Raw genomic sequence first — 72,089 nt, forward strand, 5'->3', positions numbered from 1 at the left:
AGAACTACGCATCTGATCAGAAAATATCATAGAAGGTAAAAAGTAGGAAACTTAATTCTCTACAAAAAACGTCTCTTAACATTTTGCCATAGCTCGCTTCGTTTCCGAGATATTTGCAGATTTATCTCAAGGTAAGGGGCCTGACGGACATATTTCGAGATATTTCTTCTTCTTGTTGTTCTTCTTCTGCACAGCTAAGCTGGAAGTGGCATTTACAGCTCGCAATAGTGCATAGTTATCTGAAAGAAAGGGGCCACGGTGTTTCTGTATCTCTATTATGTTGGTGCGGCTTCGGAACTTTTAAATATCTTGATATATCTCGAGAACTACGCATCTGATCAAAAAATATCATAGAACATAAAAAGTAGGAAACTCAATTCTCTACAAAAAAGGTCTCTTAACATTTTGCAATAGCTCTCTTCGTTTCCGAGATATTTGCAGATTTATCTCAAGGGAAGGGGCCTGACGGACATATTTCGAGATATTTCTTCTTCTTGTTGTTCTTCTTCTGCACAGCTAAACTGGAAGTGGCATTTCCAGCTCGCAATAGTACAGAGTTATCTCAAAGAAAGGGGCCACGGTGTTTCTGTATCTCTATTATGTTGGTGCGGCTTCGGAACTTTTAAATATCTTGATATATCTCGAGAACTACGCATCTGATCAAAAAATATCATAGAACATAAAAAGTAGGAAACTTAATTCTCTACAAAAAAGGTCTCTTAACATTTTGCCATAGCTCTCTTCGTTTCCGAGATATTTGCAGATTTATCTCAAGGGAAGGGGCCTGACGGACACATTTCGAGATATTTCTTCTTCTTGTTGTTCTTCTTCTGCACAGCTAAGCTGGAAGTGGCATTTGCAGCTCGCAATAGTGCAGAGTTATCTCAAAGAAAGGGGCCACGGTGTTTCTGTATCTCTATTATGTTGGTGCTGCTTCGGAACTTTTAAATATCTCGATATATCTCGAAAACGACGCTTCTGATCAAAAAATATCATAGAACATAAATTGTAGGAAACATAATTCTCTACAAAAAACGTCTCTTAACATTTTGCCATAGCTCGCTTCGTTTCCGAGATATTTGCAGATTCATCTCAAGGGAAGGGGCCTAACGGACATATTTCGAGATATTTCTTCTTCTTGTTGTTCTTCTTCTGCACAGCTAAACTGGAAGTGGCATTTCCAGCTCGCAATAGTACAGAGTTATCTCAAAGAAAGGGGCCACGGTGTTTCTGTATCTCTATTATGTTGGTGCGGCTTCGTAACTTTTAAATATCTTGATATATCTCGAGAACTACGCATCTGATCAAAAAATATCATAGAACATAAAAAGTAGGAAACTTAATTCTCTACAAAAAAGTCTGGTAAGATTTTGCCATAGCTCGCTTCGTTTCCGAGATATTTGCAGATTTATCTCAAGGGAAGGGGCCTAACGGACATATTTCGAGATATTTCTTCTTCTTGTTGTTCTTCTTCTGCACAGCTAAACTGGAAGTGGCATTTCCAGCTCGCAATAGTGCAGAGTTATCTCAAAGAGAGGGGCCACGGTGTTTCTGTATCTCTATTATGTTGGTGCTGCTTCGGAACTTTTAAATATCTCGATATATCTCGAAAACTACGCTTCTGATCAAAAAATATCATAGAACATAAATTGTAGGAAACATAATTCTCTACAAAAAACGTCTCTTAACATTTTGCCATAGCTCGCTTCGTTTCCGAGATATTTGCAGATTTATCTCAAGGGAAGGGGCCTAACGGACATATTTCGAGATATTTCTTCTTCTTGTTGTTCTTCTTCTGCACAGCTAAACTGGAAGTGGCATTTCCAGCTCGCAATAGTACAGAGTTATCTCAAAGAAAGGGGCCACGGTGTTTCTGTATCTCTATTATGTTGGTGCGGCTTCGGAACTTTTAAATATCTTGATATATCTCGAGAACTACGCATCTGATCAAAAAATATCATAGAACATAAAAAGTAGGAAACTTAATTCTCTACAAAAAACGTCTCTTAACATTTTGCCATAGCTCGCTTCGTTTCCGAGATATTTGCAGATTCATCTCAAGGGAAGGGGCCTAACGGACATATTTCGAGATATTTCTTCTTCTTGTTGTTCTTCTTCTGCACAGCTAAACTGGAAGTGGCATTTCCAGCTCGCAATAGTACAGAGTTATCTCAAAGAAAGGGGCCACGGTGTTTCTGTATCTCTATTATGTTGGTGCGGCTTCGGAACTTTTAAATATCTTGATATATCTCGAGAACTACGCATCTGATCAAAAAATATCATAGAACATAAAAAGTAGGAAACTTAATTCTCTACAAAAAAGGTCTCTTAACATTTTGCCATAGCTCTCTTCGTTTCCGAGATATTTGCAGATTTATCTCAAGGGAAGGGGCCTAACGGACATATTTCGAGATATTTCTTCTTCTTGTTGTTCTTCTTCTGCACAGCTAAACTGGAAGTGGCATTTCCAGCTCGCAATAGTGCAGAGTTATCTCAAAGAGAGGGGCCACGGTGTTTCTGTATCTCTATTATGTTGGTGCGGCTTCGGAACTTTTAAATATCTTGATATATCTCGAGAACTACGCATCTGATCAAAAAATATCATAGAACATAAAAAGTAGGAAACTTAATTCTCTACAAAAAAGGCCTGTTAACATTTTGCCATAGCTCGCTTCGTTTCCGAGATATTTGCAGATTTATCTCAAGGGAAGGGGCCTGACGGACATATTTCGAGATATTTCTTCTTCTTGTTGTTCTTCTTCTGCACAGCTAAGCTGGAAGTGGCATTTGCGGCTCGCACTAGTGCAGAGTTATCTCAAAGAAAGGGGCCACGGTGTTTCTGTATCTCTATTATGTTGGTGCGGCTTCGGAACTTTTAAATATCTTGATATATCACGAGAACTACGCATCTGATCAGAAAATATCATAGAAGATAAAAAGTAGGAAACTTAATTCTCTACAAAAAACGTCTCTTAACATTTTGCCATAGCTCGCTTCGTTTCCGAGATATTTGCAGATTTATCTCAAGGTAAGGGGCCTGACGGACATATTTCGAGATATTTCTTCTTCTTGTTGTTCTTCTTCTGCACAGCTAAGCTGGAAGTGGCATTTACAGCTCGCAATAGTGCATAGTTATCTGAAAGAAAGGGGCCACGGTGTTTCTGTATCTCTATTATGTTGGTGCGGCTTCGGAACTTTTAAATATCTTGATATATCTCGAGAACTACGCATCTGATCAAAAAATATCATAGAACATAAAAAGTAGGAAACTCAATTCTCTACAAAAAAGGTCTCTTAACATTTTGCAATAGCTCTCTTCGTTTCCGAGATATTTGCAGATTTATCTCAAGGGAAGGGGCCTGACGGACATATTTCGAGATATTTCTTCTTCTTGTTGTTCTTCTTCTGCACAGCTAAACTGGAAGTGGCATTTCCAGCTCGCAATAGTACAGAGTTATCTCAAAGAAAGGGGCCACGGTGTTTCTGTATCTCTATTATGTTGGTGCGGCTTCGGAACTTTTAAATATCTTGATATATCTCGAGAACTACGCATCTGATCAAAAAATATCATAGAACATAAAAAGTAGGAAACTTAATTCTCTACAAAAAAGGTCTCTTAACATTTTGCCATAGCTCTCTTTGTTTCCGAGATATTTGCAGATTTATCTCAAGGGAAGGGGCCTGACGGACACATTTCGAGATATTTCTTCTTCTTGTTGTTCTTCTTCTGCACAGCTAAGCTGGAAGTGGCATTTGCAGCTCGCAATAGTGCAGAGTTATCTCAAAGAAAGGGGCCACGGTGTTTCTGTATCTCTATTATGTTGGTGCTGCTTCGGAACTTTTAAATATCTCGATATATCTCGAAAACGACGCTTCTGATCAAAAAATATCATAGAACATAAATTGTAGGAAACATAATTCTCTACAAAAAACGTCTCTTAACATTTTGCCATAGCTCGCTTCGTTTCCGAGATATTTGCAGATTCATCTCAAGGGAAGGGGCCTAACGGACATATTTCGAGATATTTCTTCTTCTTGTTGTTCTTCTTCTGCACAGCTAAACTGGAAGTGGCATTTCCAGCTCGCAATAGTACAGAGTTATCTCAAAGAAAGGGGCCACGGTGTTTCTGTATCTCTATTATGTTGGTGCGGCTTCGTAACTTTTAAATATCTTGATATATCTCGAGAACTACGCATCTGATCAAAAAATATCATAGAACATAAAAAGTAGGAAACTTAATTCTCTACAAAAAAGTCTGGTAAGATTTTGCCATAGCTCGCTTCGTTTCCGAGATATTTGCAGATTTATCTCAAGGGAAGGGGCCTAACGGACATATTTCGAGATATTTCTTCTTCTTGTTGTTCTTCTTCTGCACAGCTAAACTGGAAGTGGCATTTCCAGCTCGCAATAGTGCAGAGTTATCTCAAAGAGAGGGGCCACGGTGTTTCTGTATCTCTATTATGTTGGTGCTGCTTCGGAACTTTTAAATATCTCGATATATCTCGAAAACTACGCTTCTGATCAAAAAATATCATAGAACATAAATTGTAGGAAACATAATTCTCTACAAAAAACGTCTCTTAACATTTTGCCATAGCTCGCTTCGTTTCCGAGATATTTGCAGATTTATCTCAAGGGAAGGGGCCTAACGGACATATTTCGAGATATTTCTTCTTCTTGTTGTTCTTCTTCTGCACAGCTAAACTGGAAGTGGCATTTCCAGCTCGCAATAGTACAGAGTTATCTCAAAGAAAGGGGCCACGGTGTTTCTGTATCTCTATTATGTTGGTGCGGCTTCGGAACTTTTAAATATCTTGATATATCTCGAGAACTACGCATCTGATCAAAAAATATCATAGAACATAAAAAGTAGGAAACTTAATTCTCTACAAAAAAGGTCTCTTAACATTTTGCCATAGCTCGCTTCGTTTCCGAGATATTTGCAGATTTATCTCAAGGGAAGGGGCCTAACGGACATATTTCGAGATATTTCTTCACAGCTAAACTGGAAGTGGCATTTCCAGCTCGCAATAGTGCAGAGTTATCTCAAAGAGAGGGGCCACGGTGTTTCTGTATCTCTATTATGTTGGCGCTGCTTCGGAACTTTTAAATATCTCGATATATCTCGAAAACTACGCTTCTGATCAAAAAATATCATAGAACATAAATTGTAGGAAACATAATTCTCTACAAAAAAGGTCTCTTAACATTTTGCCATAGCTCTCTTCGTTTCCGAGATATTTGCAGATTTATCTCAAGGGAAGGGGCCTGACGGACACATTTCGAGATATTTCTTCTTCTTGTTGTTCTTCTTCTGCACAGCTAAGCTGGAAGTGGCATTTGCGGCTCGCACTAGTGCAGAGTTATCTCAAAGAAAGGGGCCACGGTGTTTCTGTATCTCTATTATGTTGGTGCGGCTTCGGAACTTTTAAATATCTTGATATATCTCGAGAACTACGCATCTGATCCAAAAATATCATAGAACATAAAAAGTAGGAAACTTAATTCTCTACAAAAAAGGTCTCTCAACATTTTGCCATAGCTCGCTTCGTTTCCGAGATACTTGCCGATTTATCTCAAGAGAAGGGGCCTGACGGACATATTTCGAGATATTTCTTCTGCATGTTGTTCTTCTTCTGCACAGCTAAGCTGGAAGTGGCATTTGCAGCTCGCAATTGTGCAGAGTTATCTCAAAGAGAGGGGCCACGGTGTTTCTGTATCTCTATTATGTTGGTGCGGCTTCGGAACTTTTAAATATCTTGATATATCTCGAGAACTACGAATCTGATCAGAAAATATCATAGAAGATAAAAAGTAGGAAACTTAATTCTCTACAAAAAAGGTCTCTTAACATTTTGCCATAGCTCGCTTCGTTTCCGAGATATTTGCAGATTTATCTCACGGGAAGGGGCCTGACGGACATATTTCGAGATATTTCTTCTTCTTGTTGTTCTTCTTCTGCACAGCTAAGCTGGAAGTGGCATCTGCAGCTCGCAATAGTGCACAGTTATCTCAAAGAAAGGGGCCACGGTGTTTCTGTATCTCTATTATGTTGGTGCGGCTTCGGAACTTTTAAATATCTCGATATATCTCGAGAACTACGCATCTCATCAAAAAATATCATAGAACATAAAAAGTAGGAAACTTAATTCTCTACAAATAAGGTCTCTTAACATTTTGGCATAGCTCGCTTCGTTTCCGAGATATTTGCAGATTTATCTCAAGGGAAGGGGCCTGACGGACATATTTCGAGATATTTCTTCTTCTTGTTGTTCTTCTTCTGCACAGCTAAGCTGGAAGTGGCATTTGCAGCTCGCAATAGTGCAGAGTTATCTCAAAGAAAGGGGCCACGGTGTTTCTGTATCTCTATTATGTTGGTGCTGCTTCGGAACTTTTAAATATCTCGATATATCTCGAAAACGACGCTTCTGATCAAAAAATATCATAGAACATAAATTGTAGGAAACATAATTCTCTACAAAAAACGTCTCTTAACATTTTGCCATAGCTCGCTTCGTTTCCGAGATATTTGCAGATTCATCTCAAGGGAAGGGGCCTAACGGACATATTTCGAGATATTTCTTCACAGCTAAACTGGAAGTGGCATTTCCAGCTCGCAATAGTGCAGAGTTATCTCAAAGAGAGGGGCCACGGTGTTTCTGTATCTCTATTATGTTGGCGCTGCTTCGGAACTTTTAAATATCTCGATATATCTCGAAAACTACGCTTCTGATCAAAAAATATCATAGAACATAAATTGTAGGAAACATAATTCTCTACAAAAAAGGTCTCTTAACATTTTGCCATAGCTCTCTTCGTTTCCGAGATATTTGCAGATTTATCTCAAGGGAAGGGGCCTGACGGACACATTTCGAGATATTTCTTCTTCTTGTTGTTCTTCTTCTGCACAGCTAAGCTGGAAGTGGCATTTGCGGCTCGCACTAGTGCAGAGTTATCTCAAAGAAAGGGGCCACGGTGTTTCTGTATCTCTATTATGTTGGTGCGGCTTCGGAACTTTTAAATATCTTGATATATCTCGAGAACTACGCATCTGATCCAAAAATATCATAGAACATAAAAAGTAGGAAACTTAATTCTCTACAAAAAAGGTCTCTCAACATTTTGCCATAGCTCGCTTCGTTTCCGAGATACTTGCCGATTTATCTCAAGGGAAGGGGCCTGACGGACATATTTCGAGATATTTCTTCTTCTTGTTGTTCTTCTTCTGCACAGCTAAGCTGGAAGTGGCATTTGCAGCTCGCAATTGTGCAGAGTTATCTCAAAGAGAGGGGCCACGGTGTTTCTGTATCTCTATTATGTTGGTGCGGCTTCGGAACTTTTAAATATCTTGATATATCTCGAGAACTACGAATCTGATCAGAAAATATCATAGAAGATAAAAAGTAGGAAACTTAATTCTCTACAAAAAAGGTCTCTTAACATTTTGCCATAGCTCGCTTCGTTTCCGAGATATTTGCAGATTTATCTCACGGGAAGGGGCCTGACGGACATATTTCGAGATATTTCTTCTTCTTGTTGTTCTTCTTCTGCACAGCTAAGCTGGAAGTGGCATCTGCAGCTCGCAATAGTGCACAGTTATCTCAAAGAAAGGGGCCACGGTGTTTCTGTATCTCTATTATGTTGGTGCGGCTTCGGAACTTTTAAATATCTCGATATATCTCGAGAACTACGCATCTCATCAAAAAATATCATAGAACATAAAAAGTAGGAAACTTAATTCTCTACAAATAAGGTCTCTTAACATTTTGGCATAGCTCGCTTCGTTTCCGAGATATTTGCAGATTTATCTCAAGGGAAGGGGCCTGACGGACATATTTCGAGATATTTCTTCTTCTTGTTGTTCTTCTTCTGCACAGCTAAGCTGGAAGTGGCATTTGCAGCTCGCAATAGTGCAGAGTTATCTCAAAGAAAGGGGCCACGGTGTTTCTGTATCTCTATTATGTTGGTGCTGCTTCGGAACTTTTAAATATCTCGATATATCTCGAAAACGACGCTTCTGATCAAAAAATATCATAGAACATAAATTGTAGGAAACATAATTCTCTACAAAAAACGTCTCTTAACATTTTGCCATAGCTCGCTTCGTTTCCGAGATATTTGCAGATGTATCTCAAGGGAAGGGGCCTAACGGACATATTTCGAGATATTTCTTCTTCTTGTTGTTCTTCTTCTGCACAGCTAAACTGGAAGTGGCATTTCCAGCTCGCAATAGTGCAGAGTTATCTCAAAGAGAGGGGCCACGGTGTTTCTGTATCTCTATTATGTTGGTGCTGCTTCGGAACTTTTAAATATCTCGATATATCTCGAAAACTACGCTTCTGATCAAAAAATATCATAGAACATAAATTGTAGGAAACATAATTCTCTACAAAAAACGTCTCTTAACATTTTGCCATAGCTCGCTTCGTTTCCGAGATATTTGCAGATTTATCTCAAGGGAAGGGGCCTAACGGACATATTTCGAGATATTTCTTCACAGCTAAACTGGAAGTGGCATTTCCAGCTCGCAATAGTGCAGAGTTATCTCAAAGAGAGGGGCCACGGTGTTTCTGTATCTCTATTATGTTGGCGCTGCTTCGGAACTTTTAAATATCTCGATATATCTCGAAAACTACGCTTCTGATCAAAAAATATCATAGAACATAAATTGTAGGAAACATAATTCTCTACGAAAAACGTCTCTTAACATTTTGCCATAGCTCGCTTCGTTTCCGAGATATTTGCAGATTTATCTCAAGGGAAGGGGCCTAACGGACATATTTCGAGATATTTCTTCTTCTTGTTGTTCTTCTTCTGCACAGCTAAACTGGAAGTGGCATTTCCAGCTCGCAATAGTACAGAGTTATCTCAAAGAAAGGGGCTACGGTGTTTCTGTATCTCTATTATGTTGGTGCGGCTTCGGAACTTTTAAATATCTTGATATATCTCGAGAACTACGCATCTGATCAAAAAATATCATAGAACATAAAAAGTAGGAAACTTAATTCTCTACAAAAAAGGTCTCTTAACATTTTGCCATAGCTCTCTTCGTTTCCGAGATATTTGCAGATTTATCTCAAGGGAAGGGGCCTGACGGACACATTTCGAGATATTTCTTCTTCTTGTTGTTCTTCTTCTGCACAGCTAAGCTGGAAGTGGCATTTGCGGCTCGCACTAGTGCAGAGTTATCTCAAAGAAAGGGGCCACGGTGTTTCTGTATCTCTATTATGTTGGTGCGGCTTCGGAACTTTTAAATATCTTGATATATCTCGAGAACTACGCATCTGATCCAAAAATATCATAGAACATAAAAAGTAGGAAACTTAATTCTCTACAAAAAAGGTCTCTCAACATTTTGCCATAGCTCGCTTCGTTTCCGAGATACTTGCCGATTTATCTCAAGGGAAGGGGCCTGACGGATATATTTCGAGATATTTCTTCTTCTTGTTGTTCTTCTTCTGCACAGCTAAGCTGGAAGTGGCATTTGCAGCTCGCAATTGTGCAGAGTTATCTCAAAGAGAGGGGCCACGGTGTTTCTGTATCTCTATTATGTTGGTGCGGCTTCGGAACTTTTAAATATCTTGATATATCTCGAGAACTACGAATCTGATCAGAAAATATCATAGAAGATAAAAAGTAGGAAACTTAATTCTCTACAAAAAAGGTCTCTTAACATTTTGCCATAGCTCGCTTCGTTTCCGAGATATTTGCAGATTTATCTCACGGGAAGGGGCCTGACGGACATATTTCGAGATATTTCTTCTTCTTGTTGTTCTTCTTCTGCACAGCTAAGCTGGAAGTGGCATTTGCAGCTCGCAATAGTGCACAGTTATCTCAAAGAAAGGGGCTACGGTGTTCCTGTATCTCTATTATGTTGGTGCGGCTTCGGAACTTTTAAATATCTCGATATATCTCGAGAACTACGCATCTCATCAAAAAATATCATAGAACATAAAAAGTAGGAAACTTAATTCTCTACAAATAAGGTCTCTTAACATTTTGGCATAGCTCGCTTCGTTTCCGAGATATTTGCAGATTTATCTCAAGGGAAGGGGCCTGACGGACATATTTCGAGATATTTCTTCTTCTTGTTGTTCTTCTTCTGCACAGCTAAGCTGGAAGTGGCATTTGCAGCTCGCAATAGTGCAGAGTTATCGCAAAGAAAGGGGCCACGGTGTTTCTGTACCTCTATTATGTTGGTGCAGCTTCGGAGCTTTTAAATATCTTGATATATCTCGAGAACTACGCATCTGATCAAAAAATATCATAGAACATAAAAAGTAGGAAACTTAATTTTCTACAAAAAAGGTCTCTTAACGTTTTGCAATAGCTCGCTTCGTTTCCGAGATATTTGCAGATTTATCTCAAGGGAAGGGTCCTGATGGACATATTTCGAGATATTTCTTCTTCTTGTTGTTCTTCTTCTGCACAGCTAAACTGGAAGTGGCATTTCCAGCTCCCAATCGTGCAGAGTTATCTCAAAGAAAGGGGCCACGGTGTTTCTGTATCTCTATTATGTTGGTGCGGCTTCGGAACTTTTAAATATCTTGATATATCTCGAGAACTACGCCTCTGATCGAAAAATATCATAGAACATAAAAAGTAGGAAACTTAATTCTCTACAAAAAAGGTCTCTTAACATTTTGCCATAGCTCGCTTCGTTTCCGAGATATTTGCAGATTTATCTCAAGGGAAGGGGCCTAACGGACATATTTCGAGATATTTCTTCTTCTTGTTGTTCTTCTTCTGCACAGCTAAGCTGGACGTGGCATTTACAGCTCGCAATAGTGCAGAGTTATCTCAAAGAAAGGGGCCACGGTGTTTCTGTATCTCTATTATGTTGGTGCGGCTTCGGCACTTTTAAATATCTTGATATATCTCGAGAACTACGCATCTGATCAAAAAATATCATAGAACATAAAAAGTAGGAAACTTAATTCTCTACAAATAAGGTCTCTTAACATTTTGCCATAGCTCGCTTCGTTTCCGAGATATTTGCAGATTTATCTCAAGGGAAGGGGCCTGACGGACATTTTTCGAGATATTTCTTCTTCTTGTTGTTCTTCTTCTGCACAGCTAAGCTGGAAGTGGCATTTGCAGCTCGCAATAGTGCAGAGTTATCTCAAAGAAAGGGGCCACGGTGTTTCTGTATCTCTATTATGTTGGTGCGGCTTCGGAACTTTTAAATATCTTGATATATCTCGAGAACTACGCATCTGATCAAATAATATCATAGAACATAAAAACTAGGAAACTTAATTCTCCACAAATAAGGTCTCTTAACATTTTGCCATAGCTCGCTTCGTTTCCGAGATATTTGCAGATTTATCTCAAGGGAAGGGGCCTGACGGACATATTTCGACATATTTCTTCTTCTTGTTGGTCTTCTTCTGCACAGCTAAGCTGGAAGTGGCATTTGCAGCTCGCAATAGTGCAGAGTTATCTCGAAGAAAGGGGCCACGGTGTTTCTGTATCTCTATTATGTTGGTGCGGCTTCGGATCTTTTAAATATCTCGATATATCTCGAAAACTACGCTTCTGATCAAAAAATATCATAGAACCTAAATTGAGGGAAATATAATTCTCTACAAAAAAGGTCTCTTAACATTTTGCCGTAGCTCGCTTCGTTTCCGAGATATTTGCAGATTTATCTCAAGGGAAGGGGCCTGACGGACATATTTCCAGATATTTCTTCTTCTTGTTGTTCTTCTTCTGCACAGCTAAGTTGGAAGTGGCATTTGCAGCTCGCAATAGTGCAGAGTTATCTCAAAGAAAGGGGCCACGGTGTTTCTGTATCTCTATTATGTTGGTGCGGCTGCGGAACTTTTAAATATCTTGATATATCTCGAGAACTACGCATCCGATCAAAAAATATCATAAAACATAAAAAGTAGGAAACTTAATTCTCTACAAAAAAGGTCTCTTAACATTTTGCCATAGCTCGCTTCGTTTCCGAGATATTTGCAGATTTATCTCGAGGGAAGGGGCCTGACGGACATATTTCCAGATATTTCTTCTTCTTGTTGTTCTTCTTCTGCACAGCTAAGCTGGAAGCGGCATTTGCGGCTCGCACTAGTGCAGAGTTATCTCAAAGAAAGGGGCCACGGTGTTTCTGTATCTCTATTATGTTGGGGCGGCTTCGGAACTTTTAAATATCTCGATATATCTCGAAAACTACGCTTCTGATCAAAAAATATCATAGAACATAAATTGTAGGAAACATAATTCTCTACAAAAAAGGTCTCTTAACATTTTGCCATAGCTCGCTTCGTTTCCGAGATATTTGCAGATATATCTCAAGGGAAGGGGCCTGACGGACATATTTCGAGATATTTCTTCTTCTTGTTGTTCTTCTTCTGCACAGCTAAACTGGAAGTGGCATTTACAGCTCGCAATAGTGCAGAGTTATCTCAAAGAAAGGGGCCACGGTGTTTCTGTATCTCTATTATGTTGGTGCGGCTTCGGAACTTTTAAATATCTTGATATATCTCGAGAACTACGCATCTGATCAAAAAATATCATAGAACATGAAAAGTAGGAAACTTAATTCTCTACAAAAAAGGTGTCTTAACATTTTGCCATAGCTCTCTTCGTTTCCGAGATATTTGCAGATTTATCTCAAGGGAAGGGGCCTGACGGACATATTTCGAGATATTTCTTCTTCTTGCTGTTCTTCTTCTGCACAGCTTAGCTGGAAGTGGCATTTGCAGCTCGCAATAGTGCAGAGTTATCTCAAAGAAAGGGGCCACGGTGTTTCTGTATCTCTATTATGTTGGTGCGGCTTCGGAACTTTTAAATATCTTGATATATCTCGAGAACTACGCGTCTGATCAAAAAATATCATAGAACATAAAAAGTAGGAAACTTAATTCTCTACAAAAACGGTCTCTTAACATTTTGCCATGGCTCGCTTCGTTTCCGAGATATTTGCAGATATATCTCAAGGGAAGGGGCCTGACGGACATATTTCGAGATATTTCTTCTTCTTGTTGTTCTTCTTCTGCACAGCTAAGCTGGAAGTGGCATTTGCGGCTCGCACTAGTGCACAGTTATCTCAAAGAAAGGGGCCACGGTGTTTCTGTATCTCTATTATGTTGGTGCGTCTTCGGAACTTTTAAATATCTTGATATATCTCGAGAACTACGCTTCTGATCAAAAAATATCATAGAACGTAAATTGTAGGAAACATTATTCCCTACAAAAAAGGTCTCTTAACATTTTGCCATAGCTCGCTTCGTTTCCGAGATATTTGCAGATTCATCTCAAGGGAAGGGGTCTGACGGACATATTTCGAGATATTTCTTCTTCTTGTTGTTCTTCTTCTGCACAGCTAAGCTCGAAGTGGCATTTGCAGCTCGCAATAGTGCAGAGTTATCTCAAAGAAAGAGGCCACGGTGTTTCGGTACCTCTATTATGTTGGTGCAGCTTCGGAACTTTTAAATATCTCGATATATCTCGAGAACTACGCATCTGATCAAAAAATATCATCGAACATAAAAAGTAGGAAACTTAATTCTCTACAAAAAAGGTCTCTTAACATTTTGCCATAGCTCGCTTCGTTTCCGAGATATTTGCAGATTTATCTCAAGGGAAGGGTCCTGATGGACATATTTCGAGATATTTCTTCTTCTTGTTGTTCTTCTTCTGCACAGCTAAGCTGGAAGTGGCATTTGCAGCTCGCAATAGTGCAGAGTTATCTCAAAGAAAGGGGCCACGGTGTTTCTGTATCTCTATTATGTTGGTGCGGCTTCGGATCTTTTAAATATCTCGATATATCTCGAAAACTACGCTTCTGATCAAAAAATATCATAGAACCTAAATTGAGGGAAATATAATTCTCTACAAAAAAGGTCTCTTAACATTTTGCCGTAGCTCGCTTCGTTTCCGAGATATTTGCAGATTTATCTCAAGGGAAGGGGCCTGACGGACATATTTCCAGATATTTCTTCTTCTTGTTGTTCTTCTTCTGCACAGCTAAGCTGGAAGCGGCATTTGCGGCTCGCACTAGTGCAGAGTTATCTCAAAGAAAGGGGCCACGGTGTTTCTGTATCTCTATTATGTTGGGGCGGCTTCGGAACTTTTAAATATCTCGATATATCTCGAAAACTACGCTTCTGATCAAAAAATATCATAGAACATAAATTGTAGGAAACATAATTCTCTACAAAAAAGGTCTCTTAACATTTTGCCATAGCTCGCTTCGTTTCCGAGATATTTGCAGATTTATCTCGAGGGAAGGGGCCTGACGGACATATTTCCAGATATTTCTTCTTCTTGTTGTTCTTCTTCTGCACAGCTAAGCTGGAAGCGGCATTTGCGGCTCGCACTAGTGCAGAGTTATCTCAAAGAAAGGGGCCACGGTGTTTCTGTATCTCTATTATGTTGGGGCGGCTTCGGAACTTTTAAATATCTCGATATATCTCGAAAACTACGCTTCTGATCAAAAAATATCATAGAACATAAATTGTAGGAAACATAATTCTCTACAAAAAAGGTCTCTTAACATTTTGCCATAGCTCGCTTCGTTTCCGAGATATTTGCAGATATATCTCAAGGGAAGGGGCCTGACGGACATATTTCGAGATATTTCTTCTTCTTGTTGTTCTTCTTCTGCACAGCTAAACTGGAAGTGGCATTTACAGCTCGCAATAGTGCAGAGTTATCTCAAAGAAAGGGGCCACGGTGTTTCTGTATCTCTATTATGTTGGTGCGGCTTCGGAACTTTTAAATATCTTGATATATCTCGAGAACTACGCATCTGATCAAAAAATATCATAGAACATGAAAAGTAGGAAACTTAATTCTCTACAAAAAAGGTCTCTTAACATTTTGCCATAGCTCTCTTCGTTTCCGAGATATTTGCAGATTTATCTCAAGGGAAGGGGCCTGACGGACATATTTCGAGATATTTCTTCTTCTTGCTGTTCTTCTTCTGCACAGCTTAGCTGGAAGTGGCATTTGCAGCTCGCAATAGTGCAGAGTTATCTCAAAGAAAGGGGCCACGGTGTTTCTGTATCTCTATTATGTTGGTGCGGCTTCGGAACTTTTAAATATCTTGATATATCTCGAGAACTACGCGGCTGATCAAAAAATATCATAGAACATAAAAAGTAGGAAACTTAATTCTCTACAAAAACGGTCTCTTAACATTTTGCCATGGCTCGCTTCGTTTCCGAGATATTTGCAGATATATCTCAAGGGAAGGGGCCTGACGGACATATTTCGAGATATTTCTTCTTCTTGTTGTTCTTCTTCTGCACAGCTAAGCTGGAAGTGGCATTTGCGGCTCGCACTAGTGCACAGATATCTCAAAGAAAGGGGCCACGGTGTTTCTGTATCTCTATTATGTTGGTGCGTCTTCGGAACTTTTAAATATCTTGATATATCTCGAGAGCTACGCTTCTGATCAAAAAATATCATAGAACGTAAATTGTAGGAAACATTATTCTCTACAAAAAAGGTCTCTTAACATTTTGCCATAGTTCGCTTCGTTTCCGAGATATTTGCAGATTCATCTCAAGGGAAGGGGTCTGACGGACATATTTCGAGATATTTCTTCTTCTTGTTGTTCTTCTTCTGCACAGCTAAGCTCGAAGTGGCATTTGCAGCTCGCAATAGTGCAGAGTTATCTCAAAGAAAGAGGCCACGGTGTTTCGGTACCTCTATTATGTTGGTGCAGCTTCGGAACTTTTAAATATCTTGATATATCTCGAGAACTACGCATCTGATCAAAAAATATCATCGAACATAAAAAGTAGGAAACTTAATTCTCTACAAAAAAGGTCTCTTAACATTTTGCCATAGCTCGCTTCGTTTCCGAGATATTTGCAGATTTATCTCAAGGGAAGGGTCCTGATGGACATATTTCGAGATATTTCTTCTTCTTGTTGTTCTTCTTCTGCACAGCTAAACTGGAAGTGGCATTTCCAGCTCGCAATCGTGCAGAGTTATCTCAAAGAAAGGGGCCACGGTGTTTCTGTATCTCTATTATGTTGGTGCGGCTTCGGAACTTTTAGATATCTTGATATATCTCGAGAACTACGCATCTGATCAAAAAATATCATAGAACATAAAAAGAAGGAAACTTAATTCTCTACAAAAAAGGTCTCTTAACATTTTGCCATAGCTCGCTTCGTTTCCGAGATATTTGCAGATTTACCTCAAGGGAAGGGGCCTGACGGACATATTTCGAGATATTTCTTCTTCTTGTTGTTCTTCTTCTGCACAGCTAAGCTGGAAGTGGCATTTGCAGCTCGCAATAGTGCAGAGTTATCTCAAAGAAAGGGGCCACGGTGTTTCTGTATCTCTATTATGTTGGTGCGGCTTCGGATCTTTTAAATATCTCGATATATCTCGAAAACTACGCTTCTGATCAAAAAATATCATAGAACCTAAATTGAGGGAAATATAATTCTCTACAAAAAAGGTCTCTTAACATTTTGCCGTAGCTCGCTTCGTTTCCGAGATATTTGCAGATTTATCTCAAGGGAAGGGGCCTGACGGACATATTTCCAGATATTTGTTCTTCTTGTTGTTCTTCTTCTGCACAGCTAAGCTGGAAGTGGCATTTGCAGCTCGCAATAGTGCAGAGTTATCTCAAAGAAAGGGGCCACGGTGTTTCTGTATCTCTATTATGTTGGTGCAGCTTCGGATCTTTTAAATATCTCGATATATCTCGAAAACTACGCTTCTGATCAAAAAATATCATAGAACATAAATTGTAGGAAACATAATTCTCTACAAAAAAGGTCTCTTAACATTTTGCCATAGCTCGTTTCGTTTCCGAGATATTTGCAGATTTATCTCAAGGGAAGGGGCCTGACGGACATATTTCGAGATATTTCTTCTTCTTGTTGTTCTTCTTCTGCACAGCTAAGCTGGAAGTGGCGTTTGCAGCTCGCAATAGTGCAGAGTTATCTCAAAGAAAGGGGCCACGGTGTTTCTGTATCTCTATTATGTTGGTGCGGCTTCGGATCTTTTAAATATCTCGATATATCTCGAAAACTACGCTTCTGATCAAAAAATATCATAGAACCTAAATTGAGGGAAATCTAATTCTCTACAAAAAAGGTCTCTTAACATTTTGCCGTAGCTCGCTTCGTTTCCGAGATATTTGCAGATTTATCTCAAGGGAAGGGGCCTGACGGACATATTTCCAGATATTTCTTCTTCTTGTTGTTCTTCTTCTGCACAGCTAAGTTGGAAGTGGCATTTGCAGCTCGCAATAGTGCAGAGTTATCTCAAAGAAAGGGGCCACGGTGTTTCTGTATCTCTATTATGTTGGTGCGGCTGCGGAACTTTTAAATATCTTGATATATCTCGAGAACTACGCATCCGATCAAAAAATATCATAAAACATAAAAAGTAGGAAACTTAATTCTCTACAAAAAAGGTCTCTTAACATTTTGCCATAGCTCGCTTCGTTTCCGAGATAGTTGCAGATTTATCTCGAGGGAAGGGGCCTGACGGACATATTTCCAGATATTTCTTCTTCTTGTTGTTCTTCTTCTGCACAGCTAAGCTGGAAGCGGCATTTGCGGCTCGCACTAGTGCAGAGTTATCTCAAAGAAAGGGGCCACGGTGTTTCTGTATCTCTATTATGTTGGGGCGGCTTCGGAACTTTTAAATATCTCGACATATCTCGAAAACTACGCTTCTGATCAAAAAATATCATAGAACATAAATTGTAGGAAACATAATTCTCTACAAAAAAGGTCTCTTAACATTTTGCCATAGCTCGCTTCGTTTCCGAGATATTTGCAGATATATCTCAAGGGAAGGGACCTGACGGACATATTTCGAGATATTTCTTCTTCTTGTTGTTCTTCTTCTGCACAGCTAAGCTGGAAGTGGCATTTGCAGCTCGCAATAGTGCAGAGTTATCTCAAAGAAAGGGGCCACGGTGTTTCTGTATCTCTATTATGTTGGTGCGGCTTCGGAACTTTTAAATATCTTGATATATCTCGAGAACTACGCATCTGATCAAAAAATATCATAGAACATAAAAAGTAGGAAACTTAATTCTCTACAAAAAAGGTCTCTTAACATTTTGCCATAGCTCGCTTCGTTTCCGAGATATTTGCACATTTATCTCAAGGGAAGGGGCCTAACGGACATATTTCGAGATATTTCTTCTTCTTGTTGTTCTTCTTCTGCACAGCTAAACTGGAAGTGGCATTTCCAGCTCGCAATAGTGCAGAGTTATCTCAAAGAGAGGGGCCACGGTGTTTCTGTATCTCTATTATGTTGGTGCGGCTTCGGAACTTTTGAATATCTTGATATATCTCGAGAACTACGCATCTGATCAAAAAATATCATAGAAGATAAAAAGTAGGAAACTCAATTCTCTACACAAAAGGTCTCTTCACATTTTGCCATAGCTCGCTTCGTTTCCGAGTTATGTGCAGATTTATCTCAAGGGAAGGGGCCTGACGGACATATTTCGAGATATTTCTTCTTCTTGTTGTTCTTCTTCTGCACAGCTAAGCTGGAAGTGGCATTTGCGGCTCGCACTAGTGCAGAGTTATCTCAAAGAAAGGGGCCACGGTGTTTCTGTATCTCTATTATGTTGGTGCGGCTTCGGAACTTTTAAATATCTCGATATATCTCGAAAACTACGCTTCTGATCAAAAAATATCATAGAACATAAATTGTAGGAAACATAATTCTCTACAAAAAAGGTCTCTTAACATTTTGCCATAGCTCGCTTCGTTTCCGAGATATTTGCAGATTCAACTCAAAGGAACTGGCCTGACGGACATATTTCGAGATATTTCTTCTTCTTGTTGTTCTTCCTCTGCACAGCTAAGCTGGAAGTGGCATTTGCAGCTCGCAATAGTGCAGAGTTATCTCAAAGAAAGGGGCCACGGTGTTTCTGTATCTCTATTATGTTGGTGCGGCTTCGGAACTTTTAAATATCTTGATATATCTCGAGAACTACGCATCTGATCAAAAAATATCATAGAACATAAAAAGTAGGAAACTTAATTCTCTACAAAAAAGGTCTCTTAACATTTTGCCATAGCTCGCTTCGTTTCCGGGATATTTGCATATTTATCTCAAGGGAAGGGGCCTGACGGACATATTTCGAGATATTTCTTCTTCTTGTTGTTCTTCTTCTGCACAGCTAAGCTGGAAGTGGCATTTGCGGCTCGCGCTAGTGCAGAGTTATCTCAAAGAAAGGGGCCACGGTGTTTCTGTATCTCTGTTATGTTGGTGCGGTTTCGGAACTTTTAAATATCTTGATATATCTCGAGAACTACGCATCTGATCAAAAAATATCATAGAACATAAAAAGTAGGAAACCTAATTTTCTACAAAAAAGGTCTCTTAACATTTTGCCATAGCTCGCTTCGTTTCCGAGATATTTGCAGATTTATCTCAAGGGAAGGCGCCTGACGGACATATTTCGAGATATTTCTTCTTCTTGTTGTTCTTCTTCTGCACAGCTAAGCTGGAAGTGGCATTTGCGGCTCGCACTAGTGCAGAGTTATCTCAAAGAAAGGGGCCACGGTGTTTCTGTATCCCTATTATGTTGGTGCGGCTTCGGAACTTTTAAATATCTCGATATATCTCGAAAAGTACGCTTCTGATCAAAAAATATCATAGAACATAAATTGTAGGAAACATAATTCTCTACAAAAAACGTCTCTTAACATTTTGCCATAGCTCGCTTCGTTTCCGAGATATTTGCAGATTCAGCTCAAAGGAACTGGCCTGACGGACATATTTCGAGATATTTCTTCTTCTTGTTGTTCTTCTTCTGCACAGCTAAACTGGAAGTGGCATTTCCAGCTCGCAATCGTGCAGAGTTATCTCAAAGAAAGGGGCCACGGTGTTTCTGTATCTCTATTATGTTGGTGCGGCTTCGGAACTTTTAAATATCTTGATATATCTCGAGAACTACGCCTCTGATCGAAAAATATCATAGAACATAAAAAGTAGGAAACTTAATTCTCTACAAAAAAGGTCTCTTAACATTTTGCCATAGCTCGCTTCGTTTCCGAGATATTTGCAGGTTTATCTCAAGGGAAGGGTCCTGATGGACATATTTCGAGATATTTCTTCTTCTTGTTGTTCTTCTTCTGCACAGCTAAACTGGAAGTGGCATTTCCAGCTCGCAATCGTGCAGAGCTATCTCAAAGAAAGGGGCAACGGTGTTTCTGTATCTCTATTATGTTGGTGCGGCTTCGGAACTTTTAAATATCTTGATATATCTCGAGAACTACGCTTCTGATCAAAAAATATCATAGAACGTAAATTGTAGGAAACATTATTCTCTACAAAAAAGGTCTCTTAACATTTTGCCATAGCTTGCTTCGTTTCCGAGATATTTGCAGATATATCTCAAGGGAAGGGGCCTGACGGACATATTTCGAGATATTTCTTCTTCTTGTTGTTCTTCTTCTGCACAGCTAAGCTGGAAGTGGCATTTACAGCTCGCAATAGTGCAGAGTTATCTCAAAGAAAGGGGCCACGGTGTTTCTGTATCTCTATTATGTTGGGGCGGCTTCGGAACTTTTAAATATCTCGATATATCTCGAAAACTACGCTTCTGATCAAAAAATATCATAGAACATAAATTGTAGGAAACATAATTCTCTACAAAAAAGGTCTCTTAACATTTTGCCATAGCTCGCTTCGTTTCCGAGATATTTGCAGATTTATCTCGAGGGAAGGGGCCTGACGGACATATTTCCAGATATTTCTTCTTCTTGTTGTTCTTCTTCTGCACAGCTAAGCTGGAAGCGGCATTTGCGGCTCGCACTAGTGCAGAGTTATCTCAAAGAAAGGGGCCACGGTGTTTCTGTATCTCTATTATGTTGGGGCGGCTTCGGAACTTTTAAATATCTCGATATATCTCGAAAACTACGCTTCTGATCAAAAAATATCATAGAACATAAATTGTAGGAAACATAATTCTCTACAAAAAAGGTCTCTTAACATTTTGCCATAGCTCGCTTCGTTTCCGAGATATTTGCAGATATATCTCAAGGGAAGGGGCCTGACGGACATATTTCGAGATATTTCTTCTTCTTGTTGTTCTTCTTCTGCACAGCTAAACTGGAAGTGGCATTTACAGCTCGCAATAGTGCAGAGTTATCTCAAAGAAAGGGGCCACGGTGTTTCTGTATCTCTATTATGTTGGTGCGGCTTCGGAACTTTTAAATATCTTGATATATCTCGAGAACTACGCATCTGATCAAAAAATATCATAGAACATGAAAAGTAGGAAACTTAATTCTCTACAAAAAAGGTCTCTTAACATTTTGCCATAGCTCTCTTCGTTTCCGAGATATTTGCAGATTTATCTCAAGGGAAGGGGCCTGACGGACATATTTCGAGATATTTCTTCTTCTTGCTGTTCTTCTTCTGCACAGCTTAGCTGGAAGTGGCATTTGCAGCTCGCAATAGTGCAGAGTTATCTCAAAGAAAGGGGCCACGGTGTTTCTGTATCTCTATTATGTTGGTGCGGCTTCGGAACTTTTAAATATCTTGATATATCTCGAGAACTACGCGTCTGATCAAAAAATATCATAGAACATAAAAAGTAGGAAACTTAATTCTCTACAAAAACGGTCTCTTAACATTTTGCCATGGCTCGCTTCGTTTCCGAGATATTTGCAGATATATCTCAAGGGAAGGGGCCTGACGGACATATTTCGAGATATTTCTTCTTCTTGTTGTTCTTCTTCTGCACAGCTAAGCTGGAAGTGGCATTTGCGGCTCGCACTAGTGCACAGTTATCTCAAAGAAAGGGGCCACGGTGTTTCTGTATCTCTATTATGTTGGTGCGTCTTCGGAACTTTTAAATATCTTGATATATCTCGAGAACTACGCTTCTGATCAAAAAATATCATAGAACGTAAATTGTAGGAAACATTATTCTCTACAAAAAAGGTCTCTTAACATTTTGCCATAGCTCGCTTCGTTTCCGAGATATTTGCAGATTCATCTCAAGGGAAGGGGTCTGACGGACATATTTCGAGATATTTCTTCTTCTTGTTGTTCTTCTTCTGCACAGCTAAGCTCGAAGTGGCATTTGCAGCTCGCAATAGTGCAGAGTTATCTCAAAGAAAGAGGCCACGGTGTTTCGGTACCTCTATTATGTTGGTGCAGCTTCGGAACTTTTAAATATCTTGATATATCTCGAGAACTACGCATCTGATCAAAAAATATCATCGAACATAAAAAGTAGGAAACTTAATTCTCTACAAAAAAGGTCTCTTAACATTTTGCCATAGCTCGCTTCGTTTCCGAGATATTTGCAGATTTATCTCAAGGGAAGGGTCCTGATGGACATATTTCGAGATATTTCTTCTTCTTGTTGTTCTTCTTCTGCACAGCTAAGCTGGAAGTGGCATTTGCAGCTCGCAATAGTGCAGAGTTATCTCAAAGAAAGGGGCCACGGTGTTTCTGTATCTCTATTATGTTGGTGCGGCTTCGGATCTTTTAAATATCTCGATATATCTCGAAAACTACGCTTCTGATCAAAAAATATCATAGAACCTAAATTGAGGGAAATATAATTCTCTACAAAAAAGGTCTCTTAACATTTTGCCGTAGCTCGCTTCGTTTCCGAGATATTTGCAGATTTATCTCAAGGGAAGGGGCCTGACGGACATATTTCCAGATATTTCTTCTTCTTGTTGTTCTTCTTCTGCACAGCTAAGCTGGAAGCGGCATTTGCGGCTCGCACTAGTGCAGAGTTATCTCAAAGAAAGGGGCCACGGTGTTTCTGTATCTCTATTATGTTGGGGCGGCTTCGGAACTTTTAAATATCTCGATATATCTCGAAAACTACGCTTCTGATCAAAAAATATCATAGAACATAAATTGTAGGAAACATAATTCTCTACAAAAAAGGTCTCTTAACATTTTGCCATAGCTCGCTTCGTTTCCGAGATATTTGCAGATATATCTCAAGGGAAGGGGCCTGACGGACATATTTCGAGATATTTCTTCTTCTTGTTGTTCTTCTTCTGCACAGCTAAACTGGAAGTGGCATTTACAGCTCGCAACAGTGCAGAGTTATCTCAAAGAAAGGGGCCACGGTGTTTCTGTATCTCTATTATGTTGGTGCGGCTTCGGAACTTTTAAATATCTTGATATATCTCGAGAACTACGCATCTGATCAAAAAATATCATAGAACATGAAAAGTAGGAAACTTAATTCTCTACAAAAATGGTCTCTTAACATTTTGCCATAGCTCTCTTCGTTTCCGAGATATTTGCAGATTTATCTCAAGGGAAGGGGCCTGACGGACATATTTCGAGATATTTCTTCTTCTTGCTGTTCTTCTTCTGCACAGCTTAGCTGGAAGTGGCATTTGCAGCTCGCAATAGTGCAGAGTTATCTCAAAGAAAGGGGCAACGGTGTTTCTGTATCTCTATTATGTTGGTGCGGCTTCGGAACTTTTAAATATCTTGATATATCTCGAGAACTACGCGTCTGATCAAAAAATATCATAGAACATAAAAAGTAGGAAACTTAATTCTCTACAAAAACGGTCTCTTAACATTTTGCCATGGCTCGCTTCGTTTCCGAGATATTTGCAGATATATCTCAAGGGAAGGGGCCTGACGGACATATTTCGAGATATTTCTTCTTCTTGTTGTTCTTCTTCTGCACAGCTAAGCTGGAAGTGGCATTTGCGGCTCGCACTAGTGCACAGTTATCTCAAAGAAAGGGGCCACGGTGTTTCTGTATCTCTATTATGTTGGTGCGTCTTCGGAACTTTTAAATATCTTGATATATCTCGAGAGCTACGCTTCTGATCAAAAAATATCATAGAACGTAAATTGTAGGAAACATTATTCTCTACAAAAAAGGTCTCTTAACATTTTGCCATAGTTCGCTTCGTTTCCGAGATATTTGCAGATTCATCTCAAGGGAAGGGGTCTGACGGACATATTTCGAGATATTTCTTCTTCTTGTTGTTCTTCTTCTGCACAGCTAAGCTCGAAGTGGCATTTGCAGCTCGCAATAGTGCAGAGTTATCTCAAAGAAAGAGGCCACGGTGTTTCGGTACCTCTATTATGTTGGTGCAGCTTCGGAACTTTTAAATATCTTGATATATCTCGAGAACTACGCATCTGATCAAAAAATATCATCGAACATAAAAAGTAGGAAACTTAATTCTCTACAAAAAAGGTCTCTTAACATTTTGCCATAGCTCGCTTCGTTTCCGAGATATTTGCAGATTTATCTCAAGGGAAGGGTCCTGATGGACATATTTCGAGATATTTCTTCTTCTTGTTGTTCTTCTTCTGCACAGCTAAACTGGAAGTGGCATTTCCAGCTCGCAATCGTGCAGAGTTATCTCAAAGAAAGGGGCCACGGTGTTTCTGTATCTCTATTATGTTGGTGCGGCTTCGGAACTTTTAGATATCTTGATATATCTCGAGAACTACGCATCTGATCAAAAAATATCATAGAACATAAAAAGAAGGAAACTTAATTCTCTACAAAAAAGGTCTCTTAACATTTTGCCATAGCTCGCTTCGTTTCCGAGATATTTGCAGATTTATCTCAAGGGAAGGGGCCTGACGGACATATTTCGAGATATTTCTTCTTCTTGTTGTTCTTCTTCTGCACAGCTAAGCTGGAAGTGGCATTTGCAGCTCGCAATAGTGCAGAGTTATCTCAAAGAAAGGGGCCACGGTGTTTCTGTATCTCTATTATGTTGGTGCGGCTTCGGATCTTTTAAATATCTCGATATATCTCGAAAACTACGCTTCTGATCAAAAAATATCATAGAACCTAAATTGAGGGAAATATAATTCTCTACAAAAAAGGTCTCTTAACATTTTGCCGTAGCTCGCTTCGTTTCCGAGATATTTGCAGATTTATCTCAAGGGAAGGGGCCTGACGGACATATTTCCAGATATTTGTTCTTCTTGTTGTTCTTCTTCTGCACAGCTAAGCTGGAAGTGGCATTTGCAGCTCGCAATAGTGCAGAGTTATCTCAAAGAAAGGGGCCACGGTGTTTCTGTATCTCTATTATGTTGGTGCAGCTTCGGACCTTTTAAATATCTCGATATATCTCGAAAACTACGCTTCTGATCAAAAAATATCATAGAACATAAATTGTAGGAAACATAATTCTCTACAAAAAAGGTCTCTTAACATTTTGCCATAGCTCGTTTCGTTTCCGAGATATTTGCAGATTTATCTCAAGGGAAGGGGCCTGACGGACATATTTCGAGATATTTCTTCTTCTTGTTGTTCTTCTTCTGCACAGCTAAGCTGGAAGTGGCATTTGCAGCTCGCAATAGTGCAGAGTTATCTCAAAGAAAGGGGCCACGGTGTTTCTGTATCTCTATTATGTTGGTGCGGCTTCGGATCTTTTAAATATCTCGATATATCTCGAAAACTACGCTTCTGATCAAAAAATATCATAGAACCTAAATTGAGGGAAATCTAATTCTCTACAAAAAAGGTCTCTTAACATTTTGCCGTAGCTCGCTTCGTTTCCGAGATATTTGCAGATTTATCTCAAGGGAAGGGGCCTGACGGACATATTTCCAGATATTTCTTCTTCTTGTTGTTCTTCTTCTGCACAGCTAAGTTGGAAGTGGCATTTGCAGCTCGCAATAGTGCAGAGTTATCTCAAAGAAAGGGGCCACGGTGTTTCTGTATCTCTATTATGTTGGTGCGGCTGCGGAACTTTTAAATATCTTGATATATCTCGAGAACTACGCATCCGATCAAAAAATATCATAAAACATAAAAAGTAGGAAACTTAATTCTCTACAAAAAAGGTCTCTTAACATTTTGCCATAGCTCGCTTCGTTTCCGAGATAGTTGCAGATTTATCTCGAGGGAAGGGGCCTGACGGACATATTTCCAGATATTTCTTCTTCTTGTTGTTCTTCTTCTGCACAGCTAAGCTGGAAGCGGCATTTGCGGCTCGCACTAGTGCAGAGTTATCTCAAAGAAAGGGGCCACGGTGTTTCTGTATCTCTATTATGTTGGGGCGGCTTCGGAACTTTTAAATATCTCGACATATCTCGAAAACTACGCTTCTGATCAAAAAATATCATAGAACATAAATTGTAGGAAACATAATTCTCTACAAAAAAGGTCTCTTAACATTTTGCCATAGCTCGCTTCGTTTCCGAGATATTTGCAGATATATCTCAAGGGAAGGGGCCTGACGGACATATTTCGAGATATTTCTTCTTCTTGTTGTTCTTCTTCTGCACAGCTAAGCTGGAAGTGGCATTTGCAGCTCGCAATAGTGCAGAGTTATCTCAAAGAAAGGGGCCACGGTGTTTCTGTATCTCTATTATGTTGGTGCGGCTTCGGAACTTTTAAATATCTTGATATATCTCGAGAACTACGCATCTGATCAAAAAATATCATAGAACATAAAAAGTAGGAAACTTAATTCTCTACAAAAAAGGTCTCTTAACATTTTGCCATAGCTCGCTTCGTTTCCGAGATATTTGCACATTTATCTCAAGGGAAGGGGCCTAACGGACATATTTCGAGATATTTCTTCTTCTTGTTGTTCTTCTTCTGCACAGCTAAACTGGAAGTGGCATTTCCAGCTCGCAATAGTGCAGAGTTATCTCAAAGAGAGGGGCCACGGTGTTTCTGTATCTCTATTATGTTGGTGCGGCTTCGGAACTTTTGAATATCTTGATATATCTCGAGAACTACGCATCTGATCAAAAAATATCATAGAAGATAAAAAGTAGGAAACTCAATTCTCTACACAAAAGGTCTCTTCACATTTTGCCATAGCTCGCTTCGTTTCCGAGTTATGTGCAGATTTATCTCAAGGGAAGGGGCCTGACGGACATATTTCGAGATATTTCTTCTTCTTGTTGTTCTTCTTCTGCACAGCTAAGCTGGAAGTGGCATTTGCGGCTCGCACTAGTGCAGAGTTATCTCAAAGAAAGGGGCCACGGTGTTTCTGTATCTCTATTATGTTGGTGCGGCTTCGGAACTTTTAAATATCTCGATATATCTCGAAAACTACGCTTCTGATCAAAAAATATCATAGAACATAAATTGTAGGAAACATAATTCTCTACAAAAAAGGTCTCTTAACATTTTGCCATAGCTCGCTTCGTTTCCGAGATATTTGCAGATTCAACTCAAAGGAACTGGCCTGACGGACATATTTCGAGATATTTCTTCTTCTTGTTGTTCTTCCTCTGCACAGCTAAGCTGGAAGTGGCATTTGCAGCTCGCAATAGTGCAGAGTTATCTCAAAGAAAGGGGCCACGGTGTTTCTGTATCTCTATTATGTTGGTGCGGCTTCGGAACTTTTAAATATCTTGATATATCTCGAGAACTACGCATCTGATCAAAAAATATCATAGAACATAAAAAGTAGGAAACTTAATTCTCTACAAAAAAGGTCTCTTAACATTTTGCCATAGCTCGCTTCGTTTCCGGGATATTTGCATATTTATCTCAAGGGAAGGGGCCTGACGGACATATTTCGAGATATTTCTTCTTCTTGTTGTTCTTCTTCTGCACAGCTAAGCTGGAAGTGGCATTTGCGGCTCGCGCTAGTGCAGAGTTATCTCAAAGAAAGGGGCCACGGTGTTTCTGTATCTCTGTTATGTTGGTGCGGTTTCGGAACTTTTAAATATCTTGATATATCTCGAGAACTACGCATCTGATCAAAAAATATCATAGAACATAAAAAGTAGGAAACCTAATTTTCTACAAAAAAGGTCTCTTAACATTTTGCCATAGCTCGCTTCGTTTCCGAGATATTTGCAGATTTATCTCAAGGGAAGGCGCCTGACGGACATATTTCGAGATATTTCTTCTTCTTGTTGTTCTTCTTCTGCACAGCTAAGCTGGAAGTGGCATTTGCGGCTCGCACTAGTGCAGAGTTATCTCAAAGAAAGGGGCCACGGTGTTTCTGTATCCCTATTATGTTGGTGCGGCTTCGGAACTTTTAAATATCTCGATATATCTCGAAAAGTACGCTTCTGATCAAAAAATATCATAGAACATAAATTGTAGGAAACATAATTCTCTACAAAAAACGTCTCTTAACATTTTGCCATAGCTCGCTTCGTTTCCGAGATATTTGCAGATTCAGCTCAAAGGAACTGGCCTGACGGACATATTTCGAGATATTTCTTCTTCTTGTTGTTCTTCTTCTGCACAGCTAAACTGGAAGTGGCATTTCCAGCTCGCAATCGTGCAGAGTTATCTCAAAGAAAGGGGCCACGGTGTTTCTGTATCTCTATTATGTTGGTGCGGCTTCGGAACTTTTAAATATCTTGATATATCTCGAGAACTACGCCTCTGATCGAAAAATATCATAGAACATAAAAAGTAGGAAACTTAATTCTCTACAAAAAAGGTCTCTTAACATTTTGCCATAGCTCGCTTCGTTTCCGAGATATTTGCAGGTTTATCTCAAGGGAAGGGTCCTGATGGACATATTTCGAGATATTTCTTCTTCTTGTTGTTCTTCTTCTGCACAGCTAAACTGGAAGTGGCATTTCCAGCTCGCAATCGTGCAGAGCTATCTCAAAGAAAGGGGCAACGGTGTTTCTGTATCTCTATTATGTTGGTGCGGCTTCGGAACTTTTAAATATCTTGATATATCTCGAGAACTACGCTTCTGATCAAAAAATATCATAGAACGTAAATTGTAGGAAACATTATTCTCTACAAAAAAGGTCTCTTAACATTTTGCCATAGCTTGCTTCGTTTCCGAGATATTTGCAGATATATCTCAAGGGAAGGGGCCTGACGGACATATTTCGAGATATTTCTTCTTCTTGTTGTTCTTCTTCTGCACAGCTAAGCTGGAAGTGGCATTTACAGCTCGCAATAGTGCAGAGTTATCTCAAAGAAAGGGGCCACGGTGTTTCTGTATCTCTATTATGTTGGTGCGGCTTCGGAACTTTTAAATATCTTGATATATCTCGAGAACTACGCATCTGATCAAAAAATATCATAGAACATAAAAAGTAGGAAACTTAATTCTCTACAAAAAAGGTCTCTTAACATTTTGCCATAGCTCGCTTCGTTTCCGAGATATTTGCAGATTTATCTCAAGGGAAGGGGCCTAACGGGCATATTTCGAGATATTTCTTCTTCTTGTTGTTCTTCTTCTGCACAGCTAAACTGGAAGTGGCATTTCTAGCTCGCAATAGTGCAGAGTTATCTCAAAGAAAGGGGCCACGGTGTTTCTGTATCTCTATTATGTTGGTGCGGCTTCGGAACTTTTAAATATCTCGATATATCTCGAAAACTACGCTTCTGATCAAAAAATATCATAGAACATAAATTGTAGGAAACATAATTCTCTACAAAAAAGGTCTCTTAACATTTTGCCATAGCTCGCTTCGTTTCCGAGATATTTGCAGATTCAACTCAAAGGAACTGGCCTGACGGACATATTTCGAGATATTTCTTCTTCTTGTTGTTCTTCCTCTGCACAGCTAAGCTGGAAGTGGCATTTGCAGCTCGCAATAGTGCAGAGTTATCTCAAAGAAAGGGGCCACGGTGTTTCTGTATCTCTATTATGTTGGTGCGGCTTCGGAACTTTTAAATATCTTGATATATCTCGAGAACTACGCATCTGATCAAAAAATATAATAGAACATAAAAAGTAGGAAACTTAATTCTCTACAAAAAAGGTCTCTTAAGATTTTGCCATAGCTCGCTTCGTTTCCGAGATATTTGCACATTTATCTCAAGGGAAGGGGCCTAACGGACATATTTCGAGATATTTCTTCTTCTTGTTGTTCTTCTTCTGCACAGCTAAACTGGAAGTGGCATTTCCAGCTCGCAATAGTGCAGAGTTATCTCAAAGAGAGGGGCCACGGTGTTTCTGTATCTCTATTATGTTGGTGCGGCTTCGGAACTTTTAAATATCTTGATATATCTCGAGAACTACGCATCTGATCAAAAAATATCATAGAAGATAAAAAGTAGGAAACTTAATTCTCTACACAAAAGGTCTCTTCACATTTTGCCATAGCTCGCTTCGTTTCCGAGATATTTGCATATTTATCTCAAGGGAAGGGGCATGACGGACATATTTCGAGATATTTCTTCTTCTTGTTGTTCTTCTTCTGCACAGCTAAGCTGGAAGTGGCATTTGCGGCTCGCACTAGTGCAGAGTTATCTCAAAGAAAGGGGCCACGGTGTTTCTGTATCTCTATTATGTTGGTGCGGCTTCGGAACTTTTAAATATCTTGATATATCTCGAGAACTACGCTTCTGATCAAAAAATATCATAGAACGCAAATTGTAGGAAACATTATTCTCTACAAAAAAGGTCTCTTAACATTTTGCCATAGCTCGCTTCGTTTCCGAGATATTTGTAGATTCAACTCAAAGGAACTGGCCTGACGGACATATTTCGAGATATTTCTTCTTCTTGTTGTTCTTCCTCTGCACAGCTAAGCTGGAAGTGGCATTTGCAGCTCGCAATAGTGCAGAGTTATCTCAAAGAAAGGGGCCACGGTGTTTCTGTATCTCTATTATGTTGGTGCGGCTTCGGAACTTTTAAATATCTTGATATATCTCGAGAACTACGCATCTGATCAAAAAATATCATAGAACATAAAAAGTAGGAAACTTAATTCTCTACAAAAAAGGTCTCTTAACATTTTGCCATAGCTCGCTTCGTTTCCGGGATATTTGCATATTTATCTCAAGGGAAGGGGCCTGACGGACATATTTCGAGATATTTCTTCTTCTTGTTGTTCTTCTTCTGCACAGCTAAGCTGGAAGTGGCATTTGCGGCTCGCGCTAGTGCAGAGTTATCTCAAAGAAAGGGGCCACGGTGTTTCTGTATCTCTGTTATGTTGGTGCGGTTTCGGAACTTTTAAATATCTTGATATATCTCGAGAACTACGCATCTGATCAAAAAATATCATAGAACATAAAAAGTAGGAAACCTAATTTTCTACAAAAAAGGTCTCTTAACATTTTGCCATAGCTCGCTTCGTTTCCGAGATATTTGCAGATTTATCTCAAGGGAAGGCGCCTGACGGACATATTTCGAGATATTTCTTCTTCTTGTTGTTCTTCTTCTGCACAGCTAAGCTGGAAGTGGCATTTGCGGCTCGCACTAGTGCAGAGTTATCTCAAAGAAAGGGGCCACGGTGTTTCTGTATCCCTATTATGTTGGTGCGGCTTCGGAACTTTTAAATATCTCGATATATCTCGAAAAGTACGCTTCTGATCAAAAAATATCATAGAACATAAATTGTAGGAAACATAATTCTCTACAAAAAACGTCTCTTAACATTTTGCCATAGCTCGCTTCGTTTCCGAGATATTTGCAGATTCAGCTCAAAGGAACTGGCCTGACGGACATATTTCGAGATATTTCTTCTTCTTGTTGTTCTTCTTCTGCACAGCTAAACTGGAAGTGGCATTTCCAGCTCGCAATCGTGCAGAGTTATCTCAAAGAAAGGGGCCACGGTGTTTCTGTATCTCTATTATGTTGGTGCGGCTTCGGAACTTTTAAATATCTTGATATATCTCGAGAACTACGCCTCTGATCGAAAAATATCATAGAACATAAAAAGTAGGAAACTTAATTCTCTACAAAAAAGGTCTCTTAACATTTTGCCATAGCTCGCTTCGTTTCCGAGATATTTGCAGGTTTATCTCAAGGGAAGGGTCCTGATGGACATATTTCGAGATATTTCTTCTTCTTGTTGTTCTTCTTCTGCACAGCTAAACTGGAAGTGGCATTTCCAGCTCGCAATCGTGCAGAGCTATCTCAAAGAAAGGGGCAACGGTGTTTCTGTATCTCTATTATGTTGGTGCGGCTTCGGAACTTTTAAATATCTTGATATATCTCGAGAACTACGCTTCTGATCAAAAAATATCATAGAACGTAAATTGTAGGAAACATTATTCTCTACAAAAAAGGTCTCTTAACATTTTGCCATAGCTTGCTTCGTTTCCGAGATATTTGCAGATATATCTCAAGGGAAGGGGCCTGACGGACATATTTCGAGATATTTCTTCTTCTTGTTGTTCTTCTTCTGCACAGCTAAGCTGGAAGTGGCATTTACAGCTCGCAATAGTGCAGAGTTATCTCAAAGAAAGGGGCCACGGTGTTTCTGTATCTCTATTATGTTGGTGCGGCTTCGGAACTTTTAAATATCTTGATATATCTCGAGAACTACGCATCTGATCAAAAAATATCATAGAACATAAAAAGTAGGAAACTTAATTCTCTACAAAAAAGGTCTCTTAACATTTTGCCATAGCTCGCTTCGTTTCCGAGATATTTGCAGATTTATCTCAAGGGAAGGGGCCTAACGGGCATATTTCGAGATATTTCTTCTTCTTGCTGTTCTTCTTCTGCACAGCTAAACTGGAAGTGGCATTTCTAGCTCGCAATAGTGCAGAGTTATCTCAAAGAAAGGGGCCACGGTGTTTCTGTATCTCTATTATGTTGGTGCGGCTTCGGAACTTTTAAATATCTCGATATATCTCGAAAACTACGCTTCTGATCAAAAAATATCATAGAACATAAATTGTAGGAAACATAATTCTCTACAAAAAAGGTCTCTTAACATTTTGCCATAGCTCGCTTCGTTTCCGAGATATTTGCAGATTCAACTCAAAGGAACTGGCCTGACGGACATATTTCGAGATATTTCTTCTTCTTGTTGTTCTTCCTCTGCACAGCTAAGCTGGAAGTGGCATTTGCAGCTCGCAATAGTGCAGAGTTATCTCAAAGAAAGGGGCCACGGTGTTTCTGTATCTCTATTATGTTGGTGCGGCTTCGGAACTTTTAAATATCTTGATATATCTCGAGAACTACGCATCTGATCAAAAAATATAATAGAACATAAAAAGTAGGAAACTTAATTCTCTACAAAAAAGGTCTCTTAAGATTTTGCCATAGCTCGCTTCGTTTCCGAGATATTTGCACATTTATCTCAAGGGAAGGGGCCTAACGGACATATTTCGAGATATTTCTTCTTCTTGTTGTTCTTCTTCTGCACAGCTAAACTGGAAGTGGCATTTCCAGCTCGCAATAGTGCAGAGTTATCTCAAAGAGAGGGGCCACGGTGTTTCTGTATCTCTATTATGTTGGTGCGGCTTCGGAACTTTTAAATATCTTGATATATCTCGAGAACTACGCATCTGATCAAAAAATATCATAGAAGATAAAAAGTAGGAAACTTAATTCTCTACACAAAAGGTCTCTTCACATTTTGCCATAGCTCGCTTCGTTTCCGAGATATTTGCATATTTATCTCAAGGGAAGGGGCATGACGGACATATTTCGAGATATTTCTTCTTCTTGTTGTTCTTCTTCTGCACAGCTAAGCTGGAAGTGGCATTTGCGGCTCGCACTAGTGCAGAGTTATCTCAAAGAAAGGGGCCACGGTGTTTCTGTATCTCTATTATGTTGGTGCGGCTTCGGAACTTTTAAATATCTCGATATATCTCAAAAACTACGCTTCTGATCAAAAAATATCATAGAACATAAAAAGTAGGAAACTTAATTCTCTACAAAAACGGTCTCTTAACATTTTGCCATAGCTCGCTTCGTTTCCGAGATATTTGCAGATATATCTCAAGGGAAGGGGCCTGACGGACATATTTCGAGATATTTCTTCTTCTTGTTGTTCTTCTTCTGCACAGCTAAGCTGGAAGTGGCATTTGCGGCTCGCACTAGTGCACAGTTATCTCAAAGAAAGGGGCCACGGTGTTTCTGTATCTCTATTATGTTGGTGCGTCTTCGGAACTTTTAAATATCTCGATATATCTCGAAAACTACGCTTCTGATCAAAAAATATCATAGAACATAAATTGTAGGAAACATAATTCTCTATAAAAAACGTCTCTTAACATTTTGTCATTGCTCGCTTCGTTTCCGAGATATTTGCAGATTCAGCTCAAAGGAACTGGCCTGACGGACATATTTCGAGATATTTCTTCTTCTTGTTGTTCGTCCTCTGCACAGCTAAGCTGGAAGTGGCATTTGCAGCTCGCAATAGTGCAGAGTTATCTCAAAGAAAGGGGCCACGGTGTTGCTGTATCTCTATTATGTTGGTGCGGCTTCGGAACTTTTAAATATCTTGATATATCTCGAGAACTACGCATCTGATCAAAAAATATCATAGAACATAAAAAGTAGGAAACTTAATTCTCTACAAAAAAGGTCTCTTAACATTTTGCCATACCTCGCTTCGTTTCCGAGATATTTGCATATTTATCTCAAGGGAAGGGGCCTGACGGCCATATGGCGAGATATTTCTTCTTCTTGTTGTTCTTCTTCTGCACAGCTAAGCTGGAAGTGGCATTTGCGGCTCGCACTAGTGCAGAGTTATCTCAAAGAAAGGGGCCACGGTGTTTCTGTATCTCTATTATGTTGGTGCGGCTTCGGAACTTTTAAATATCTCGATATATCTCGAAAACTACGCTTCTGATCAAAAAATATCATAGAACCTAAATTGTAGGAAACATAATTCTCTACAAAAAAGGTCTCTTAACATTTTGCCATAGCTCGCTTCGTTTCCGAGATATTTGCAGATATATCTCAAGGGAAGGGGCCTGACGGACATATTTCGAGATATTTCTTCTTCTTGTTGTTCTTCTTCTGCACAGCTAAGCTGGAAGTGGCATTTGCAGCTCGCAATAGTGCAGAGTTATCTCAAAGAAAGGGGCCACGGTGTTTCTGTATCTCTATTATGTTGGTGCGGCTTCGGAACTTTTAAATATCTTGATATATCTCGAGAACTACGCGTCTGATCAAAAAATATCATAGAACATAAAAAGTAGGAAACTTAATTCTCTACAAAAACGGTCTCTTAACATTTTGCCATAGCTCGCTTCGTCTCCGAGATATTTGCAGATATATCTCAAGGGAAGGGGCCTGACGGACATATTTCGAGATATTTCTTTTTCTTGTTGTTCTTCTTCTGCACAGCTAAGCTGGAAGTGGCATTTGCGGCTCGCACTAGTGCACAGTTATCTCAAAGAAAGGGGCCACGGTGTTTCTGTATCTCTATTATGTTGGTGCGTCTTCGGAACTTTTAAATATCTCGATATATCTCGAAAACTACGCTTCTGATCAAAAAATATCATAGAACATAAATTGTAGGAAACATAATTCTCTATAAAAAACGTCTCTTAACATTTTGTCATTGCTCGCTTCGTTTCCGAGATATTTGCAGATTCAGCTCAAAGGAACTGGCCTGACGGACATATTTCGAGATATTTCTTCTTCTTGTTGTTCTTCCTCTGCACAGCTAAGCTGGAAGTGGCATTTGCAGCTCGCAATAGTGCAGAGTTATCTCAAAGAAAGGGGCCACGGTGTTTCTGTATCTCTATTATGTTGGTGCGGCTTCGGAACTTTTAAATATCTCGATATATCTCGAAAACTACGCTTCTGGTCAAAAAATATCATAGAACATAAATTGTAGGAAACAGAATTCTCTACAAAAAAGGTCTCTTAACATTTTGCCATAGCTCGCTTCGTTTCCGAGATATTTGCAGATATATCTCAAGGGAAGGGGCCTGACGGACATATTTCGAGATATTTCTTCGTCTTGTTGTTCTTCTTCTGCACAGCTAAGCTGGAAGTGGCATTTGCGGCTCGCACTAGTGCAGAGTTATCTCAAAGAAAGGGGCCACGGTGTTTCTGTATCTCTATTATGTTGGTGCGGCTTCGGAACTTTTAAATATCTCGATGTATCTCGAAAACTACGCTTCTGATCAAAAAATATCATAGAACATGAATTGTAGGAAACATAATTCTCTACAAAAAAGTTCTCTTAACATTTTGCCATAGCTCGCTTCGTTTCCGAGATATCTGCTGATATATCTCAAGGGAAGGGGCCTGACGGACATATTTCGAGATATTTCTTCGTCTTGTTGTTCTTCTTCTGCACAGCTAAGCTGGAAGTGGCATTTGCGGCTCGCACTAGTGCAGAGTTATCTCAAAGAAAGGGGCCACGGTGTTTCTGTATCTCTATTATGTTGGTGCGGCTTCGGAACTTTTAAATATCTCGATGTATCTCGAAAACTACGCTTCTGATCAAAAAATATCATAGAACATGAATTGTAGGAAACATAATTCTCTACAAAAAAGTTCTCTTAACATTTTGCCATAGCTCGCTTCGTTTCCGAGATATTTGCTGATATATCTCAAGGGAAGGGGCCTGACGGACATATTTCGAGATATTTCTTCTTCTTGTTGTTCTTCTTCTGCACAGCTAAGCTGGAAGTGGCATTTCCAGCTCGCAATAGTGCAGAGTTATCTCAAAGAAAGGGGCCACGGTGTTTCTGTATCTCTATTATGTTGGTGCGGCTTCGGAACTTTTAAATATCTTGATATATCTCGAGAACTACGCATCAGATCAAAAAATATCATAGAACATAAAAAATAGGAAACTTAATTCTCTACAAAAAAGGTCTCTTAACATTTTGCCATAGCTCTCTTCGTTTCCGAGATATTTGCAGATTTATCTCAAGGGAAGGGGCCTGACGGACATATTTCGAGATATTTCTTCTTCTTGTTGTTCTTCTGCACAGCTAAGCTGGAAGTGGCATTTGCAGCTCGCAATAGTGCAGAGTTATCTCAAAGAAAGGGGCCACGGTGTTTCTGTATCCCTATTATGTTGGTGCGGCTTCGGAACTTTTAAATATCTCGATATATCTCGAAAACTACGCTTCTGATCAAAAAATATCATAGAACATAAATTGTAGGAAACATAATTCTCTATAAAAAACGTCTCTTAACATTTTGCCATAGCTCGCTTCGTTTCCGAGATATTTGCAGATTCAGCTCAAAGGAACCTACCTGACGGACATATTTCGAGATATTTCTTCTTCTTGTTGTTCCTCCTCTGCACAGCTAAGCTGGAAGTGGCATTTGCAGCTCGCAATAGTGCAGAGTTATCTCAAAGAAAGGGGCCACGGTGTTTCTGTATCTCTATTATGTTGGTGCGGCTTCGGAACTTTTAAATATCTTGATATATCTCGAGAACTACGCATCTGATCAAAAAATATCATAGAACATAAAAAGTAGGAAACTTAATTCTCTACAAAAAAGGTCTCTTAACATTTTGCCATAGCTCGCTTCGTTTCCGAGATATTTCCAGATTTATCTCAAGGGAAGGGGCCTGACGGACATATTTCGAGATATTTCTTCTTCTTGTTGTTCTTCTTCTGCACAGCTAAGCTGGAAGTGGCATTTGCGGCTCGCACTAGTGCAGAGTTATCTCAAAGAAAGGGGCCACGGTGTTTCTGTATCCCTATTATGTTGGTGCGGCTTCGGAACTTTTAAATATCTCGATATATCTCGAAAACTACGCTTCTGATCAAAAAATATCATAGAACATAAATTGTAGGAAACATAATTCTCTACAAAAATGGTCTCTTAACATTTTGCCATAGCTCGCTTCGTTTCCGAGATATTTGCAGATTCAGCTCAAAGGAACTGGCCTGACGGACATATTTCGAGATATTTCTTCTTCTTGTTGTTCTTCCTCTGCACAGCTAAGCTGGAAGAGGCATTTGCAGCTCGCAATAGTGCAGAGTTATCTCAAAGAAAGGGGCCACGGTGTTTCTGTATCTCTATTATGTTGGTGCGGCTTCGGAACTTTTAAATATCTTGATATATCTCGAGAACTACGCATCTCATCAAAAAATATCATAGAACATAAAAAGTAGGAAACTTAATTCTCTACAAAAAAGGTCTCTTAACATTTTGCCATAGCTCGCTTCGTTTCCGAGATATTTGCAGATTTATCTCAAGGGAAGGGGCCTGACGGACATATTTCGAGATATTTCTTCTTCTTGTTGTTCTTCTTCTGCACAGCGAAGCTGGAAGTGGCATTTGCGGCTCGCACTAGTGCAGAGTTATCTCAAAGAAAGGGGCCACGGTGTTTCTGTATCTCTATTATGTTGGTGCGGCTTCGGAACTTTTAAATATCTTGATATATCTCGAGAACTACGCATCTGATCAAAAAATATCATAGAACATAAAAAGTAGGAAACTTAATTCTCTACAAAAAAGGTCTCTTAACATTTTGCCATACCTCGCTTCGTTTCCGAGATATTTGCATATTCATCTCAAGGGAAGGGGCCTGACGGACATATTTCGAGATATTTCTTCTTCTTGTTGTTCTTCTTCTGCACAGCTAAGCTGGAAGTGGCATTTGCAGCTCGCAATAGTGCAGAGTTATCTCAAAGAAAGGGGCCACGGTGTTTCTGTATCTCTATTATGTTGGTGCGGCTTCGGAACTTTTAAATATCTTGATATATCTCGAGAACTACGCGTCTGATCAAAAAATATCATAGAACATAAAAAGTAGGAAACTTAATTCTCTACAAAAACGGTCTCTTAACATTTTGCCATAGCTCGCTTCGTTTCCGAGATATTTGCAGATATATCTCAAGGGAAGGGGCCTGACGGACATATTTCGAGATATTTCTTCTTCTTGTTGTTCTTCTTCTGCACAGCTAAGCTGGAAGTGGCATTTGCGGCTCGCACTAGTGCACAGTTATCTCAAAGAAAGGGGCCACGGTGTTTCTGTATCTCTATTATGTTGGTGCGTCTTCGGAACTTTTAAATATCTCGATATATCTCGAAAACTACGCTTCTGATCAAAAAATATCATAGAACATAAATTGTAGGAAACATAATTCTCTATAAAAAACGTCTCTTAACATTTTGTCATTGCTCGCTTCGTTTCCGAGATATTTGCAGATTCAGCTCAAAGGAACTGGCCTGACGGACATATTTCGAGATATTTCTTCTTCTTGTTGTTCTTCCTCTGCACAGCTAAGCTGGAAGTGGCATTTGCAGCTCGCAATAGTGCAGAGTTATCTCAAAGAAAGGGGCCACGGTGTTTCTGTATCTCTATTATGTTGGTGCGGCTTCGGAACTTTTAAATATCTTGATATATCTCGAGAACTACGCATCTGATCAAAAAATATCATAGAACATAAAAAGTAGGAAACTTAATTCTCTACAAAAAAGGTCTCTTAACATTTTGCCATAGCTCGCTTCGTTTCCGAGATATTTGCAGATTTATCTCAAGGGAAGGGGCCTGACGGACATATTTCGAGATATTTCTTCTTCTTGTTGTTCTTCTTCCGCACAGCTAAGCTGGAAGTGGCATTTGCGGCTCGCACTAGTGCAGAGTTATCTCAAAGAAAGGGGCCACGGTGTTTCTGTATCTCTATTATGTTGGTGCGGCTTCGGAACTTTTAAATATCTCGATGTATCTCGAAAACTACGCTTCTGATCAAAAAATATCATAGAACATAAATTGTAGGAAACATAATTCTCTACAAAAATGGTCTCTTAACATTTTGCCATAGCTCGCTTCGTTTCCGAGATATTTGCAGATTCAGCTCAAAGGAACTGGCCTGACGGACATATTTCGAGATATTTCTTCTTCTTGTTGTTCTTCTTCTGCACAGCTAAGCTGGAAGTGGCATTTACAGCTCGCAATAGTGCAGAGTTATCTCAAAGAAAGGGGCCACGGTGTTTCTGTATCTCTATTATGTTGGTGCGGCTTCGGAACTTTTAAATATCTTGATATATCTCGAGAACTACGCATCTGATCAAAAAATATCATAGAACATAAAAAGTAGGAAACTTAATTCTCTACAAAAAAGGTCTCTTAACATTTTGCCATACCTCGCTTCGTTTCCGAGATATTTGCATATTCATCTCAAGGGAAGGGGCCTGACGGACATATTTCGAGATATTTCTTCTTCTTGTTGTTCTTCTTCTGCACAGCTAAGCTGGAAGTGGCATTTGCAGCTCGCAATAGTGCAGAGTTATCTCAAAGAAAGGGGCCACGGTGTTTCTGTATCTCTATTATGTTGGTGCGGCTTCGGAACTTTTAAATATCTTGATATATCTCGAGAACTACGCGTCTGATCAAAAAATATCATAGAACATAAAAAGTAGGAAACTTAATTCTCTACAAAAACGGTCTCTTAACATTTTGCCATAGCTCGCTTCGTTTCCGAGATATTTGCAGATATATCTCAAGGGAAGGGGCCTGACGGACATATTTCGAGATATTTCTTCTTCTTGTTGTTCTTCTTCTGCACAGCTAAGCTGGAAGTGGCATTTGCGGCTCGCACTAGTGCACAGTTATCTCAAAGAAAGGGGCCACGGTGTTTCTGTATCTCTATTATGTTGGTGCGTCTTCGGAACTTTTAAATATCTCGATATATCTCGAAAACTACGCTTCTGATCAAAAAATATCATAGAACATAAATTGTAGGAAACATAATTCTCTATAAAAAACGTCTCTTAACATTTTGTCATTGCTCGCTTCGTTTCCGAGATATTTGCAGATTCAGCTCAAAGGAACTGGCCTGACGGACATATTTCGAGATATTTCTTCTTCTTGTTGTTCTTCCTCTGCACAGCTAAGCTGGAAGTGGCATTTGCAGCTCGCAATAGTGCAGAGTTATCTCAAAGAAAGGGGCCACGGTGTTTCTGTATCTCTATTATGTTGGTGCGGCTTCGGAACTTTTAAATATCTTGATATATCTCGAGAACTACGCATCTGATCAAAAAATATCATAGAACATAAAAAGTAGGAAACTTAATTCTCTACAAAAAAGGTCTCTTAACATTTTGCCATAGCTCGCTTCGTTTCCGAGATATTTGCAGATTTATCTCAAGGGAAGGGGCCTGACGGACATATTTCGAGATATTTCTTCTTCTTGTTGTTCTTCTTCCGCACAGCTAAGCTGGAAGTGGCATTTGCGGCTCGCACTAGTGCAGAGTTATCTCAAAGAAAGGGGCCACGGTGTTTCTGTATCTCTATTATGTTGGTGCGGCTTCGGAACTTTTAAATATCTCGATGTATCTCGAAAACTACGCTTCTGATCAAAAAATATCATAGAACATAAATTGTAGGAAACATAATTCTCTACAAAAATGGTCTCTTAACATTTTGCCATAGCTCGCTTCGTTTCCGAGATATTTGCAGATTCAGCTCAAAGGAACTGGCCTGACGGACATATTTCGAGATATTTCTTCTTCTTGTTGTTCTTCTTCTGCACAGCTAAGCTGGAAGTGGCATTTACAGCTCGCAATAGTGCAGAGTTATCTCAAAGAAAGGGGCCACGGTGTTTCTGTATCTCTATTATGTTGGTGCGGCTTCGGAACTTTTAAATATCTTGATATATCTCGAGAACTACGCATCTGATCAAAAAATATCATAGAACATAAAAAATAGGAAACTTAATTCTCTACAAAAAAGGTCTCTTAACATTTTGCCATACCTCGCTTCGTTTCCGAGATATTTGCATATTCATCTCAAGGGAAGGGGCCTGACGGACATATTTCAAGATATTTCTTCTTCTTGTTGTTCTTCTGCACAGCTAAGCTGGAAGTGGCATTTGCAGCTCGCAATAGTGCAGAGTTATCTCAAAGAAAGGGGCCACGGTGTTTCTGTATCCCTATTATGTTGGTGCGGCTTCGGAACTTTTAAATATCTCGATATATCTCGAAAACTACGCTTCTGATCAAAAAATATCATAGAACATAAATTGTAGGAAACATAATTCTCTATAAAAAACGTCTCTTAACATTTTGCCATAGCTCGCTTCGTTTCCGAGATATTTGCAGATTCAGCTCAAAGGAACCTACCTGACGGACATATTTCGAGATATTTCTTCTTCTTGTTGTTCCTCCTCTGCACAGCTAAGCTGGAAGTGGCATTTGCAGCTCGCAATAGTGCAGAGTTATCTCAAAGAAAGGGGCCACGGTGTTTCTGTATCTCTATTATGTTGGTGCGGCTTCGGAACTTTTAAATATCTTGATATATCTCGAGAACTACGCATCTGATCAAAAAATATCATAGAACATAAAAAGTAGGAAACTTAATTCTCTACAAAAAAGGTCTCTTAACATTTTGCCATAGCTCGCTTCGTTTCCGAGATATTTCCAGATTTATCTCAAGGGAAGGGGCCTGACGGACATATTTCGAGATATTTCTTCTTCTTGTTGTTCTTCTTCTGCACAGCTAAGCTGGAAGTGGCATTTGCGGCTCGCACTAGTGCAGATTTATCTCAAAGAAAGGGGCCACGGTGTTTCTGTATCCCTATTACGTTGGTGCGGCTTCGGAACTTTTAAATATCTCGATATATCTCGAAAACTACGCTTCTGATCAAAAAATATCATAGAACATAAATTGTAGGAAACATAATTCTCTATAAAAAACGTCTCTTATCATTTTGCCATAGCTCGCTTCGTTTCCGAGATATTTGCAGATTCAGCTCAAAGGAACTGGCCTGACGGACATATTTCGAGATATTTCTTCTTCTTGTTGTTCTTCCTCTGCACAGCTAAGCTGGAAGAGGCATTTGCAGCTCGCAATAGTGCAGAGTTATCTCAAAGAAAGGGGCCACGGTGTTTCTGTATCTCTATTATGTTGGTGCGGCTTCGGAACTTTTAAATATCTTGATATATCTCGAGAACTACGCATCTGATCAAAAAATATCATACAACATAAAAAGTAGGAAACTTAATTCTCTACAAAAAAGGTCTCTTAACATTTTGCCATAGCTCGCTTCGTTTCCGAGATATTTGCAGATTTATCTCAAGGGAAGGGGCCTGACGGACATATTTCGAGATATTTCTTCTTCTCGTTGTTCTTCTTCCGCACAGCTAAGCTGGAAGTGGCATTTGCGGCTCGCACTAGTGCAGAGTTATCTCAAAGAAAGGGGCCACGGTGTTTCTGTATCTCTATTATGTTGGTGCGGCTTCGGAACTTTTAAATATCTCGATGTATCTCGAAAACTACGCTTCTGATCAAAAAATATCATAGAACATAAATTGTAGGAAACATAATTCTCTACAAAAATGGTCTCTTAACATTTTGCCATAGCTCGCTTCGTTTCCGAGATATTTGCAGATTCAGCTCAAAGGAACTGGCCTGACGGACATATTTCGAGATATTTCTTCTTCTTGTTGTTCTTCCTCTGCACAGCTAAGCTGGAAGAGGCATTTGCAGCTCGCAATAGTGCAGAGTTATCTCAAAGAAAGGGGCCACGGTGTTTCTGTATCTCTATTATGTTGGTGCGGCTTCGGAACTTTTAAATATCTTGATATATCTCGAGAACTACGCATCTCAGCAAAAAATATCATAGAACATAAAAAGTAGGAAACTTAATTCTCTACACAAAAGGTCTCTTAACATTTTGCCATAGCTCGCTTCGTTTCCGAGATATTTGCAGATTTATCTCAAGGGAAGGGGCCTGACGGACATATTTCGAGATATTTCTTCTTCTTGTTGTTCTTCTTCTGCACAGCTAAGCTGGAAGTGGCATTTGCGGCTCGCAGTAGTGCAGAGTTATCTCAAAGAAAGGGGCCACGGTGTTTCTGTATCTCTATTATGTTGGTGCGGCTTCGGAACTTTTAAATATCTTGATATATCTCGAGAACTACGCATCTGATCGAAAAATATCATAGAACATAAAAAGTAGGAAACTTAATTCTCTACAAAAAAGGTCTCTTTACATTTTGCCATAGCTCGCTTCGTTTCCGAGATATTTGCAGATTTATCTCAAGGGAAGGGGCCTGACGGACATATTTCGAGATATTTCTTCTTCTTGATGTTCTTCTTCTGCACAGCTAAGCTGGAAGTGGCATTTGCAGCTCGCAATAGTGCAGAGTTATCTCAAAGAAAGGGGCCACGGTGTTTCTGTATCTCTATTATGTTGGTGCGGCTTCGGAACTTTTAAATATCTTGATATATCTCGAGAACTACGCATCTGATCGAAAAATGTCATACAACATAAAAAGTAGGAAACTTAATTCTCTACAAAAAAGGTCTCTTAACATTTTGCCATAGCTCTCTTCGTTTCCGAGATATTTGAAGATTTATCTCAAGGGAAGGGGCCTGACGGACATATTTCGAGATATTTCTTCTTCTTGATGTTCTTCTTCTGCACAGCTAAGCTGGAAGTGGCATTTGCAGCTCGCAATAGTGCAGAGTTATCTCAAAGAAAGGGGCCACGGTGTTTCTGTATCTCTATTATGTTGGTGCGGCTTCGGAACTTTTAAATATCTCGATATATCTCGAAAACTACGCTTCTGATCAAAAAATATCATAGAACATAAATTGTAGGAAACATAATTCTCTATAAAAAACGTCTCTTAACATTTTGCCATAGCTCGCTTCGTTTCCGAGATATTTGCAGATTCAGCTCAAAGGAACCTACCTGACGGACATATTTCGAGATATTTCTTCTTCTTGTTGTTCCTCCTCTGCACAGCTAAGCTGGAAGTGGCATTTGCAGCTCGCAATAGTGCAGAGTTATCTCAAAGAAAGGGGCCACGGTGTTTCTGTATCTCTATTATGTTGGTGCGGCTTCGGAACTTTTAAATATCTTGATATATCTCGAGAACTACGCATCTGATCAAAAAATATCATAGAACATAAAAAGTAGGAAACTTAATTCTCTACAAAAAAGGTCTCTTAACATTTTGCCATAGCTGGCTTCGTTTCCGAGATATTTGCAGATTTATCTCAAGGGAAGGGGCCCGACGGTCATATTTCGAGATATTTCTTCTTCTTGTTGTTCTTCTTCCGCACAGCTAAGCTGGAAGTGGCATTTGCGGCTCGCACTAGTGCAGAGTTATCTCAAAGAAAGGGGCCACGGTGTTTCTGTATCTCTATTATGTTGGTGCGGCTTCGGAACTTTTAAATATCTCGATGTATCTGGAAAACTACGCTTCTGATCAAAAAATATCATAGAACATAAATTGTAGGAAACATAATTCTCTACAAAAATGGTCTGTTAACATTTTGCCATAGCTCGCTTCGTTTCCGAGATATTTGCAGATTCAGCTCAAAGGAACTGGCCTGACGGACATATTTCGAGATATTTCTTCTTCTTGTTGTTCTTCCTCTGCACAGCTAAGCTGGAAGAGGCATTTGCAGCTCGCAATAGTGCAGAGTTATCTCAAAGAAAGGGGCCACGGTGTTTCTGTATCTCTATTATGTTGGTGCGGCTTCGGAACTTTTAAATATCTTGATATATCTCGAGAACTACGCATCTCATCAAAAAATATCATAGAACATAAAAAGTAGGAAACTTAATTCTCTACAAAAAAGGTCTCTTAACATTTTGCCATAGCTCGCTTCGTTTCCGAGATATTTGCAGATTTATCTCAAGGGAAGGGGCCTGACGGACATATTTCGAGATATTTCTTCTTCTTGTTGTTCTTCTTCTGCACAGCTAAGCTGGAAGTGGCATTTGCGGCTCGCACTAGTGCAGAGTTATCTCAAAGAAAGGGGCCACGGTGTTTCTGTATCTCTATTATGTTGGTGCGGCTTCGGAACTTTTAAATATCTTGATATATCTCGAGAACTACGCATCTGATCGAAAAATATCATAGAACATAAAAAGTAGGAAACTTAATTCTCTACAAAAAAGGTCTCTTTACATTTTGCCATAGCTCGCTTCGTTTCCGAGATATTTGCAGATTTATCTCAAGGGAAGGGGCCTGACGGACATATTTCGAGATATTTCTTCTTCTTGATGTTCTTCTTCTGCACAGCTAAGCTGGAAGTGGCATTTGCAGCTCGCAATAGTGCAGAGTTATCTCAAAGAAAGGGGCCACGGTGTTTCTGTATCTCTATTATGTTGGTGCGGCTTCGGAACTTTTAAATATCTTGATATATCTCGAGAACTACGCATCTGATCGAAAAATGTCATAGAACATAAAAAGTAGGAAACTTAATTCTCTACAAAAAAGGTCTCTTAACATTTTGCCATAGCTCTCTTCGTTTCCGAGATATTTGCAGATTTATCTCAAGGGAAGGGGCCTGACGGACATATTTCGAGATATTTCTTCTTCTTGATGTTCTTCTTCTGCACAGCTAAGCTGGAAGTGGCATTTGCAGCTCGCAATAGTGCAGAGTTATCTCAAAGAAAGGGGCCACGGTGTTTCTGTATCTCTATTATGTTGGTGCGGCTTCGGAACTTTTAAATATCTTGATATATCTCGAGAACTACGCATCTGATCGAAAAATATCATAGAACATAAAAAGTAGGAAACTTAATTCTCTACAAAAAAGGTCTCTTAACATTTTGCCATAGCTCTCTTCGTTTCCGAGATATTTGCAGATATATCTCAAGGGAAGGGGCCTAACGGACATATTTCGAGATATTTCTTCTTCTTGTTGTTCTTCTTCTGCACAGCTAAGCTGGAAGTGGCATTTGCGGCTCGCACTAGAGCAGAGTTATCTCAAAGAAAGGGGTCACGGTGTTTATGTATCTCTATTATGTTGGTGCGGTTTCGGAACTTTTAAATATCTTGATATATCTCGAGAACTACGCATCTGATCAAAAAATATCATAGAACGTAAAAGGTAGGAAACTTAATTCTCTACAAATAAGGTCTCTTAACATTTTGCCATAGCTCGCTTCGTTTCCGAGATATTTGCAGATTTATCTCAAGGGAAGGGGCCTAACGGACATATTTCGAGATATTTTTGCTTCTTGTTGTTCTTCTTCTGCACAGCTAAACTGGAAGTGGCATTTCCAGCTCGCAATAGTGCAGAGTTATCTCAAAGAGAGGGGCCACGGTGTTTCTGTATCTCTATTATGGTGGTGCGGCTTCGGAACTTTTAAATATCTTGATATATCTCGAGAACTACGCATGAGATCAAAAAATATCATAGAACATAAAAAGTAGGAAACTTAATTCTCTACAAAAAAGGTCTCTTAACATTTTGCCATAGCTCTCTTCGTTTCCGAGATATTTGCAGATTTATCTCAAGGGAAGGGGCCTGACGGACATATTTCGAGATATTTCTTCTTCTTGATGTTCTTCTTCTGCACAGCTAAGCTGGAAGTGGCATTTGCAGCTCGCAATAGTGCAGAGTTATCTCAAAGAAAGGGGCCACGGTGTTTCTGTATCTCTATTATGTTGGTGCGGCTTCGGAACTTTTAAATATCTTGATATATCTCGAGAACTACGGGTCTGATCACAAAATATCATAGAACATAAAAAGTAGGAAACATAATTCTCTACAAAAAAGGTCTCTTAACATTTTGCCATAGCTCGCTTCGTTTCCGAGATATTTGCAGATTTATCTCAAGGGAAGGGGCCTGACGGACATATTTCGAGATATTTCTTCTTCTTGTTGTTCTTCTTCTGCACAGCTAAGCTGGAAGTGGCATTTGCGGCTCGCACTAGTGCAGAGTTATCTCAAAGAAAGGGGCCACGGTGTTTCTGTATCTCTATTATGTTGGTGCGGCTTCGGAACTTTTAAATATCTTGATATATCTCGAGAACTACGCATCTGATCAAAAAATATCATAGAACATGAAAAGTAGGAAACTTAATTCTCTACAAAAACGGTCTCTTAACATTTTGCCATAGCTCGCTTCGTTTCCGAGATATTTGCAGATTTATCTCAAGGGAAGGGGCCTGACGGACATATTTCGAGATATTTCTTCTTCTTGTTGTTCTTCTTCTGCACAGCTAAGCTGGAAGTGGCATTTGCGGCTCGCACTAGTGCACAGTTATCTCAAAGAAAGGGGCCACGGTGTTTCTGTATCTTTATTATGTTGGTGCGGCTTCGGAACTTTTAAATATCTCGATATATCTCGAAAACTACGCTTCTGGTCAAAAAATATCATAGAACGTAAATTGTAGGAAACATAATTCTCTACAAAAAACGTCTCATAACATTTTGCCATAGCTCGCTTCGTTTCCGAGATATTTGCAGATTCAGCTCAAAGGAACTGGCCTGACGGACATATTTCGAGATATTTCTTCTTCTTGTTGTTCTCCCTCTGCACAGCTAAGCTGGAAGTGGCATTTGCAGCTCGCAATAGTGCAGAGTTATCTCAAAGAAAGGGGCCACGGTGTTTCTGTATCTCTATTATGTTGGTGCGGCTTCGGAACTTTTAAATATCTTGATATATCTCGAGAACTACGCATCTGATCAAAAAATATCATAGAACATAAAAAGTAGGAAACTTAATTCTCTACAAAAAAGGTCTCTTAACATTTTGCCATAGCTCTCTTCGTTTCCGAGATATTTGCAGATTTATCTGAAGGGAAGGGGCCTAACGGACATATTTCGAGATATTTCTTCTTCTTGTTGTTCTTCTTCTGCACAGCTAAACTGGAAGTGGCATTTCCAGCTCGCAATAGTGCAGAGTTATCTCAAAGAAAGGGGCCACGGTGTTTCTGTATCTCTATTATGTTGGTGCGGCTTCGGAACTTTTAAATATCTTGATATATCTCGAGAACTACGCATCGGATCAAAAAATATCATAGAACATAAAAAGTAGGAAACTTAATTCTCTACAAAAAAGGTCTCTTAACATTTTGCCATAGCTCGCTTCGTTTCCGAGATATTTGCAGATTCAGCTCAAAGGAACTGGCCTGACGGACATATTTCGAGATATTTCTTCTTCTTGTTGTTCTCCCTCTGCACAGCTAAGCTGGAAGTGGCATTTGCAGCTCGCAATAGTGCAGAGTTATCTCAAAGAAAGGGGCCACGGTGTTTCTGTATCTCTATTATGTTGGTGCGGCTTCGGAACTTTTAAATATCTTGATATATCTCGAGAACTACGCATCTGATCAAAAAATATCATAGAACATAAAAAGTAGGAAACTTAATTCTCTACAAAAAAGGTCTCTTAACATTTTGCCATAGCTCGCTTCGTTTCCGAGATATTTGCAGATTTATCTCAAGGGAAGGGGCCTGACGGACATATTTCGAGATATTTCTTCTTCTTGTTGTTCTTCTTCTGCACAGCTAAGCTGGAAGTGGCATTTGCGGCTCGCACTAGTGCACAGTTATCTCAAAGAAAGGGGCCACGGTGTTTCTGTATCTTTATTATGTTGGTGCGGCTTCGGAACTTTTAAATATCTCGATATATCTCGAAAACTACGCTTCTGATCAAAAAATATCATAGAACATAAATTGTAGGAAACATAATTCTCTACAAAAAACGTTTCATAACATTTTGCCATAGCTCGCTTCGTTTCCGAGATATTTGCAGATTCAGCTCAAAGGAACTGGCCTGACGGACATATTTCGAGATATTTCTTCTTCTTGTTGTTCTTCTTCTGCACAGCTAAACTGGAAGTGGCATTTCCAGCTCGCAATAGTGCAGAGTTATCTCAAAGAAAGGGGCCACGGTGTTTCTGTATCTCTATTATGTTGGTGCGGCTTCGGAACTTTTAAATATCTTGATATATCTCGAGAACTACGCATCGGATCAAAAAATATCATAGAACATAAAAAGTAGGAAACTTAATTCTCTACAAAAAAGGTCTCTTAACATTTTGCCATAGCTCGCTTCGTTTCCGAGATATTTGCAGATTTATCTCAAGGGAAGGGGCCTAACGGACATATTTCGAGATACTTCTTCTTCTTGTTGTTCTTCTTCTGCACAGCTAAGCTGGAAGTGGCATTTGCGGCTCGCACTAGTGCAGAGTTATCTCAAAGAAAGGGGTCACGGTGCTTCTGTATCTCTATTATGTTGGTGTGGTTTCGGAACTTTGAAATATCTTGATATATCTCGAGAACTACGCATCTGATCAAAAAATATCATAGAACGTAAAAAGTAGGAAACTTAATTCTCTACAAATAAGGTCTCTTAACATTTTGCCATAGCTCGCTTCGTTTCCGAGATATTTGCAGATTTATGTCAAGGGAAGGGGCCTGACGGACATATTTCGAGATATTTCTTCTTCTTGTTGTTCTTCTTCTGCACAGCTAAGCTGGAAGTGGCATTTGCAGCTCGCAATAGTGCAGAGATATCTCAAAGAAAGGGGCCACGGTGTTTCTGTATCTCTATTATGTTGGTGCGGTTTCGGAACTTTTAAATATCTTGATATATCTCGAGAACTACGCATCTGATCAAAAAATATCATAGAACGTAAAAAGTAGGAAACTTAATTCTCTACAAAAACGGTCTCTTAACATTTTGCCATAGCTCGCTTCGTTTCCGAGATATTTGCAGATTTATGTCAAGGGAAGGGGCCTGACGGACATATTTCGAGATATTTCTTCTTCTTGTTGTTCTTCTTCTGCACAGCTAAGCTGGAACTGGCATTTGCAGCTCGCAATAGTGCAGAGATATCTCAAAGAAAGGGGCCACGGTGTTTCTGTATCTCTATTATGTTGGTGCGGTTTCGGAACTTTTAAATATCTTGATATATCTCGAGAACTACGCATCTGATCAAAAAATATCATAGAACGTAAAAAGTAGGAAACTTAATTCTCTACAAAAACGGTCTCTTAACATTTTGCCATAGCTCGCTTCGTTTCCGAGATATTTGCCGATTTATCTCAAGGGAAGGGGCCTGACGGACATATTTCGAGATATTTCTTCTTCTTGTTGTTCTTCTTCTGCACAGCTAAGCTGGAAGTGGCATTTGCGGCTCGCACTAGTGCACAGTTATCTCAAAGAAAGGGGCCACGGTGTTTCTGTATCTTTATTATGTTGGTGCGGCTTCGGAACTTTTAAATATCTCGATATATCTCGAAAACTACGCTTCTGATCAAAAAATATCATAGAACATAAATTGTAGGAAACATAATTCTCTACAAAAAACGTCTCATAACATTTTGCCATAGCTCGCTTCGTTTCCGAGATATTTGCAGATTCAGCTCAAAGGAACTGGCCTGACGGACATATTTCGAGATATTTCTTCTTCTTGTTGTTCTCCCTCTGCACAGCTAAGCTGGGAGTGGCATTTGCAGCTCGCAATAGGGCAGAGTTATCTCAAAGAAAGGGGCCACGGTGTTTCTGTATCTCTATTATGTTGGTGCGGCTTCGGAACTTTTAAATATCTTGATATATCTCGAGAACTACGCATCTGATCAAAAAATATCATAGAACATAAAAAGTAGAAAACTTAATTCTCTACAAAAAAGGTCTCTTAACATTTTGCCATAGCTCGCTTCGTTTCCGAGATATTTGCATATTTATCTCAAGGGAAGGGGCCTGACGGACATATTTCGAGATATTTCTTCTTCTTGTTGTTCTTCTTCTGCACAGGTAAGCTGGAAGTGGCATTTGCGGCTCGCACTAGTGCAGAGTTATCTCAAAGAAAGGGGCCATGGTGTTTCTGTATCTCTATTATGTTGGTGCGGCTTCGGAACTTTTAAATATCTTGATATATCTCGAGAACTACGCATCTGATCAAAAAATATCATAGAACATAAAAAGTAGGAAACTTAATTCTCTACAAAAAAGGTCTCTTAACATTTTGCCATAGCTCTCTTCGTTTCCGAGATATTTGCAGATTTATCTCAAGGGAAGGGGCCTAACGGACATATTTCGAGATATTTCTTCTTCTTGTGGTTCTTCTTCTGCACAGCTAAGCTGGAAGTGGCATTTGCAGCTCGCAGTAGGGCAGAGTTATCTCAAAGAAAGGGGCCACGGTGTTTCTGTATCTCTATTATGTTGGTGCGGCTTCGGAACTTTTAAATATCTTGATATATCTCGAGAACTACGCATCTGATCAAAAAATATCATAGAACATAAATTGTAGGAAACATAATTCTCTACAAAAAAGGTCTCTTAACATTTTGCCATAGCTCGCTTCGTTTCCGAGATATTTGCATATTTATCTCAAGGGAAGGGGCCTAACGGACATATTTCGAGATATTTCTTCTTCTTGTCGTTCTTCTTCTGCACAGCTAAACTGGAAGTGGCATTTCCAGCTCGCAATAGTGCAGAGTTATCTCAAAGAAAGGGGCCACGGTGTTTCTGTATCTCTATTATGTTGGTGCGGCTTCGGAACTTTTAAGTATCTTGATATATCTCGAGAACTACGCATCTGATCAAAAAATATCATAGAACATAAAAAGTAGGAAACTTAATTCTCTACAAAAAAGGTCTCTTAACATTTTGCCATAGCTCGCTTCGTATCCGAGATATTTGCATATTTATCTCAAGGGAAGGGGCCTGACGGACATATTTCGAGATATTTCTTCTTCTTGTTGTTCTTCTTCTGCACAGCTAAGCTGGAAGTGGCATTTGCAGCTCGCACTAGTGCAGAGTTATCTCAAAGAAAGGGGCCACGGTGTTTCTGTATCTCCATTATGTTGGTGCGGCTTCGGAACTTTTAAATATCTCGATATATCTCGAAAACTACGCTTCTGATCAAAAAATATCATAGAACATAAATTGTAGGAAACATAATTCTGTACAAAAAAGGTCTCTTAACATTTTGCCATAGCTCGCTTCGTTTCCGAGATATTTGCAGATATATCTCAAGGGAAGGGGCCTGACGGACATATTTCGAGATATTTCTTCTTCTTGTTGTTCTCCCTCTGCACAGCTAAGCTGGAAGTGGCATTTGCAGCTCGCAATAGTGCAGAGTTATCTCAAAGAAAGGGGCCACGGTGTTTCTGTATCTCTATTATGTTGGTGCGGCTTCGGAACTTTTAAATATCTTGATATATCTCGAGAACTACGCATCTGATCAAAAAATATCATAGAACATAAAAAGTAGGAAACTTAATTCTCTACAAAAAAGGTCTCTCAACATTTTGCCATAGCTCGCTTCGTTTCCGAGATATTTGCATATTTATCTCAAGGGAAGGGGCCTGACGGACATATTTCGAGATATTTCTTCTTCTTGTTGTTCTTCTTCTGCACAGCTAAGCTGGAAGTGGCATTTGCGGCTCGCACTAGTGCAGAGTTATCTCAAAGAAAGGGGCCACGGTGTTTCTGTATCTCTATTATGTTGGTGCGGCTTCGGAACTTTTAAATATCTTGATATATCTCGAGAACTACGCATCTGATCAAAAAATATCATAGAACATAAAAAGTAGGAAACTTAATTCTCTACAAAAAAGGTCTCTTAACATTTTGCCATAGCTCGCTTCGTTTCCGAGATATTTGCATATTTATCTCAAGGGAAGGGGCCTGACGGACATATTTCGAGATATTTCTTCTTCTTGTTGTTCTTCCTCTGCACAGCTAAGCTGGAAGTGGCATTTGCAGCTCGCAATAGTGCAGAGTTATCTCAAAGAAAGGGGCCACGGTGTTTCTGTATCTCTATTATGTTGGTGCGGCTTCGGAACTTTTAAATATCTTGATATATCTCGAGAACTACGCATCTGATCAAAAAATATCATAGAACATAAAAGGTAGGAAACTTAATTCTCTACAAAAAAGGTCTCTTAACATTTTGCCATAGCTCGCTTCGTTTCCGAGATATTTGCATATTTATCTCAAGGGAAGGGGCCTGACGGACACATTTCGAGATATTTCTTCTTCTTGTTGTTCTTCTTCTGCACAGCTAAGCTGGAAGTGGCATTTGCGGCTCGCACTAGTGCAGAGTTATCTCAAAGAAAGGGGCCACGGTGTTTCTGTATCTCTATTATGTTGGTGCGGCTTCGGAGCTTTTAAATATCTCGATATATCTCGAAAACTACGCTTCTGATCAAAAAATATCATAGAACATAAAAAGTAGGAAACTTAATTCTCTACAAAAATGGTCTCTTAACATTTTGCCATAGCTCGCTTCGTTTCCGAGATATTTGCAGATTCATCTCAAGGGAAGGGGTCTGACGGACATATTTCGAGATATTTCTTCTTCTTGTTGTTCTTCTTCTGCACAGCTAAGCTCGAAGTGGCATTTGCAGCTCGCAATAGTGCAGAGTTATCTCAAAGAAAGAGGCCACGGTGTTTCTGTACCTCTATTATGTTGGTGTAGCTTCGGAACTTTTAAATATCTTGATATATCTCGAGAACTACGCATCTGATCAAAAAATATCATCGAACATAAAAAGTAGGAAACTTAATTCTCTACAAAAAAGGTCTCTTAACATTTTGCCATAGCTCGCTTCGTTTCCGAGATATTTGCAGATTCAGCTCAAAGGAACTGGCCTGACGGACATATTTCGAGATATTTCTTCTTCTTGTTGCTCTTCCTCTGCACAGCTAAGCTGGAAGTGGCATTTGCAGCTCGCAATATTGCAGAGTTATCTCACAGAAAGGGGCCACGGTGTTTCTGTATCTCTATTATGTTGGTGCGGCTTCGGAACTTTTATATATCTTGATATATCTCGAGAACTAAGCATCTGATCAAAAAATATCATAGAACATAAAAAGTAGGAAACTTAATTCTCTACAAAAAAGGTCTCTTAACATTTTGCCATAGCTCGCTTCGTTTCCGAGATATTTGCATATTTATCTCAAGGGAAGGGGCCTGACGGACATATTTCGAGATACTTCTTCTTCTTGTTGTTCTTCTTCTGCACAGCTAAGCTGGAAGTGGCATTTGCGGCTCGCACTAGTGCAGAGTTATCTCAAAGAAAGGGGCCACGGTGTTTCTGTATCTCTATTATGTTGGTGCGGCTTCGGAACTTTTAAATATCTCGATATATCTCGAAAACTACGCTTCTGATCAAAGAATATCATAGAACATAGATTGTAGGAAACATAATTCTCTACAAAAAAGGTCTCTTAACATTTTGCCATAGCTCTCTTCGTTTCCGAGATATTTGCAGATTTATCTCAAGGGAAGGGGCCTGACGGACATATTTCGAGATATTTCTTCTTCTTGTTGTTCTTCTTCTGCACAGCTAAGCTGGAAGTGGCATTTGCAGCTCGCAATAGTGCAGAGTTATCTCAAAGAAAGGGGCCACGGTGTTTCTGTATCTCTGTTATGTTGGTGCGGCTTCGGAACTTTTAAATATCTTGATATATCTCGAGAACTACGCGTCTGATCAAAAAATATCATAGAACATAAAAAGTAGGAAACTTAATTCTCTACAACAACGGTCTCTTAACATTTTGCCATAGCTCGCTTCGTTTCCGAGATATTTGCATATTTATCTCAAGGGAAGGGGCCTGACGGACATATTTCGAGATATTTCTTCTTCTTGTTGTTCTTCTTCTGCACAGCTAAGCTGGAAGTGGCATTTGCGGCTCGCACTAGTGCAGAGTTATCTCAAAGAAAGGGGCCACGGTGTTTCTGTATCTCTATTATGTTGGTGCGGCATCGGAACTTTTAAATATCTTGATATATCTCGAGAACTACACGTCTGATCAAAAAATATCATAGAACATAAAAAGTAGGAAACTTAATTCTCTACAACAACGGTCTCTTAACATTTTGCCATAGCTCGCTTCGTTTCCGAGATATTTGCATATTTATCTCAAGGGAAGGGGCCTGACGGACATATTTCGAGATATTTCTTCTTCTTGTTGTTCTTCTTCTGCACAGCTAAGCTGGAAGTGGCATTTGCGGGTCGCACTAGTGCAGAGTTATCTCAAAGAAAGGGGCCACGGTGTTTCTGTATCTCTATTATGTTGGTGCGGCTTCGGAACTTTTAAATATCTCGATATATCTCGAAAACTACGCTTCTGATCAAAAAATATCATAGAACATAAATTGTAGGAAACATAATTCTCTACAAAAAAGGTCTCTTAACATTTTGCCATACTCGCTTCGTTTCCGAGATATTTGCAGATATATCTCAAGGGAAGGGGCCTGACGGACATATTTCGAGATATTTCTTCTTCTTGTTGTTCTTCCTCTGCACAGCTAAGCTGGAAGTGGCATTTGCAGCTCGCAATAGTGCAGAGTTATCTCAAAGAAAGGGGCCACGGTGTTTCTGTATCTCTATTATGTTGGTGCGGCTTCGGAACTTTTAAATATCTTGATATATCTCGAGAACTACGCATCTGATCAAAAAATATCATAGAACATAAAAAGTAGGAAACTTAATTCTCTACAAAAAAGGTCTCTTAACATTTTGCCATAGCTCGCTTCGTTTCCGAGATATTTGCATATTTATCTCAAGGGAAGGGGCCTGACGGACATATTTCGAGATATTTCTTCTTCTTGTTGTTCTTCTTCTGCACAGCTAAGCTGGAAGTGGCATTTGCGGCTCGCACTAGTGCAGAGTTATCTCAAAGAAAGGGGCCACGGTGTTTCTGTATCTCTATTATGTTGGTGCGGCTTCGGAACTTTTAAATATGTCGATATATCTCGAAAACTACGCTTCTGATCAAAAAATATCATAGAACATAAAAAGTAGGAAACTTAATTCTCTACAAAAACGGTCTCTTAACATTTTGCCATAGCTCGCTTCGTTTCCGAGATATTTGCATATTTATCTCAAGGGAAGGGGCCTGACGGACATATTTCGAGATATTTCTTCTTCTTGTTGTTCTTCTTCTGCACAGCTAAGCTGGAAGTGGCATTTGCGGCTCGCAATAGTGCAGAGTTATCTCAAAGAAAGGGGCCACGGTGTTTCTGTATCTCTATTATGTTGGTGCGGCTTCGGAACTTTTAAATATCTTGATATATCTCGAGAACTACGCGTCTGATCAAAAAATATCATAGAACATAAAAAGTAGGAAACTTAATTCTCTACAACAACGGTCTCTTAACATTTTGCCATAGCTCGCTTCGTTTCCGAGATATTTGCATATTTATCTCAAGGGAAGGGGCCTGACGGACATATTTCGAGATATTTCTTCTTCTTGTTGTTCTTCTTCTGCACAGCTAAGCTGGAAGTGGCATTTGCGGCTCGCACTAGTGCAGAGTTATCTCAAAGAAAGGGGCCACGGTGTTTCTGTATCTCTATTATGTTGGTGCGGCATCGGAACTTTTAAATATCTTGATATATCTCGAGAACTACACGTCTGATCAAAAAATATCATAGAACATAAAAAGTAGGAAACTTAATTCTCTACAACAACGGTCTCTTAACATTTTGCCATAGCTCGCTTCGTTTCCGAGATATTTGCATATTTATCTCAAGGGAAGGGGCCTGACGGACATATTTCGAGATATTTCTTCTTCTTGTTGTTCTTCTTCTGCACAGCTAAGCTGGAAGTGGCATTTGCGGCTCGCACTAGTGCAGAGTTATCTCAAAGAAAGGGGTCACGGTGTTTCTGTATCTCTATTATGTTGGTGCGGCTTCGGAACTTTTAAATATCTTGATATATCTCGAGAACTACGCTTCTGATCAAAAAATATCATAGAACGTAAATTGTAGGAAACATTATTCTCTACAAAAAAGGTCTCTTAACATTTTGCCATAGCTCGCTTCGTTTCCGAGATATTTGCAGATTCATCTCAAGGGAAGGGGTCTGACGGACATATTTCGAGATATTTCTTCTTCTTGTTGTTCTTCTTCTGCACAGCTAAGCTCGAAGTGGCATTTGCAGCTCGCAATGGTGCAGAGTTATCTCAAAGAAAGAGGCCACGGTGTTTCTGTACCTCTATTATGTTGGTGCAGCTTCGGAACTTTTAAATATCTTGATATATCTCGAGAACTACGCATCTGATCAAAAAATATCATCGAACATAAAAAGTAGGAAACTTAATTCTCTACAAAAAAGGTCTCTTAACATTTTGCCATAGCTCGCTTCGTTTCCGAGATATTTGCAGATTTATCTCAAGGGAAGTGGCCTGACGGACATATTTCGAGATATTTCTTCTTCTTGTTGTTCTTCTTCTGCACAGCTAAGCTGGAACTGGCATTTGCAGCTCGCAATAGTGCAGAGTTATCTCAAAGAAAGGGGCCACGGTGTTTCTGTATCTCTATTATGTTGGTGCGGCTTCGGAACTTTTAAATATCTTGATATATCTCGAGAACTGCGCATCTGATCAAAAAATATCATAGAACATAAAAAGTAGGAAACTTAATTCTCTACAAAAAAGGTCTGTTAACATTTTGCCATAGCTCGCTTCGTTTCCGAGATATTTGCAGATTTATCTCAAGGGAAGGGGCCTGACGGACATATTTCGAGATATTTCTTCTTCTTGTTGTTCTTCTTCTGCACAGCTAAGCTGGAAGTGGCATTTGCGGCTCGCACTAGTGCAGAGTTATCTCAAAGAAAGGGGCCACGGTGTTTCTGTATCTCTATTATGTTGGTGCGGCTTCGGAACTTTTAAATATCTCGATATATCTCGGGAACTACGCATCTGATCAAAAAATATCATAGAACATAAAAAGTAGGAAACTTAATTCTCTACAAAAAAGGTCTCTTAACATTTTGCCATAGCTCGCTTCGTTTCCGAGATATTTGCAGATTTATCTCAAGGGAAGGGGCCTGACGGACATATTTCGAGATATTTCTTCTTCTTGTTGTTCTTCTTCTGCACAGCTAAGCTGGAAGTGGCATTTGCGGCTCGCACTAGTGCAGAGTTATCTCAAAGAAAGGGGCCACGGTGTTTCTGTATCTCTATTATGTTGGTGCGGCTTCGGAACTTTTAAATATCTCGATATATCTCGAAAACTGCGCATCTGATCAAAAAATATCATAGAACATAAAAAGTAGGAAACTTAATTCTCTACAAAAAAGGTCTCTTAACATTTTGCCATAGCTCTCTTCGTTTCCGAGATATTTGCAGATATATCTCAAGGGAAGGGGCCTGACGGACATATTTCGAGATATTTCTTCTTCTTGTTGTTCTTCTTCTGCACAGCTAAGCTGGAAGTGGCATTTGCAGCTCGCAATAGTGCAGAGTTATCTCAAAGAAAGGGGCCACGGTGTTTCTGTATCTCTATTATGTTGGTGCGGCTTCGGAACTTTTAAATATCTTGATATATCTCGAGAACTACGCATCTGATCAAAAAATATCATAGAACATAAAAAGTAGGAAACTTAATTCTCTACAAAAAAGGTCTCTTAACATTTTGCCATAGCTCGCTTCGTTTCCGAGATATTTGCAGATTTATCTCAAGGGAAGGGGCCTGACGGACATATTTCGAGATATTTCTTCTTCTTGTTGTTCTTCTTCTGCACAGCTAAGCTGGAAGTGGCATTTGCGGCTCGCACTAGTGCAGAGTTATCTCAAAGAAAGGGGCCACGGTGTTTCTGTATCTCTATTATGTTGGTGCGGCTTCGGAACTTTTAAATATCTCGATATATCTCGAAAACTACGCTTCTGATCAAAAAATATCATAGAACATAAATTGTAGGAAACATAATTCTCTACAAAAAAGGTCTCTTAGCATTTTGCCATAGCTCGCTTCGTTTCCGAGATATTTGCAGATTTATCTGAAGGGAAAGGGCCTGTCGGACATATTTCGAGATATTTCTTCTTCTTGTTGTTCTTCTTCTGCACAGCTAAGCTGGAAGTGGCATTTGCAGCTCGCAATAGTGCAGAGTTATCTCAAAGAAAGGGGCCACTGTGTTTCTGTATCTCTATTATGTTGGTGCGGCTTCGGAACTTTTAAATATCTTGATATATCTCGAGAACTGCGCATCTGATCAAAAAATATCATAGAACATAAAAAGTAGGAAACTTAATTCCCTACAAAAAAGGTCTCTTAACATTTTGCCATAGCTCGCTTCGTTTCCGAGATATTTGCAGATTTATCTGAAGGGAAGGGGCCTAACGGACATATTTCGAGATATTTCTTCTTCTTGTTGTTCTTCTTCTGCACAGCTAAACTGGAAGTGGCATTTCCAGCTCGCAATAGTGCAGAGTTATCTCAAAGAAAGGGGCCACGGTGTTTCTGTATCTCTATTATGTTGGTGCGGCTTCGGAACTTTTAAATATCTTGATATATCTCGAGAACTGCGCATCTGATCAAAAAATATCATAGAACATAAAAAGTAGGAAACTTAATTCTCTACAAAAAATGTCTGTTAACATTTTGCCATAGCTCGCTTCGTTTCCGAGATATTTGCAGATTTATCTCAAGGGAAGGGGCCTGACGGACATATTTCGAGATATTTCTTCTTCTTGTTGTTCTTCTTCTGCACAGCTAAGCTGGAAGTGGCATTTGCGGCTCGCACTAGTGCAGAGTTATCTCAAAGAAAGGGGCCACGGTGTTTCTGTATCTCTATTATGTTGGTGCGGCTTCGGAACTTTTAAATATCTCGATATATCTCGGGAACTACGCATCTGATCAAAAAATATCATAGAACATAAAAAGTAGGAAACTTAATTCTCTACAAAAAAGGTCTCTTAACATTTTGCCATAGCTCGCTTCGTTTCCGAGATATTTGCAGATTTATCTCAAGGGAAGGGGCCTGACGGACATATTTCGAGATATTTCTTCTTCTTGTTGTTCTTCTTCTGCACAGCTAAGCTGGAAGTGGCATTTGCGGCTCGCACTAGTGCAGAGTTATCTCAAAGAAAGGGGCCACGGTGTTTCTGTATCTCTATTATGTTGGTGCGGCTTCGGAACTTTTAAATATCTTGATATATCTCGAGAACTGCGCATCTGATCAAAAAATATCATAGAACATAAAAAGTAGGAAACTTAATTCTCTACAAAAAAGGTCTCTTAACATTTTGCCATAGCTCGCTTCGTTTCCGAGATATTTGCAGATTTATCTCAAGGGAAGGGGCCTGACGGACATATTTCGAGATATTTCTTCTTCTTGTTGTTCTTCTTCTGCACAGCTAAGCTGGAAGTGGCATTTGCGGCTCGCACTAGTGCAGAGTTATCTCAAAGAAAGGTGCCACGGTGTTTCTGTATCTCTATTATGTTGGTGCGGCTTCGGAACTTTTAAATATCTCGATATATCTCGAGAACTACGCATCTGATCAAAAAATATCATAGAACATAAAAAGTAGGAAACTGAATTCTCTACAAAAAAGGTCTCTTAACATTTTGCCATAGCTCGCTTCGTTTCCGAGATATTTGCAGATTTATCTCAAGGGAAGGGGCCTGACGGACATATTTCGAGATATTTCTTCTTCTTGTTGTTCTTCTTCTGCACAGCTAAGCTGGAAGTGGCATTTGCGGCTCGCACTAGTGCAGAGTTATCTCAAAGAAAGGGGCCACGGTGTTTCTGTATCTCTATTATGTTGGTGCGGCTTCGGAACTTTTAAATATCTCGATATATCTCGAAAACTGCGCATCTGATCAAAAAATATCATAGAACATAAAAAGTAGGAAACTTAATTCTCTACAAAAAAGGTCTCTTAACATTTTGCCATAGCTCGCTTCGTTTCCGAGATATTTGCAGGTGTATCTCAAGGGAAGGGGCCTAACGGACATATTTCGAGATATTTCTTCTTCTTGTTGTTCTTCTTCTGCACAGCTAAGCTGGAAGTGGCATTTGCGGCTCGCACTAGTGCAGAGTTATCTCAAAGAAAGGGGCCACGGTGTTTCTGTATCTCTATTATGTTGGTGCGGCTTCGGAACTTTTAAATATCTTGATATATCTCGAGAACTACGCATCTGATCAAAAAATATCATAGAACATAAAAAGTAGGAAACTTAATTCTCTACAAAAAGGGTCTCTTAACATTTTGCCATAGCTCGCTTCGTTTCCGAGATATTTGCAGATATATCTCAAGGAAAGGGGCCTGACGGACATATTTCGAGATATTTGTTCTTCTTGTTGTTCTTCTTCTGCACAGCTAAGCTGGAAGTGGCATTTACAGCTCGCAATAGTGCAAAGTTATCTCAAAGAAAGGGGCCACGCTGTTTCGGTATCTCTATTATGTTGGTGCGGCTTCGGAACTTTTAAATATCTTGATATATCTCGAGAACTGCGCATCTGATCAAAAAATATCATACAACATAAAAAGTAGGAAACTTAATTCTCTACAAAAAAGGTCTCTTAACATTTTGCCATAGCTCTCTTCGTTTCCGAGATATTTGCAGATTTATCTCAAGGGAAGGGGCCTGACGGACATATTTCGAGATATTTCTTCTTCTTGTTGTTCTTCTTCTGCACAGCTAAGCTGGAAGTGGCATTTGCAGCTCGCAATAGTGCAGAGTTATCTCAAAGAAAGGGGCCACGGTGTTTCTGTATCTCTATTATGTTGGTGCGGCTTCGGAACTTTTAAATATCTTGATATATCTCGAGAACTGCGCATCTGATCAAAAAATATCATAGAACATAAAAAGTAGGAAACTTAATTCTCTACAAAAAAGGTCTCTTAACATTTTGCCATAGCTCGCTTCGTTTCCGAGATATTTGCAGATTTATCTCAAGGGAAGGGGCCTGACGGACATATTTCGAGATATTTCTTCTTCTTGTTGTTCTTCTTCTGCACAGCTAAGCTGGAAGTGGCATTTGCGGCTCGCACTAGTGCAGAGTTATCTCAAAGAAAGGGGCCACGGTGTTTCTGTATCTCTATTATGTTGGTGCGGCTTCGGAACTTTTAAATATCTCGATATATCTCGAGAACTACGCATCTGATCAAAAAATATCATAGAACATAAAAAGTAGGAAACTTAATTCTCTACAAAAAAGGTCTCTTAACATTTTGCCATAGCTCGCTTCGTTTCCGAGATATTTGCAGATTTATCTCAAGGGAAGGGGCCTGACGGACATATTTCGAGATATTTCTTCTTCTTGTTGTTCTTCTTCTGCACAGCTAAGCTGGAAGTGGCATTTGCGGCTCGCACTAGTGCAGAGTTATCTCAAAGAAAGGGGCCACGGTGTTTCTGTATCTCTATTATGTTGGTGCGGCTTCGGAACTTTTAAATATCTCGATATATCTCGAAAACTGCGCATCTGATCAAAAAATATCATAGAACATAAAAAGTAGGAAACTTAATTCTCTACAAAAAAGGTCTCTTAACATTTTGCCATAGCTCTCTTCGTTTCCGAGATATTTGCAGATATATCTCAAGGGAAGGGGCCTGACGGACATATTTCGAGATATTTCTTCTTCTTGTTGTTCTTCTTCTGCACAGCTAAGCTGGAAGTGGCATTTGCAGCTCGCAATAGTGCAGAGTTATCTCAAAGAAAGGGGCCACGGTGTTTCTGTATCTCTATTATGTTGGTGCGGCTTCGGAACTTTTAAATATCTTGATATATCTCGAGAACTACGCATCTGATCAAAAAATATCATAGAACATAAAAAGTAGGAAACTTAATTCTTTACAAAAAAGGTCTCTTAACATTTTGCCATAGCTCGCTTCGTTTCCGAGATATTTGCAGATTTATCTCAAGGGAAGGGGCCTGACGGACATATTTCGAGATATTTCTTCTTCTTGTTGTTCTTCTTCTGCACAGCTAAGCTGGAAGTGGCATTTGCGGCTCGCACTAGTGCAGAGTTATCTCAAAGAAAGGGGCCACGGTGTTTCTGTATCTCTATTATGTTGGTGCGGCTTCGGAACTTTTAAATATCTCGATATATCTCGAAAACTACGCTTCTGATCAAAAAATATCATAGAACGTAAATTGTAGGAAACATAATTCTCTACAAAAAAGGTCTCTTAGCATTTTGCCATAGCTCGCTTCGTTTCCGAGATATTTGCAGATTTATCTGAAGGGAAAGGGCCTGACGGACATATTTCGAGATATTTCTTCTTCTTGTTGTTCTTCTTCTGCACAGCTAAGCTGGAAGTGGCATTTGCAGCTCGCAATAGTGCAGAGTTATCTCAAAGAAAGGGGCCACTGTGTTTCTGTATCTCTATTATGTTGGTGCGGCTTCGGAACTTTTAAATATCTTGATATATCTCGAGAACTGCGCATCTGATCAAAAAATATCATAGAACATAAAAAGTAGGAAACTTAATTCCCTACAAAAAAGGTCTCTTAACATTTTGCCATAGCTCGCTTCGTTTCCGAGATATTTGCAGATTTATCTGAAGGGAAGGGGCCTAACGGACATATTTCGAGATATTTCTTCTTCTTGTTGTTCTTCTTCTGCACAGCTAAACTGGAAGTGGCATTTCCAGCTCGCAATAGTGCAGAGTTATCTCAAAGAAAGGGGCCACGGTGTTTCTGTATCTCTATTATGTTGGTGCGGCTTCGGAACTTTTAAATATCTTGATATATCTCGAGAACTGCGCATCTGATCAAAAAATATCATAGAACATAAAAAGTAGGAAACTTAATTCTCTACAAAAAAGGTCTCTTAACATTTTGCCATAGCTCGCTTCGTTTCCGAGATATTTGCAGATTTATCTCAAGGGAAGGGGCCTGACGGACATATTTCGAGATATTTCTTCTTCTTGTTGTTCTTCTTCTGCACAGCTAAGCTGGAAGTGGCATTTGCGGCTCGCACTAGTGCAGAGTTATCTCAAAGAAAGGGGCCACGGTGTTTCTGTATCTCTATTATGTTGGTGCGGCTTCGGAACTTTTAAATATCTCGATATATCTCGAAAACTGCGCATCTGATCAAAAAATATCATAGAACATAAAAAGTAGGAAACTTAATTCTCTACAAAAAAGGTCTCTTAACATTTTGCCATAGCTCTCTTCGTTTCCGAGATATTTGCAGATATATCTCAAGGGAAGGGGCCTGACGGACATATTTCGAGATATTTCTTCTTCTTGTTGTTCTTCTTCTGCACAGCTAAGCTGGAAGTGGCATTTGCAGCTCGCAATAGTGCAGAGTTATCTCAAAGAAAGGGGCCACGGTGTTTCTGTATCTCTATTATGTTGGTGCGGCTTCGGAACTTTTAAATATCTTGATATATCTCGAGAACTACGCATCTGATCAAAAAATATCATAGAACATAAAAAGTAGGAACCTTAATTCTCTACAAAAAAGGTCTCTTAACATTTTGCCATAGCTCGCTTCGTTTCCGAGATATTTGCAGGTGTATCTCAAGGGAAGGGGCCTAACGGACATATTTCGAGATATTTCTTCTTCTTGTTGTTCTTCTTCTGCACAGCTAAACTGGAAGTGGCATTTCCAGCTCGCAATAGTGCAGAGTTATCTCAAAGAAAGGGGCCACGGTGTTTCTGTATCTCTATTATGTTGGTGCGGCTTCGGAACTTTTAAATATCTTGATATATCTCGAGAACTGCGCATCTGATCAAAAAATATCATAGAACATAAAAAGTAGGAAACTTAATTCTCTACAAAAAAGGTCTGTTAACATTTTGCCATAGCTCGCTTCGTTTCCGAGATATTTGCAGATTTATCTCAAGGGAAGGGGCCTGACGGACATATTTCGAGATATTTCTTCTTCTTGTTGTTCTTCTTCTGCACAGCTAAGCTGGAAGTGGCATTTGCGGCTCGCACTAGTGCAGAGTTATCTCAAAGAAAGGGGCCACGGTGTTTCTGTATCTCTATTATGTTGGTGCGGCTTCGGAACTTTTAAATATCTCGATATATCTCGAAAACTGCGCATCTGATCAAAAAATATCATAGAACATAAAAAGTAGGAAACTTAATTCTCTACAAAAAAGGTCTCTTAACATTTTGCCATAGCTCTCTTCGTTTCCGAGATATTTGCAGATATATCTCAAGGGAAGGGGCCTGACGGACATATTTCGAGATATTTCTTCTTCTTGTTGTTCTTCTTCTGCACAGCTAAGCTGGAAGTGGCATTTGCAGCTCGCAATAGTGCAGAGTTATCTCAAAGAAAGGGGCCACGGTGTTTCTGTATCTCTATTATGTTGGTGCGGCTTCGGAACTTTTAAATATCTTGATATATCTCGAGAACTACGCATCTGATCAAAAAATATCATAGAACATAAAAAGTAGGAACCTTAATTCTCTACAAAAAAGGTCTCTTAACATTTTGCCATAGCTCGCTTCGTTTCCGAGATATTTGCAGGTGTATCTCAAGGGAAGGGGCCTAACGGACATATTTCGAGATATTTCTTCTTCTTGTTGTTCTTCTTCTGCACAGCTAAGCTGGAAGTGGCATTTGCGGCTCGCACTAGTGCAGAGTTATCTCAAAGAAAGGGGCCACGGTGTTTCTGTATCTCTATTATGTTGGTGCGGCTTCGGAACTTTTAAATATCTTGATATATCTCGAGAACTACGCATCTGATCAAAAAATATCATAGAACATAAAAAGTAGGAAACTTAATTCTCTACAAAAAGGGTCTCTTAACATTTTGCCATAGCTCGCTTCGTTTCCGAGATATTTGCAGATATATCTCAAGGAAAGGGGCCTGACGGACATATTTCGAGATATTTCTTCTTCTTGTTGTTCTTCTTCTGCACAGCTAAGCTGGAAGTGGCATTTACAGCTCGCAATAGTGCAAAGTTATCTCAAAGAAAGGGGCCACGGTGTTTCTGTATCTCTATTATGTTGGTGCGGCTTCGGAACTTTTAAATATCTCGATATATCTCGAAAACTACGCTTCTGATCAAAAAATATCATAGAACATAAATTGTAGGAAACATAATTCTCTACAAAAAAGGTCTCTTAACATTTTGCCATAGCTCGCTTCGTTTCCGAGATATTTGCAGATATATCTCAAGGGAAGGGGCCTGACGGACATATTTCGAGATATTTCTTCTTCTTGTTGTTCTTCTTCTGCACAGCTAAGCTGGAAGTGGCATTTGCGGCTCGCACTAGCGCACAGTTATCTCAGAGAAAGGGGCCACGGTGTTTCTGTATCTCTATTATGTTGGTGCGTCTTCGGAACTTTTAAATATCTTGATATATCTCGAGAACTACGCATCTGATCAAAAAATATCATCGAACATAAAAAGTAGGAAACTTAATTCTCTACAAAAAAGGTCTCTTAACATTTTGCCATAGCTCGCTTCGTTTCCGAGATATTTGCAGATTTATCTCAAGGGAAGTGGCCTGACGGACATATTTCGAGATATTTCTTCTTCTTGTTGTTCTTCTTCTGCACAGCTAAGCTGGAAGTGGCATTTACAGCTCGCAATAGTGCAGAGTTATCTCAAAGAAAGGGGCCACGGTGTTTCTGTATCTCTATTATGTTGGTGCGGCTTCGGAACTTTTAAATATCTTGATATATCTCGAGAACTACGCATCTGATCAAAAAATATCATAGAACATGAAAAGTAGGAAACTTAATTCTCTACAAAAAAGGTCTCTTAACATTTTGCCATAGCTCTCTTCGTTTCCGAGATATTTGCAGATTTATCTCAAGGGAAGGGGCCTGACGGACATATTTCGAGATATTTCTTCTTCTTGTTGTTCTTCTTCTGCACAGCTAAGCTGGAAGTGGCATTTGCAGCTCGCAATAGTGCAGAGTTATCTCAAAGAAAGGGGCCACAGTGTTTCTGTATCTCTATTATGTTGGTTGGGCTTCGGAACTTGTAAATATCTTGATATATCTCGAGAACTACGCGTCTGATCAAAAAATATCATAGAACATAAAAAGTAGGAAACTTAATTCTCTACAAAAACGGTCTCTTAACATTTTGCCATAGCTCACTTCGTTTCCGAGATATTTGCAGATATATCTCAAGGGAAGGGGCCTGACGGACATATTTCGAGATATTTCTTCTTCTTGTTGTTCTTCTTCTGCACAGCTAAGCTGGAAGTGGCATTTGCGGCTCGCACTAGTGCACAGTTATGTCAAAGAAAGGTGCCACGGTGTTTCTGTATCTCTATTATGTTGGTGCGTCTTCGGAACTTTTAAATATCTCGATATATCTCGAAAACTACGCTTCTGATCAAAAAATATCATAGAACGTAAATTATAGGAAACATTATTCTCTACAAAAAAGGTCTCTTAACATTTTGCCATAGCTCGCTTCGTTTCCGAGATATTTGCAGATTCATCTCAAGGGAAGGGGTCTGACGGACATATTTCGAGATATTTCTTCTTCTTGTTGTTCTTCTTCTGCACAGCTAAGCTGGAAGTGGCATTTACAGCTCGCAATAGTGCAAAGTTATCTCAAAGAAAGGGGCCACGGTGTTTCTGTATCTCTATTATGTTGGTGCGGCTTCGGAACTTTTAAATATCTTGATATATCTCGAGAACTGCGCATCTGATCAAAAAATATCATAGAACATAAAAAGTAGGAAACTTAATTCTCTACAAAAAAGGTCTCTTAACATTTTGCCATAGCTCTCTTCGTTTCCGAGATATTTGCAGATTTATCTCAAGGGAAGGGGCCTGACGGACATATTTCGAGATATTTCTTCTTCTTGTTGTTCTTCTTCTGCACAGCTAAGCTGGAAGTGGCATTTGCGGCTCGCACTAGTGCAGAGTTATCTCAAAGAAAGGGGCCACGGTGTTTCTGTATCTCTATTATGTTGGTGCGGCTTCGGAACTTTTAAATATCTCGATATATCTCGAAAACTACGCTTCTGATCAAAAAATATCATAGAACATAAATTGTAGGAAACGTAATTCTCTACAAAAAAGGTCTCTTAACATTTTGCCATAGCTCGCTTCGTTTCCGAGATATTTGCAGATATATCTCAAGGGTAGGGGCCTGACGGACATATTTCGAGATATTTCTTCTTCTTGTTGTACTTCTTCTGCACAGCTAAGCTGGAAGTGGCATTTACAGCTCGCAATAGTGCAAAGTTATCTCAAAGAAAGGGGCGACGGTGTTTCTGTATCTCTATTATGTTGGTGCGGCTTCGGAACTTTTAAATATCTTGATATATCTCGAGAACTACGCATCTGATCAAAAAATATCATAGAACATAAAAAGCAGGAAACTTAATTCTCTACAAAAAAGGTCTCTTAACATTTTGCCATAGCTCGCTTCGTTTCCGAGATATTTGCAGATTTATCTCAAGGGAAGGGGCCTGACGGACATATTTCGAGATATTTCTTCTTCTTGTTGTTCTTCTTCTGCACAGCTAAGCTGGAAGTGGCATTTGCAGCTCGCAATAGTGCAGAGTTATCTCAAAGAAAGGGGCCACGGTGTTTCTGTATCTCTATTATGTTGGTGCGGCTTCGGAACTTTTAAATATCTTGATATATCTCGAGAACTGAGCATCTGATCAAAAAATATCATAGAAGATAAAAAGTAGGAAACTTAATTCTCTACAAAAAAGGTCTCTTAACATTTTGCCATAGCTCGCTTCGTTTCCGAGATATTTGCAGATTTATCTCAAGGGAAGGGGCCTGACGGACATATTTCGAGATATTTCTTCTTCTTGTTGTTCTTCTTCTGCACAGCTAAACTGGAAGTGGCATTTCCAGCTCGCAATAGTGCAGAGTTATCTCAAAGAAAGGGGCCACGGTGTTTCTGTATCTCTATTATGTTGGTGCGGCTTCGGAACTTTTAAATATCTTGATATATCTCGAGAACTACGCATCTGATCAAAAAATATCATAGAACATAAAAAGTAGGAAACTTAATTTTCTACAAAAAAGGTCTCTTAACATTTTGCCATAGCTCTCTTCGTTTCCGAGATATTTGCAGATTTATCTCAAGGGAAGGGGCCTGACGGACATATTTCGAGATACTTCTTCTTCTTGTTGTTCTACTTCTGCACAGCTAAGCTGGAAGTGGCATTTGCGGCTCGCACTAGTGCAGAGTTATCTCAAAGAAAGGGGCCACGGTGTTTCTGTATCTCTATTATGTTGGTGCGGCTTCGGAACTTTTAAATATCTTGATATATCTCGAGAACTACGCATCTGATCAAAAAATATCATAGAACATAAAAAGTAGGAAACTTAATTCTCTACAAAAGAGGTCTCTTAACATATTGCCATAGCTCGCTTCGTTTCCGAGATATTTGCAGATTTATCTCAAGGGAAGGGGCCTGACGGACATATTTCGAGATATTTCTTCTTCTTGTTGTTCTTCTTCTGCACAGCTAAGCTGGAAGTGGCATTTGCGGCTCGCACTAGTGCAGAGTTATCTCAAAGAAAGGGGCCACTGTGTTTCTGTATCCCTATTATGTTGGTGCGGCTTCGGAACTTTTAAATATCTCGATATATCTCGAAAACTACGCTTCTGATCAAGAAATATCGTAGAACATAAATTGTAGGAAACATAATTCTCTACAAAAAACGTCTCTTAACATTTTGCCATAGCTCGCTTCGTTTCCGAGATATTTGCAGATTTATCTCAAGGGAAGGGGCCTAACGGACATATTTCGAGATATTTCTTCTTCTTGTTGTTCTTCTTCTGCACAGCTAAACTGGAAGTGGCATTTCCAGCTCGCAATAGTGCAGAGTTATCTCAAAGAGAGGGGCCACGGTGTTTCTGTATCTCTATTATGTTGGTGCGGCTTCGGAACTTTTAAATATCTTGATATATCTCGAGAACTACGCATCTGATCAAAAAATATCATAGAACATAAAAAGTAGGAAACTTAATTCTCTACAAAAAAGGTCTCTTAACATTTTGCCATAGCTCACTTCGTTTCCGAGATATTTGCAGATTTATCTCAAGGGAAGGGGCCTGACGGACATATTTCGAGATATTTCTTCTTCTTGTTGTTCTTCTTCTGCACAGCTAAGCTGGAAGTGGCATTTGCGGCTCGCACTAGTGCAGAGTTATCTCAAAGAAAGGGGCCACGGTGTTTCTGTATCTCTATTATGTTGGTGCGGCTTCGGAACTTTTAAATATCTTGATATATCTCGAGAACTACGCATCTGATCAAAAAATATCATAGAACATAAAAAGCAGGAAACTTAATTCTCTACAAAAAAGGTCTCTTAACATTTTGCCATAGCTCGCTTCGTTTCCGAGATATTTGCAGATTTATCTCAAGGGAAGGGGCCTGACGGACATATTTCGAGATATTTCTTCTTCTTGTTGTTCTTCTTCTGCACAGCTAAGCTGGAAGTGGCATTTGCAGCTCGCAATAGTGCAGAGTTATCTCAAAGAAAGGTGCCACGGTGTTTCTGTATCTCTATTATGTTGGTGCGGCTTCGGAACTTTTAAATATCTTGATATATCTCGAGAACTGAGCATCTGATCAAAAAATATCATAGAACATAAAAAGTAGGAAACTTAATTCTCTACAAAAAAGGTCTCTTAACATTTTGCCATAGCTCGCTTCGTTTCCGAGATATTTGCAGATTTATCTCAAGGGAAGGGGCCTGACGGACATATTTCGAGATATTTCTTCTTCTTGTTGTTCTTCTTCTGCACAGCTAAACTGGAAGTGGCATTTCCAGCTCGCAATAGTGCAGAGTTATCTCAAAGAAAGGGGCCACGGTGTTTCTGTATCTCTATTATGTTGGTGCGGCTTCGGAACTTTTAAATATCTTGATATATCTCGAGAACTACGCATCTGATCAAAAAATATCATAGAACATAAAAAGTAGGAAACTTAATTTTCTACAAAAAAGGTCTCTTAACATTTTGCCATAGCTCTCTTCGTTTCCGAGATATTTGCAGATTTATCTCAAGGGAAGGGGCCTGACGGACATATTTCGAGATATTTCTTCTTCTTGTTGTTCTACTTCTGCACAGCTAAGCTGGAAGTGGCATTTGCGGCTCGCACTAGTGCAGAGTTATCTCAAAGAAAGGGGCCACGGTGTTTCTGTATCTCTATTATGTTGGTGCGGCTTCGGAACTTTTAAATATCTTGATATATCTCGAGAACTACGCATCTGATCAAAAAATATCATAGAACATAAAAAGCAGGAAACTTAATTCTCTACAAAAAAGGTCTCTTAACATTTTGCCATAGCTCGCTTCGTTTCCGAGATATTTGCAGATTTATCTCAAGGGAAGGGGCCTGACGGACATATTTCGAGATATTTCTTCTTCTTGTTGTTCTTCTTCTGCACAGCTAAGCTGGAAGTGGCATTTGCAGCTCGCAATAGTGCAGAGTTATCTCAAAGAAAGGGGCCACGGTGTTTCTGTATCTCTATTATGTTGGTGCGGCTTCGGAACTTTTAAATATCTTGATATATCTCGAGAACTGAGCATCTGATCAAAAAATAGCATAGAACATAAAAAGTAGAAAACTTAATTCTCTACAAAAAAGGTCTCTTAACATTTTGCCATAGCTCGCTTCGTTTCCGAGATATTTGCAGATTTATCTCAAGGGAAGGGGCCTGACGGACATATTTCGAGATATTTCTTCTTCTTGTTGTTCTTCTTCTGCACAGCTAAACTGGAAGTGGCATTTCCAGCTCGCAATAGTGCAGGGTTATCTCAAAGAAAGGGGCCACGGTGTTTCTGTATCTCTATTATGTTGGTGCGGCTTCGGAACTTTTAAATATCTCGATATATCTCGAAAACTACGCTTCTGATCAAAAAATATCATAGAACATAAATTGTAGGAAACATAATTCTCTACAAAAAAGGTCTCTTAACATTTTGCCATAGCTCGCTTCGTTTCCGAGATATTTGCAGATATATCTCAAGGGAAGGGGCCTGACGGACATATTTCGCGATATTTCTTCTTCTTGTTGTTCTTCTTCTGCACAGCTAAGCTGGAAGTGGCATTTGCGGCTCGCACTAGCGCACAGTTATCTCAGAGAAAGGGGCCACGGTGTTTCTGTATCTCTATTATGTTGGTGCGTCTTCGGAACTTTTAAATATCTTGATATATCTCGAGAACTACGCATCTGATCAAAAAATATCATCGA

This window comes from Osmia lignaria, unplaced genomic scaffold, assembly GCF_051020975.1.
Source record: "Osmia lignaria lignaria isolate PbOS001 unplaced genomic scaffold, iyOsmLign1 scaffold0006, whole genome shotgun sequence".
Lineage (NCBI taxonomy): Eukaryota > Metazoa > Arthropoda > Insecta > Hymenoptera > Megachilidae > Osmia > Osmia lignaria.